This window comes from Gossypium arboreum, chromosome 12 (genome assembly GCF_025698485.1).
Source record: "Gossypium arboreum isolate Shixiya-1 chromosome 12, ASM2569848v2, whole genome shotgun sequence".
NCBI classification, from domain to species: domain Eukaryota; kingdom Viridiplantae; phylum Streptophyta; class Magnoliopsida; order Malvales; family Malvaceae; genus Gossypium; species Gossypium arboreum.
Window position 1 is genome coordinate 26,372,516 of NC_069081.1, and position 69,824 is coordinate 26,442,339.

Consider the following 69,824-nt stretch of genomic DNA (forward strand, 5'->3'; position numbering starts at 1 on the left):
ATTCCTAGTTACATGTCACTTGTATCCTAAACTAATCTTAAGGTTCAAATGGGATTCTTCAATACCACATTTCTGTAGAACTTGCTCATAACATCGATTTCAATGCTCATAGCACCAAATCACATATTCATGGAGAAATCGAAGCATAATTATTGATACAATTTAGGCAATATACACATGATACAACATCACATTAAATATGTATGTACTTATCACACATGCAATATTAAAGCATTTAAAGCATGGTATACATTGCATTATTTGCAAATGAACTTACCTTCGTACAAAATGATAGAAACGAGCCTAATCTTTGTAAACCTTGTTCTTCCCCCGACCAAGACCCGAATGTTTTTCTTGATCTATAATGCAATATTTAACTTTCTCAATACACATATTACTCGTAACGACTCATAGTATATACTTTAGTAAAATTACCTTTTTACCCCTAACTTTTCACTTATTTACATTTTAGTCCCTAGGCTCGTAAAATGAAATACATGTAATTTCTTGGTTATCCAAGCCTAGCCGATCCATACTTTACCTCATATCCCAATATTTTTCTTATTTCACATTTCTACTACTCATTTTTACACCTTTTACAAATAAGTCCTGTTTAGGTGTTTTTACTAAAAATCACTTAGCAAAAGATGTTTATCACACATCAAACATTCATATTCCTCCATTAAACATCGAAATACAACCATGTTACACATGGGTCAAATTTCATGCATGAACCGTAGCTCAAAATAATGGTAGGAATGGATAGATCATGCTTCAAGGACTTCAAAAATGCAAAGAACATAAAAAATGGGGCTAGGGAGCAGTTACAATCAAGCTTGAAAAGTTGAAAACCCTAGCTATGGAACCCTTGTAAAATTCAACTATGGCTTGAAGAAGATGGACAAGTTTTTCACTTTATTTTCCCTTTTTATTCTTTTATTTACCAAACGACAAAAATGCTCTTAAGGCCTTTCTTTCAAAATTTTCCTATTCATGCCCATTTTTGTCCAAATTTTAAAACTTGGTCTAATTGCTATTTAAGAACCTCTAATTAATAATCCACTGCAATTTCATGCTTAAAGCTTCTAGAACCCAAGTTTTGCTATTTAATCAATTTAGTCCTTAAAGTCAAATTGGACATCTTAGGCATAGAATTTATTCATGAAAATTTCACACAAGCATGCAACCATATCATGGACCATCAAATAATCATAAAGTAATCATTTCTATTTCATATTTTTGGTCTTGAAACCACTGTTTCGACTAGACCCTAATTCAGAATGTTACACGTGTAGCTATGTCATGACCATCAGCTTGTGTGAGCAGACCCGTTGATAGCTCAAGAGTGAGTATTATTGAGATATGATATTGAGATAGCTTCGACTATGTATTGGCACTTCAGTGCAAGATTTATTGAGATAGCTTTGGCCATATATATATATTGGCACTTAGGGTGCGAGATTCTCGAGTATCCTGTATTATTCCAAGTGGTTCAACGGGAATATCAAAGATATGTAATGGTGAGAATAGATACGTATCAATAAAGGTATGTATGAAAACTGTATATGCATTGAACATATGAAAGATTTGAGTTCATGGTTACATAGATGATTGAATACATATTAAAATTATGGTTAATTATTCTGTGGTATGTTATATGCATATTTTGAATGTTAATTAAATGGTAAGTTTTGCTTATTATTTTCATACGAGCTTACTAAGCTTTATAGCTTACATCTTTTTTTTCGTATTTTATAGTGAAATCAAAGCTAGCTCAGATTTGGGATTGTTAGAGACTTCATCACACTATCTTACTATCACTTTGGTACTTTTGAACTTAAGTATTTTTAGTATATGGCATGTATATGGATTTTGGGTCATTTTGGTATTTGTGTTGATAATGAATTTAGCTATTTGTATTGGCTTGTAAATGTTTAAAGTTTGATTTTGACTATAGTTATGAGAGTTGGCTTAATTTGGTTGGTTTGGTTGTGTACATATATATATGTGTGTGTATATGGCTTGTGTTGTGAGTTTATTGATGGATATATAATGCTTGTGGATCATAGTATTATGAGTAGTAAATGGTTGGGTTATGAATATTGTTATTCTAGTGAATATAGGCAAATAATGCATATTTGAGATTGGTTATTTTTTATGTTTTGTGAAAGTGAGTTTTGGTATGAAATTGAATGGCATATTATGTTGTTGTTGTGATATATATTGGTTAGCATTGAAATTGTATAATTCAAGCGTAGTTGAGAATAGATGAATACTATATATGTCATGTTTTAATGCCAAATGGATTGCTCAAGGTATCTGCAAAGTTGGGTAGCAAATTGGCTTGGTAAATAGCCTATTTTTGTCCACATGAGCTGAGACACGGGCATGTGTCTCAGCCGTGTGTGACACACGGTTATGTTACATAGCCATGTGTCCCCTGATGTTGAATTAGCATTTAAGACAGTATGCTCCACACGGTCTAGCACATGGGCGTATGACATGGCCGTGTGGTATAAGTCAGTATTCCCTACAGGTTTGGCACGGCATAGCACACGGCCTGGCACACGGGCATGTGTGTTGGCCATGTGACCCAAGTCAAAGAGTTACACAGGGTCGGACACAGGTTGGGACATGATAGTGTGATCCCATTTTAAATGTCCACAAGGCTTGTGACAGGGGTGTGTATTTGGCCGTGTGTCGGGGTACACGAGTGTGTGTCCCCTGTATTTTGTAAAATTTTTATAAGTGTTCCAAAATTATCATGAGTTATCGGTTTAGTCCCAAACCACTTCAAATACATGTTTAGGGCATCCTAGGCTCGTATTAGGGACAGTGTGATGATTTTGGATGATGTTTGAATGGAATTCAAAAATATATGTGAAATGTATGGTTACTTGTAAAAGAAGTTCGGTAATGCTCCGTAGCCCTATTCTGGCATTGAGTACAGGTGAGGGTTGTTACAATTTTAGTTGACTCTAAAAGTTCGAAAGATGGTGTTAGAATTATTTTAGCTTTGTTTTTGCTCAAAGATTGATACGAAAAGGTAGCGAAGCTTTTCTATCATATATTCTTGATACCGGAGATTCATAATCATGCTAGATCAGTTATCATTTGTTAGTGAGTTCGCTGATGTATTCCCTAAAGAGTTATAGGGTTTACCTCAGGATTGTGAAATTGAGTTTGAGATTGATTTGGTTCGTGGAACTGCACCGATATCAATATCACTGTACTGTATGGCACCAGCTGAACTAAAAGAATTGAAAGCATAATTGCAAGAGTTATTAGACCGAGGGTTTATTCGACTGTGTGTGTCTCCCTGGGGTGCACCTGTGTTGTTTGTGAAAAAGAAAGATGGCTCTTTGAGATTGTGTATAGATTACAAACAGTTGAACAAAGTCACGATAAAAAATAAGTATCCTTTGGCACGTATCGATGATTTGTTTGATCAATTGAAAGGTGCCACAGTGTTTTTGAAGATCGATCTCAGATCCGATTTTTATCAGTTGAAGGTTAAAGACTATGATGTGTCTAAGACTACTTTCAGAACTCGTTACGGTCATTGTGGGTTTCTAATAATGGCATTTAGGTTAATTAATGCCCCTGTTGCTTTTATGGATTTAACGAATCGATTTTTTCAACCTCATTTGGATAGATTTATTGTTGTGTTTACTGACGATATATTGATCTTTTCCAAGACAGAATCCGAGCATGCTTAACATCTAAGAATTGTATTACAGACTTTAAGAGAAAAATAATTGTATGCAAAATTTACCAAATGTGAATTCTAGCTTCATGAGGTTGGATTTTTGGGACATATAGTATCAGTTGATGGAATCCGAGTTGATCCAAGTAAAGTTTCTGTTGTGATGAATTGGAAAACTCCAAAGAATATTTCAGAAGTGCGAAGTTTTCTGGGTTTAGTATGTTACTATCAACATTTTATTAAAATCTTTTTGATTATTTCTTTGCCGATGACTAGATTGTTATAAAAAATGTTGAGTTTATTTGGTCCGATAAGTGCCATTAGAGTCTTGATCAGCTGAAGAACATGTTGACGGAAACCCCAGTGTTGACTCAACCTGTACCTAGAGTAGCGTATGTTGTTTAAGTGATGCTTCTCTCAACAGTTTGGGTTGTGTGTTGATGTAGACAAGAAAGGTAGTAGCCTATACTTCTTGACAATTAAAGATGCATGAAAATAATTATACTACTCATGATCTCGAGCTGGCCGTGATTGCATTCGCTTTGAAGATTTGGAGACATTATTTATACAGCAAGAAATGTCACGTGTTCACAGATCAAAAAAGTTTAAGGTATTTGATGACTCAAAAAGAATTGAATTTGAGACAGAGATGGTGGTTAAAGATATTGAAAGATTACGATCTGGTTATTGATTATCATCTGGGAAAAGCTAATGTAGTTGTGAATGCACTCAGTTGAAAGCCGTCATTGTTTGCACTTCGAGCGTTGAACACTCATTTAGTTTTGAATAAAGATGGTTCTATATTAGCAAAGTTGAGAAAGAAACCCCTGTTTCTTCAAAGAATTTGAGAATTGGAAGATGAAGATCCGAAGTTGGTGTTGAAACAATAGATCATTTAGAATAATTTGAGTTCAGAGTACAGTGTGGATGATAATGGTACATTGTGTTATGCGATGGAATTTGCATTCTGAGTAATTTTGATTTGAAAAGTGATACTCTTTCTGAAGCTCACTATAGTACATACTCTATTTATCTGGGTCACACGAAGATGTATTGTGACTTAAAATAGATGTACTGGTGATCGAGTATGAAACGATAAATTTTTGAATTTGTAGCTAAATGTTTGATTTGTCAACAGGTGAAAGAAGAACATCAAGTACCGTCGGGTTTACTACAACTTGTTATGATTACTGAATGGAAGTGGGAGCAAGTCATGATGGATTTCGTATCTGGTTTACCTATAACTCTGAGAAAAAGGATTCGATCTGGGCGATTGTTAACAGATTGACTAAATTGACACATTTTATTCTAGCCAAAATAGATTTCTCACTTGAGAGATTAGCAGAACTATATGTATCTGAGATTGCACGGAGTTTCGACATCTATTATTTTAGATCAAGATCCAAGATTTACATTGAGATTTTGGAGCAAATTTCACAAGGCTCTAATTACTGAGGTAAATTTCAGCACAGCATTTTATCCACAAACTGACAGGCAATCAGAATGAGTGATTCAGATTCTTGAAGATATGTTGAGATGGTGTATACTCAAATTTGAAGGTAACTGGGAAAAGTACTTAGCGTTAGCCGAATTTGTGTATAATAATAGTTATCAATCCAGCATAACAATGGCACCGTTTGAAGCTCTTTACGGGAGAAAATGTGAAACACCATTATATTTGTTTGAGCTGAGTGAAACCAAAATGGTAGGAGTTGATTTGATCCGAGAAACTGAAGAAAAAGTTTAGATTATTCAAGATAGTTGGAAAGTTGCATCTGATCATCAGAAATCATGTTCAGATTTGAAAAGAAAAGATATAGAATTTGTAGTTGGCAATCGAGTATTCCTAAAGGTTTCTCCGTGCAAGAAAGTGATGCATTTTGGTAGGAAGGGAAATTTGAGTCCGAGATATATAGGACCGTACGAGATTATTGAAAAAATTGGCTCTGTAGCTTTTAGATTAGATTTGCCTTCTGAACTCAAGAAAATCTATAATGTGTTTCATGTTTCAATGCTAATGCAGTACAGATCTGATCCTTCGCATGTGAGTCCACATAGTGAGATTGAGCTACAGTCAGACTTGACGTATTCAGAAGAACCAATAAGAATTTTAGCTCAAGAAGTCAAAGAACTGTGGAATAAATGAGTACTATTAGTAAAAGTCTTGTGGCATCGAAATGGTTCAGAAGAAGCTACCTAGGAAACCGAAGAATCAATGAGACTACAATATCCAAATCTATTTTCATGTAACAATTTCGAGGAGGAAATTTCCTAAGAGGGGAGAGTTATAACAACTATATTTTCAGTAGTGACGGAACAATGCTTTTGGGACCACAAATTTCTGTCGTATTGACTTGTAAATATTATTTTAAGAATATTTATAGAGTCATTATAGTCATATTAAAATTTGGTTTAGAAATATTAACGTTTAGATAATTAATTAAGAGAAAATGACCAAATTGAAAAAGGTGCAAAACTTAGTAATTAATGCATTTAGGTGATTAAATGGTTCATTATTATTTGAGGAATGACTTAAGAGATAATTAAGCCTTAATTTAAATAGTGGGGCAATTAATTAAAGGAAAATGATAAAATAAAAGGTTTAATGTCAATTTTGTAATTTATTTAAAATTAAAGAAACAAATTGAAACAAAAGCTTTATTTTTCTCATTTTTCTCTTCTTCCTGGCCGAACCTCACCATTGATGACCTGGGAAGCTTTGTTCATCTTTTTTCTTTGCATGGTAAGGAAATTGAATCGTTTTCTTGTAATTTTTATGTTTTTGAGATCATTGCAACTAGGTCCAACTAGCTCGTACCTTTGTTTTTTATTCTGTTAAAAATTTTGGAAGTTACTATTGTTGAATATTGAATTTTTTTGATGAATATTATGTATTTAGTGCTTTTATCATGTTATTTGATGAATTTGTAAAAGTGATTTTTACTAGATTTTGATTTTAGGATTAAATTGTGAAAATGTCAAAATATTAGGGTTGGATAGTGAATTTGATGTTTATTGCGGGCTGTTTGAGGGCCTAGTATATTTGGATAAAATATTGACTTGAGAAAAATTAGTTAATTTGATGAATTTAAGGTTAAAGGACTAAATTGTAAAAATGGTAAAAGTTTAGGGTAATTGTGTATTTTAGAAAAGTAAAAGGGTATTAATTTTAAAATAGTTTAGAAATGAAATATGTTCTAATAAATGAAGAATTTTAAATTTTAGATCAAAATCTCGTAGATACTCATGGAAAAAGAAAAATAGCAAAATAGTCCCTAAACTTCTGCAACAACTATAATTCAGTCCAGGTAAGTTCTTATGGTTAAAATTTAACATTTGTATAAATTGATGATTGATGTTATATATATGTTCTATTGTTGGAAATGAATTATTGTTGGAATTATATTATCGATCGATTTTAATACTAGGTTTGGATTGAATGCGAGATTTGAAGTACATTCGTGTTTGGTGTATGACGGGGGTTTGGAGTGGAGATGGTATTGGAGGGAGATATCAGCATATTACCCAAGTAAACCGAGGCTCAGCATTTGTTGTGAACTCTCACATTATACTTTCTATTTGGCGTGATTCGAGTGGATCAGCTCTTACGAGCTTCTGTTGGCGTGTTCGACAGGACCAGCTCTTATGAGCTTCTGTTGACAATATACTCTTACTCGTAAGTCATTCTTCAAATGGAAAATCTCGGTAAGGTAGTTTGTTTAATGAATTCGAAAGATATGTTGTTTATTTCATATTAATTTGAATATGGATGAATTATCGATTGAAGTTGTGAATGACAGGTTTCTTTTGAATGGTTATTATTGTTTGAATTATTATAATTTGTTTAGTAAGTTTTATCGTTTAATTCATTGAACTTACTAAGCTCGTTAGGCTTACTTGTGTTGTTTAATGTCATTGTAGATTTTTGGAAGGTTGGATGATTGGATCAGCGCTTAAGTCACATAATTCAGCTTATCTCAGTAGTTTTTGAAACTTTTAATTCGGATTATATGACATATATAGGCTTTTGAGCAGTACTGGTAAATGTTTGGCTTATGTAAATATTATGAATGATATTTTTTGCAATTAACCAACTTGCATATTGTAAAATAATGAGGTATAGTTGTTATGCTAGTATGTGTGGTATATACATATATTTGAATTGTTGTGATTGTGGTAACTTTGTTAGGTATATTGATTTGGTTTTGGTTGAATGAGTTGATGAAATGAATTAATGTTTAATTTGTTGTAAAATTGTATATACTTGTGCTACCAATGAGGGTACATTGGTTAGGAACTTATTAGGTTGGTTTTAATGTGTTTTTGGCTCGACTAATGCCACTTTGAGTTGGTATTTGGGTTGGTATTTGGGTTTCTTAGGGTCCAAGCAGCTTGAAATGGTAAACTTGTGTTTTAAGGTTCATTTTGGGGCCACACGGCCTAAGACACGAGTGTGTGTCTCAGTCATGTGTGACACACGGCCTTGTGTCCCCTATAGGTTCAAGGCTTACAAGTCAGGCGATTACACGAATTAGCACACGGCCTGACACACGGACGTGTGGTTGGCCATGTGACCCAAGTCAGTGAGTTACACGGGTATAGACACGGGCTGGGACACGGCCGTGTGTCCCTATTTAGAATGTCCACACGGCCATGTGTCTCAGTGGTGTGAGTCACACGGCTTGGTCACACTGCCATGTGGCCCCAGCAGTCCAAAATTTTCAACTTTTTCCTAAAATTGCCAAATGTTTTCGATTTAGTCCCGAACTATTTCTATAGTATTTTTAGGGTCTCGAAAGCTCTATTAAAGGACATTATGAATGTATTTGATTGTAATTAGACTATGTATGCATTGTATGGTAAATTATTTCGTTCGATCGGTAATGTTTCGTAACCCTGTTCCAGCAACAGATACGGGTTAGAGGTGTCACAATGTGAGTGGCACACCGCCACGTATTGGTGTGATTGGATGGATGGACTATTATAGTCCTATATGATTTGAATGGTTGGACAGAGATGATGTGTAGCGAATAGGGGTAGGATATGATTTATTATGCTATGATTCGATTTGGTATGATATGTTATGATACGATCTAGCATGATATGCTATGATATGATAAGTTCTTTTGAATTATTTGAAAGAAATATGTTATGTGATGTTCTGGTATATAAAAAAATATATATGTTCTTTTGAAATACGGTCCAAAACACACACCGGGCTTTAATCTCACATCTTTGTTTGTTAGTTTATGGTAATCCTCCAAATTAGGAGTGGATGGCAATTCTGGAGCTAGGGTTTCACGTGTTTATTTTATATATTGTGGACTCTTAATTTGTTTAATTTGGACATTTCAGACTTTTCCTTGGGTTTGTTTATTCTTTGAACATTTTATAGTTTGATTAGGTTGTTAGGATTGTTTTTAGTATTTATTATGCAATAGCTTTAATCTTTTAATGACTCTTAACTTATAATAACTAAAAAGGAATTTGTGGTTTTGTAAACTAAAAGTTTAAAGGTTTTTCGCTACAAACTTAACTAGGAGTTCCTCTAAAATGTTTTGGTACGCAAATGTTTTTAGCAAATTAGTTTTGATTTTAGAAACACAAATAAGCTAAGGTTTTTTAGATTCGTTATGTTTTCAAAAAGAGTACTTCGAGTGTATAAAGATTTGTCTCTCTTTCCTACAAGCGTTTTAACCTTCATAATCCGATCATAAATTTTAGGCCGGGTGTGGGGTGTTATATAATATATCTAAATATATGTTTTATGACATTCCAATATCTATGTGATAGAGGTTTACTTGGTTGGATTTGTAGGCTTCAGATTCAATTGACACGTGGAAGGAACTTGAAAATAGATTCTTGGCAAAAATTCTTTCCGCTAAGTAAAATGATGCAGCTAAGGTTAGACATCACCAACAGTTTAAACTGCTATTGCGCAAGTGTCCATACCATAAACTAGCTAAGTGGTTGCAAATGCAAATCTTCTACAACAGTTTGGATGGAAACTTGAGGTCCGAGTTAGATGGGGCATTCATCAACACTTTCATGTCAAAAACTTATGTAGAGGTTTGACATCTCATTGAGGACATGGCTATAAACTCGTACATGTGGCTAGCTGACAGGTTCATATACAATCTGATACCCCCGATAGTAAAAGTAGTTTATGAGGATGACAAATACCATTAGATCCTCGAAAAGTTGAACCGTCTAGAGATAGGTTCTGATCGACCACTAACCTTTACACCATTCTGCACAAATAGTCAAGGTGATAGTACACTTAGAGAAATTACCTTTAAAGCAAACCCATGGAAGTCAATTACTTGGGAAATAGGGGAGGAAACCCAAATTCCAATATTTATAATTTAGGTTGGAAGGGCCATTCAGACCTTAAATGGGTAGGTAACCAATGTTGTGGCAAACCCAATCAAAATCGACCAACTCCTCCATATTAACCTCTTCACATCTATAAATATTAGGAGTATGAGAGGCGATACACAAATAATGATCATGCCTCATGTGATCAGTGGATGGCCAAGATAGAAGGGAGATGTAGTCAATACGTAAAGAGGTACAACATGTGTAGACTCAATGCACTCAAACGAATATGCAGTTGGTTGATATCCAGCCCAACTTAGCCAAATGATGATCATGATGCAATGATATCCCAAGCAACACTGAGAACAATCCTATGAGGGATGGAAAGGAGCACGTGAAAGCCATTATGCTCCGCTCGGGTATGATTCTAGAAACCCGAGAGTTCTAGCTCCAAAGGAAGTGGATAAGGAGGAAACCGATGATCCTTTCAATGACTTCCCAGATGATAACGAGACTAGGAAGATAGAGGAGCAAGTGGCCAAACTTGAGCTAAAGCAAAGTTCCAATTTGATTTGTAACAGCATTCCATTCCCGTTGAAACTCAAGGATAAGAAGAAAAGGGATAATGCAAAATTTGTAAGTTTCTTAAACCTTTTTAGGTCTCTAAATATGAATTTACCCCTTATAGAGCTTATTGATAAAATTATTTAGTAATTCTTAAAGGAAATCAGGGCTAGGCATAGGAAACTTAAGAAAGTCAAATGGACTGATGTAAATGTCACATGTAGTGCAACAATAATTAAAAATATACTCCTTTAAGCTTAAAAATCCAAGGAGCTTCACAATTACTATAGAGAGGGGAGCTTGGGAAGGCCTTACCCAATTTAGGGGCCAATATCAATTAATGCTATTATTTATATATCAAAAATTAGGTTTAGGGGAGCTGAGAGGCACCTCCATCACACTGTAGCTGGCTAATAGGTCCTTGGTACACCCTAAAGGTGTATTAGAGGGCGTATTGGTCAAGGTTACGTAATTTATATTTCCTATTGACTTTGTAGTCCTTGATATTGAGGAAGATATAGAAATTTCCATTCTGTTGGGAAGATCGTTCTTAGCCACATCCAAGTCTACCATCGATGTGGATAAAAATGAATTAATTATGAAAATCAATAAAGAAGTGGAAGTGTTTAAGTGTGGTAATCCCTCAAAACATGAGGAACATGTTAGGTACTTAGTGGAAAATCGTCATGCTGTATTTTATCATGCCACTAATAGCATTGATCAAAGGTACTCTCAGCGTCTTCTGCATGCAAGGAAATGAATTTGTGATTGAGCAAAGGACAAGTGGAAAGACCCAGTTTGGAAGAGTGCAATTGGACAAATCAGGATGATTGTGCTCGAGATCGAAAGTCAATGGAGATGTTAAAAAGCTTATCGAATGTCTCTGGTAGTAAAACTTAAACCTTAACCATTGAACATTATAATTTGTATAATTTGTATAATTTTAATTCTTGAACCTCTGATTAATTTTTTAAAGAGTAGGATAGAATAAATTAGGATTTAACGTATGATGATTAGTTAGGCCACTTATAATTATGTGGGACCTTTAAAATTGAGATGATGATGTCATGACACCCCTAAAACATGATTTTTGCAAAAATAGAGCCGATGTCGTGACATTGACCCAATAATGTCGCAATATGGCAGCAGAATAAAACTTTTTTACTTTTAAGGATAATGTTGCAACATTTCACCTCATTGTCACAAAACTGGTATTCTAGGAAGAATGTCACGACATTGGAAATGAGTGTCGCAACATTGAGTCGAGTTCTGCAGCAAAATAATTGACCCGGTGATGCAACTCGATGCTTAAAACTAAAACCCATCGATTTTAAACTTAAAAACCAAATATAAATAATATTTAAACCCTATTAACCCCTAAAACACAATATTAGTTGACTAAACCTCATTCAAACTCTTTAGACCCTCTCCTTATTCAAACTCTCCTAAATTTTTTTCCACTTTTCTATTTGTTCTTTTATCTTCTTGTTATTCTGTAGGTCTTTAAAGGAATCTACTTACAATAAGGAGTTTTCTTCAATCTCAAGGGTGTTAACAACAAGGTTAAGGGTTCTAACTTCTCTTTGTTAAAAATATTTTTATGGGTCCTTGATAGATTTAGGGAAATAGTTGCTTGGTTGTGTTATTGATAGATTCTAGTTTTGCTTGAAAATTTTGTTAAACATTATAAATGGCCCCTAAGAAATTTAGAACCATCAAAACCCAAGAGCCAATGACGGACTTTGATAAGTCTTATTTTGAACATAAATATGTCAAAAAATATTTTTTTGGAATTACAATGTAAGACATTTATTCAGGACAAGGGTTTTGATCCATCGTTGACCTTGTTTAACAAATTGTGGAAATTGCTAAATTTGTAACAGCCCGTTTTTAGTCAGATCAAAGCAGTGGTTTCAGGACCAAAAATCTAAAGTCAAAATTATTATTATTTTATTATTTTAATGTTTACAGTATGATATTATGTTGGTGTGAAAATTTTGTTAAGAAATTTTATTGTTTAATTGGTTAATTTGAGAAAAAGGACTAAATCACGTAAAGCATAAAACTTGAGTTCTAATAGCTAATGATATGCAATAGCTATAGACCCTTAAAGTTAAGGTCCTTAATTGGTAATTAGACCATTTTAATTGTGAGTGAACAAAGATGGGCATGCATTATATGATTTTTAAGTTATATTAATAAGGTTAAAATAGTAAATTATGTATTATGTAGTAAAACAAAAGAAATAAAAACAATTTGATGCTATCATCTTCCTAAGACAGCCGAATATTGAAGAGAAAGAAAGCTATTTTTAGGTTTTCCATTTGGTCACTTTGGATGCTAGATTAAGGTATGGTTTTAGCTCGGTTTTTAATGATTTTTGCGTTTTTGAGATCGTTGTAGCTCAATCTAGTTAGCCCCTACCTTTAATTCTGAAACTGTTAAAGAATTTGAGAGTTTCCATAGTTGAATCCATGTGTTCTTTGGTGTTTGAAGATGAAATATGAATTTTTGATGATAGATTTTCATGTTTTGTAAAGTGATTTTTGATGAAAATGCATAATAGGGATTAAATTGTGAAATGTGCAAATTGTGTGGTCGAAATGTGAAATAAATGAAAGTTTTGGGCTACTAGGGGCCTATATATATATAATTCAGCCAAGCATGGGTTTTGTTAAATTGTGTGAATTTTGTGTATTTTTGAAATAAGGACTAAATTGTAAAAATGTGAAAATGTGAGGCAAAAGTGTAAAATGCCTTAAAGTATGTTTTGGACTAAATTGAATGAATAATTGATTAAATAAGTTAATTTTGATTACTTATAGATCAAGAAACAAGGAATTCAGACTTAGATCGGGGAAAAAGCAAAGTAATTGAATAGTCGGTCTGTTTCGTCATATCTGTACACGATGTATGTTCATATATTTGAACTTAAAGGTGTATCTATTTACTTGGTGGATGAAATTGAGATAGTATTTATTATAATAGAAAAATGTGGAGATATTAAATCTAATGCATTAAGCTATGGCAAATCAGGTAATAGGACCATAACCAGGTTATGGCATATGAATGTAAGACCATGGCAGGGCCTTAGCAATGAATGTGTAAGACCAGAGTTGGACTATGACATTGGAAAATTGAAGTATTGTATCGTAAGCATTTGTAAGCTCAAAGTGATTTGGCAAGAGAGTTGGTGATAAATAGATATGTATCAATACATGTATGTACTGAGAACTATACATGTAACGAGATAGAAGAAATTGAGGATTTATGAGTTACGATATGGTTAAACTTTATGTTAGCTCATTGATTGATGCTTTAAATGTTAATTATGTTATCCATTTTGTAATGTTAATAAATGTTGTGATTATTTCATATTTACACACGAACTTACTAAGCTTTATAGCTTACTTTGTTTAATTTTCGATGTTTATAGTTTTATGAAGCTAGCTCAGATCCGTGGATTGTCAAAGACTTCATTGCACTATCGGACATCTATTTTGGTACTTTTGAAGTGTGTATATATGGTATATGGCATGTATAGGCTTGTTTCATTTTGGTATGCTTGATGGATATGTATTTTTGGCCATTTGAATTGGCATAAGATAATGAACTTGATGATGTTTATATATGTGCAAATGGTTCTAATTTGAGTTTGGTAATTGACTTATAATGAATGATTGAAGCTAAATGAATAATGCATGTCTAGAATGGTTTAACTAAATGAAATTTATATGTGAATTATGTATAGTAAGGTAATTTGAATTGATAGGTATTTGAATAAGTAAATGGCATTGAATTGAGTATTGAATTGGTTGAAATGGATATTGTATGATTGTGTATTGGTTGATGAATTTTAACCGCATACTTAAGACTTAAATTGTTACCAATTGATCTTGTATAGGTATATGCAAAATGGGAGGTAAAATGGCTCAGTAAATGGCCTATTTTTGTCCACACGGGCAAATACACGGGCGTGTACTCAGTTGTAACATCCCAAAATAGGGCTTAGTTGGAATAGTGGTTTCAGGACCACAAATCCAACATCAAAAAATTTATTTTATGATTATTACAAGGCTTAGAATATGATAATATGCATGTGTTAAAGTTTCGTGAAGGAATTCTTTGAGTAAGTGCCCAATTGGAAAATTAGGGCTAAATTGAATAAATTGCAAAACTTGGATTCTAGAATAAATTTGCATGAAATTGCTTTAGATTATAAAATAGAAGGTCTTGGGGATCAATTTACCCAATTTTTAAGATTTTGGACAAAAATGGGCTTGCATGGATGAAATTTCAAAGAAAGGGCTTAAGGGCATTTTGGTCATTTGGCATATTAATGAAATAAAATGGGAAAAAGAAGGAAAAAATCAGCCATTCTTCTCCTTTTTCCAGCCAAAATTCCTAAGCCACCATAGCCAGGGTTTCCAAGATTTTCAAGCTCATTAGTAAGTGCTCCCAAGCCCCGTTTTTAATGTTCTTTATAATTTTTAGATCCCGGTAGCTTACTCTCTCCATTTCTACCCATATTTCATGCCAGGGTTCATGTTTAAAAATTTACCCATGCATGAGTTACTTGTATTTTGATGTTTTATGGAGGAATATGAAAGCTTGAGGTATGTTAAACATCTTTTCCTAGGTGACTTTCATGAAAAACCCTTAAAGGGACATTTTTGCAAAAGTTGTAAAATGTATGGTAGAAATGTGAAAATAATGGAAAATGTGAGCTACTGTAAGAGGGAAAAGTGTTCAGCTAGGCTTGGGTAAGGTAGAAATTGCATGTGTGTCATTATACGAGCCTAGGGACTAAATTGTAAAAATGTGAAAGGTTAGGGGCAAAACGGCCATTTTGACTGGGGGTGGAATTTAGACTTGAAATGTATAATGTGGAGTGTTAATGATTTAAAATTTGTTGTTATAGACCCTGAGGAACAAATTTTGGAGGTCGATCGAGGAAAAGAAAAGGTTTCGAAATAACCAAAACCCGTCACCAAAACGAATACCAGGTAAGTCCGGATAACTCAAAGTAAACTCATAATATGCACAATTACATGATTTATGAATGCATGATAATTGTATTTTTTAATGACATAAAAATACATGAAATGCATCTTTGATAATGACTTGTTGAAAAATGTCTCCGTTGAGGTTAAAAAAGGAAGTTCGATGGATAAACCATGATTTAAATGTGTAATGAGATCCTGTATGTGTTATAGTAAGGATTTAGCCCAGACAGGTAATCTGTTGATCTCAATTATGAAAAGGATCTAGCCCGAACAGGTGTGCCTTTGAATGGTTGAGCCTCCCAAAGAATATGTGTAAATTATGGATTTAGCCCGGACGGGTAATCCGATTAGGATCTGAATTTAGCCTAGGCTGGTAATTCAGATCCGAGCTCAATAAAGGTGTTTGTCGTTATAAGGGATTTAGCCTGGACTGGTAACATCACCTTTTGAGTTCATAAAATGGGGCATTTAGCCTGGACTTGTAATCCCGCCATAAGATGTGAGGTTCATGGTAGTGCATACCTGAAATAATCATAGTATGAATTAACGGTAAATAGATATTCCATCGAGATTTCCTAGATGCTCAATGAGATTATTGTGACATATATATACAAATGAGATGTTGAATGATGATCTCATCTACGATAACTTTGATAGTGCATTGTTATGTGACTATCTCATTGATTGAGTGTAAATGATAGGGAAGCCATCCTATGCTCATTGAATTTATTACCCAATTTGATTGCATGCTAATTACTTGGTAAGTTTACTTTCCGGCTATTTGAGCTTACTAAGCGTGAAAATGCTTACCCCTCTTTTTTCCCTGTCTCTCTCGGAGCTCGAGAACTTGTAAAGATTGGAAGATAGTTGGAAAGTCAGCACACTATCATCTAGCCCAGCTTTGGTATAAAGACATTTCTATTTTGTTCAATGGCATGTGTAGGCTTTTGAGTATTTTGTTATATGTGTCATTTGATTTGCCAAATGAAGGCATGTAAAGATGTATCTATCTTTTTCTTTAAGGCCATAGAGATTGGCTTGTTTTGAAGTAGGCTATGACCTACAAAATTTCCATGCAAGTTTGTAATCATGTGAGATGGTTGAATTCCAATTGGCAATGAGTCATAAGAACGAGCCAATCTTGAATGTATTAAAGTGGTATGACATCACATAAATAAAAGATGGGAAATAACCTAGCATGTATGAAACTAATGATATGAGGTTTCCATGCTATGAGTTTTTACAAATATAATTTATGAGAGCATAATTATGTTTTACTTTTTTTTTAATATTCATTAAGTATAAGTGTTAAAAGGGGGTGACCATAGGTTTGGAAAGTAGCCTAATAGGGTCTACACGATTGGGTACATAGGCGTGTGCCTAGGCCGTGTGTGACACACGAGCCACACCTGTGGGCGTGTGGCATAGTCGTGTGTCCCTCGCATCTAAAATGGTAAGTCTGTTAAACGAACATGGGCTAGACACACGGGCGTGTGTCTTGGTCGTGTGAATTTAACAGAATGCTCAAGTCTTGGACATGGGGTGATTGCACGGGTGTGTCCCAAGTCACACGAGCGTGTGACACTTCAAGTTAAAAGAAATTTTCCAAGGTGCCCAAAGTTATCAAACGTTCTCGGTTTTGTCCCGCACCGCCTCTAGGCATGTTTTAGGTCTAGAAAGCCTATTTAAGGGAAAGGATATACATAGTTGGGAAGTTTTAAATTAGAGTGCAACTTAGTGACTTGATTTAATATGTTTAAGAACGTGAAATCTCGATAACGCCTCGAGCCTTATCCCGGCGTATTTAGTGGTATCAAAGCTATGGTTTAGTCGGTTTTAGGACTACCGTAAAGAGTATTGAGGTTTGCAATACATGCCATTATTCAAATATTGATAGTCTGATGTCTCCTAACCATTTAAATTTTTTTTTAATATAGTAAATGTCTTCCAATCAAGCACAAGATGAGTCCGAGGGAGCCGAGAGCCATGCTCCAGCTTCTGTATAACGAGTTGTATCTAGTAGTAGTATAAGACTTATGTCTGAAGGCCGGGAAGTGGCCCGAGCTACCTTTTTGATAAGATGGATGAATGGTTTGGGGATTTCCTGAGGAATCGCCCCAACATACCAGGACCTCCCCTGCCCCCTAACCAACCTGATGAGGATGTGCCACGAGGTATGGCACCGGTAAGAATTGGTAAAGGCCCTGTTGATAAGCTTAGAAAATAAGGGGCTGAGGAATTCAGAGCTAAAGTTGATAATGATACTGAAAGAGCCGAGTTTTGGCTCGAGAACACTACATGGGTGTTAGACGATTTGTCTTGAACACCTGAGGAGTGTTTAAAGTGTGCCATGTCCCTCCTGAAAGATACTGCGTAACATTGGTGGATGACTGTATCCTCAATAGTGCCAAAGGAAAATATCACTTGGGATTTCTTCCAGTCAGAGTTTAGGAAGAAATACATTAGCCAACGGTTTCTAGACTTGAAGCGAAAGGAGTTCCTGGAACTCAAACAAGGGAACAATACTGTAGCGGAATACGAGAGAGAATTCGTAAGGCTAAGTCAATACGCAACTGAATGGGTCCAAAATGTGTCAGAAATGTGTAAGCGCTTCAGAAAGGTTTGAATGAGGAAATCAAGTTGTTGATCAGAATCCTTGAAATACGGGAGTTCGCAACATTGGCTAATTGGGCCAAGAAGGCCGAGGAGCTTAACAACGAAAGAAAGCAAGTAAAGAGAGAGGCCCGAGTCACGAGAAAGAGGTCCAGTGGTAAAACACTCTTGTTTCCCACAAAGAAATCAAGGAGCTAGCATGAACACTCTATTTCATCAGTAAGATATTCAGGTGGAGCGAGAGGCTCTAAACGACGAAGCCAAAAGTCTTCCTCCCTGATGGTAACTAGTGTGGGGAGTGTAGATGATCAAAAGCCAAAGTGTAAGAATTGCAACAAATTTCACTATGGAGAATGACGAGTGAAGAGCGATGCATGTTTCAGATGTGAATCTCTTGACTACTCTCTCAGGGACTACGCAGAGCGAGTCAAGAAAGAAGTGGAAGTAGCCCCAAAGTCGAGTACTTCCATTTCATGAGTTAGACCTCCGAGATATCCTGGAAGTGCCAGTGGCAGTCGAGTTTCGACTAAAGACACTACAAAACTAGAGGCTCTAGCCCCAGTAAGAACGTATGCGATACGCGTCCGAGAGGAAGCCTCTGCTCCTGATGTTATCACAGGTACTTTTTCTCTTTTTGATATATGTGTTATTGCCTTAATTGACCCGGGGTCGACGCATTCATACATTTGCATGAGCTTGGTATGTAGAATGAACATACTCATTGAGCCTACAAAATTTATTATTAAAGTTTCGAACCCATTACGCAGATCAGTCATGGTTGATAAAGTCTGTAAAAATTGTCCTTTGACGATTCAGGGTCATTGTTTTCCAGCTAATCTTATGTTATTACCATTTGATGAATTTGATGTAATACTTGGTATGGATTTGTTAGCCCTTCATAATGTAATTGTAAATTATGGTAGTAAGCATATTAAATTGAAATGCTTGGATGGTGAGATTCTACGGGTTGATTCAAGAGAGTTGAGTACGCCTCCGGTTGTGATCACGGCAATGGTTGCTCAGAGATATATGAGAAAAGGGTATGAAGCCTACCTTGCAATTGTATTGAACACTAAGGAAACAAAGTTGAAGATTGAGTCTGTGCCTACAGTATGTGAGTACCTAGATGTATTTCCAGAAGAATTGCCCGGATTACGTCCTAAAAGGGAAATAGAGTTTGGGATTGAGTTGGTGCCAGGGACAGCTCCTATTTCAATTGCTCTGTATAGGATGGCACCAACTGAACTGAGAGAGTTGAAAGCACAGTTGCAAGAGCTAACGGATAAAGGGTTTGCAAGATCGAGTTTTTCACCTTGGGGTGCTCCAATACTATTTGTTAAGAAGAAAGATGGTTCGATGAGCCTATGTATAGATTACCGGCAACTGAAGAAGGTAACTATCAAGAATAAGTATCCTTTACCAATGATCGATTATTCGATCAGTTGAAAGGAGCCACCGTGTTCTCTAAGATAGACTTGAGGCCTGGCTATTATCAGCTACGAGTTAAAGAATTAGATGTACCTAAGACAGCTTTCAGAACAAGGTACAGTCATTATGAATTTCTCGTCATGCCATTTTGGTTAATGAATGCACTGGTCGTATGCATGCACGACATCTTGATTTATTCCAAAGATGAGTCAGAAGATGCAAAGCACTTGAGAATTGTGTTGCAGACTTTGCGGGAAAAGCAGTTGTATGCTAAGTTCAGCAAGAGTGAGTTTTGGCTTCAGGAAGTTGAATTTTTGGGTCATATTGTTTCGGGTGAAGGCATCCGAGTCGATCCAAGTAAGATTTCTGCTATCGTAGAATGGAAACCACCTAAAAATGTAACTGAGGTTAGAAGCTTTTTGGGCTTAGCCGGTTACTATTGAAGATTTGTGAAAGGATTCTCCATGATAGCAACTCTGATGACAAGATTGTTACAGAAAAACGTTAAGTTTGAATGGACGGAAAGGTGTCAACAAAGTTTTGAAAAGTTAAAGACACTGTTAACTGAAGCTCCTATTTTAGTATTGCCTGAGTCGGGAAAAGAATTTGTAGTCTACAGTGATGCATCCTCAAATGGACTGGGTTGTGTACTTATGCAAGATGGCAAACTAATACGTATGCTTCACGATAGTTGAAGCCACATGAGAAGAACTATCTTACACATGACCTAGAACTTGCTGCCATTGTTTTTGCTTTGAAAATTTGGAGGCATTATTTATATGGTGAGACTTGCCGCATATTCACTGACCACAAGAGTTTGAAGTATTTGATGACTCAAAAAGAATTAAATTTGAGGCAGCGGAGGTGGCTAGAGTTAATCAAGGATTACGAACTGATTATTGACTATCACCCGAGAAAGGTGAATGTGGTCGCTGACGCGTTGAGCAGAAAATCCTTGTTTGCGTTAAGGGCCATGGATGCTTGTTTGGCATTGCTTGATGATGGTTCAGTCTTGGCTGAGCTAGAGGCTAGGCTGACATTTCTTCAGGAAATCTATGATGCTTAAACTAATGATGATGACTTGCAAGCTAAAAGAACTCAATGTGAGTCAGGTATTGAATCAGATTTTCAGATTGGTTCTGATGGATGTTTGATGTTTAGAGATAGGGTTTGTGTACCCAAAAACAATGAACTTATTTGGAAAATTTTGCAAGAAGCACATAACAGTCGTTTGTCAATTCACCCGGGAAGTACCAAGATGTTCAACGATTTGAAGAAAATGTACTGGTGGAATGGCATGAAAAGAGATATTTCTGAATTTGTGTCGAAATGCCTAGTATGTCAGCAAGTTAAAGCTAAACATCAAGTGCCTTCATGTTTGCTACAGCCTGTGATGGTCCCGAATGGAAGTGGGATAGAGTTACTACGGATTTCATGATAGGATTTGCCATTGACTCCGAAGAAGAAAGATGTCGTATGGGTCGTAGTAGATAAGTTGAGGAAGTCGACTCATTTTATTCTGGTGAGGACAGATAACTCCCTCGATAGATTGGCCGACTTGTACATTTCTGAGATAGTAAGATTGCATGGGGTACCACTGTCGATTATTTCCGACAGAGACCCAAGGTTCACTTCGAGATTTTGAAAGAAATTACAAAAAGCCTTGGGTACGAAGTTAAGCTTTAGTACAACTTTTCACCCTTAGCCAGATGGTCAGTCTGAGCGGATGATTCAGATTCTTGAGGATATGTTGCGATGTTGCATACTTGAATTTCAGGGTAGCTAGGAAAAATATTTGCCGCTAGTAGAATTCACCTACAATAACAGTTTTTAGACGAGTTTGAAGATGGCACCTTATGAGGCATTGTATGGCAGGAAGTGCCGAACTCCATTGTACTAGACAGAACTTAAGGAAAATTAGATTCAAGGAATTGATTTGATTAAAGAAACTGAAGAGAAAGTTAAAGAGATACGAGACTGTTTGAAAGCGGCATCGGATAGGCAAAAGTCATGTACTGATTTGAAAAGAAAGAAAATTGAGTTTCAAGTTGGATATAGAGTATTCTTGAAAGTGTTTCCATGGAAAAGGGTGTTGAGATTTGGCCGGAAATGCAAACTGAGTCCACGATTTATCGGACCATATGAGATCATTGAAAGAGTTGGACTGTTAGCCTATCGCTTGGCATTGCCACCTGAACTGGAAAAGATTCACGATGTGTTCCACGTATCTATGTTAAGGCAATATCGATCAAACCCCTCTCACGTGATTTCACCGACTAAGATTGAAATTCGACCGGACATGACCTATAGAAAAGAACCAGTTAAGATATTGGCTCGTGAGGTTAAACAACTGAGGAATAAAGATGTAGCCTTAGTAAAAGTTTTATGGCATCGACATGGTGTAGAAGAGGCTACATGGGAACTAGAAGAAACCATGAAAAGCCAATATCCGAATCTATTCACTGGTAAGAGTTTCGAGGACAAAAGTCCCTAGGGGGAGAAATGTAACATCCCAAAATAGGCCTTAGTCAGAATAGTGGTTTCGGGACCAAAAATCCGACATCAAAATATTTATTTTATGATTATTACGAGGCTTAAAATATGAGAATATGCATGTGTTAAAGTTTCATGAAGGAAGTCTTTGAGTAAATGCCCAATTGGAAAATTAGGGACTAAATTGAATAAATTGTAAAACTTGGATTCTAGAAGAAATTTGCATGAAATTGCTCTAGATTATAAAATAGAAGGTCTTGGGGAGCAATTTTCCAAATTTCTATGTTTTTGGACAAATATGAGCTTGCATAGATAAAATTTCAAAGAAAGGGCTTAAGGGCATTTTGGTCATTTGGCATATTAATGAAACAAAATGGGAAAAAGAAGAAAAAAATCAGCCATTCTTCTCCCTTGTCCAGTCAGAATTCCTAAGCGACCATAGCTAGGGTTTCCAAGCTTTTCAAGCTCATTAGTAAGTGCTCCCAAGCCCCGTTTTTAATGTTCTTTGTAATTTTGAGATCGCGGTAGCTTACTCTCTCCATTTCTACCCATATTTCATGCCAGGGTTCATGTTTAAAAATTTACCCGTGCATGAGTTACTTGTATTTTGATGTTTTATGGAGGAATATGAAAGTTTGAGGTATGTTAAACATCTTTTCCTAGGTGATTTTCATGAAAAACCCTTAAAGGGACCTTTTTACAAAAGTTGTAAAATATGTGGTAGAATGTGAAAATAATGGAAAATGTGAGCTACCATAAGAGGGCAAAGTGTTCACCTAGGCTTGGGTAAGGTAGAAATTGCATGTGTTTCATTATACGAGCCTAGGGACTAAATCGTAAAAATGAGAAAGGTTAGGGGCAAAACAGCCATTTGGACCAGGGGTGGAATTTAGACTTTAAATGTATAATTTGGAGTGTTAATGATTTAAAATTTTTTGTTATAAACCCCGAGGAACAAATTCTGGAGGTCGATCGAGGAAAACAAAAGATTTCGGAATAACCGAAACCCGTCACCAAACGAATGCCAGGTAAGTTCGGATAACTCAAAGTAAACTCATAATATGCACAATTACATGATTTATGAATGCATGATAATTTTATTAGTTAATGGCATAAAAATACATGAAATGCATCTTTGATAATGACTTGTTGAAAAATGTCTCGGTTGAGGTTAAAAAAGGAAACTCGATGGATAAACCATGATTTACATGTGTAATGAGATCCTGCATGTGTTGCAGTCAGGATTTAGCACGAACAGGTAATCCGTTGATCTCAATTATGTAAAGGATCTATCTCGGACGGGTGTTCCTTTGAATGGTTGAGCCTCCCGAAGAATATGTGTGCATTATGGATTAGCCCAGACGGGTAATCCGATTAGGATCTGAATTTAGCCTGGACTGGTAATTCAGATCCGAGCTCAATAAAGGTGTTTTTCATTATAAGGGATTTAGCCTGGGCTGGTAATCCCGACATCACCTTATGAGTTCATAAAATGGGGCATTTAGCCTGGACTAGTAATCCCGCCATAAGATGTGAGGTTCGCGGGAGTGCATATCTGAAACGATCATAGTACGAATTGAAAGTAAATGGATATTCCATCAAGATTTCTTAAAAACTCAATGTTATTATTGTGACATATATATATAAATGAGATGTTGAATGATGAGCTCATCTACGATAACTTTCATAGTGCATTGTTATGTGACTAACTCATTGATTGAGTGTAAATGATAGGGAAGCCATCCTATGCTCATTGAATTTGTTACCCAATTTGCTTGCATGCTAATTACTTGGTAAGTTTACTTTCTGGTTATTCGAGCTTACTAAGCATGAAAGTGCTTACCCCTCTCTTTTCACTGTCTCTCTCAGAGCTCGAGGACTCATAAAGATTAGAAGACGGTTGGAGAGTCAGCACACTATCATCTAGCCTAGCTTTAGTATAAAGACATTTCTATTTTGTTCAATGGCATGTATAGGGTTTTGAGTATTTTGTTATATGTGTCATTTGATTTGCCAAATGAAGGCATGTAAAGATGTATCTATCTTTTTGTTTATGGCCATAGAGATCGGCTTGTTTTGAAGTAGGCTATGACCTACAAAATTTCCATGCAAGTTTGTAATCAAGTGCGATGGTTGAATTCCAATTGGAAATGAGTCATAAGAATGAGCCAATCTTGAATGTATTAAAGTGGTATGACAACACATAAATACAAGATGGGAAATAACCTAGCATGTAAGAAACCAATGATATGAGGTTTCTATGCTATGAGTTTTTGCAAAGATAATTTATGATAGCATAATTATGTTTATTCATTAAGTATAAGTGTTAAAAGGGGGTGACCAACTATCCTAATAGGGTCTACACAGTTGGGTACACGAGCGTGTTCCTAGACCGTGTGGGACGCACGGGCCACACCCGTGGGCGTGTTGCATGGTCGTGTGTCCCCTGCATCTAAAATGGTAAGTCTATTAATGAACACGGACTAGACACACAGGCGTGTGTCTTGGTCTTGCAAATTTTACAAAATGCTCAAGTCTTAGACACGGGGTGATTGCACGGGCGTGTCCCAAGTCACACGGGCATGTGAGACTTCAAGTTAAAAGAAATTTTCCAAGGTGCCCAAAGTTTATCAAACGTTCTCAGTTTTGTCCCGCACCACCTCTAGGCATGTTTTAGGTCTCGAAGGCCTGTTTAAGGGAAAGCATATACATATTTGGAAAGTTTTAAATTAGAGCGCAACTTAGTGACTTGATTTAATATGGTTATGAACGCGAAATCTCGGTAACACCTCGAGCCCTATCCCAGCGTCGGATACGGTTGAGGGGTGTTACATCAGACGTGTGTGACACACGATTATGTTACATGGTCGTGTGTCCCCTAGTGTTGAAATTGAATAGAAGTCAGTATGCTCCACACTGTCTCACACACGGCCGTGTGACTGACCGTGTGGTCCAAGTCAGTGTACCCACTAATTTTCACACGGCCTGGCACACGGGTGTGTCCTCAGGCGTGTGATACAAGTCAGTATGTATGCCCTGTTTCAACACAGCTTCAGACACGGGTGTGTCTGGAGCCATGTGAGGCACACGACCTGTTCACATGGGCGTGTGACCCCTGTATGACTAAAATTTTTCTAAGTTTCCAAAAATTTCATATGCTATCGGTTTAGTCCCGAACCACTTCTAAAGCATGTTTAAGGCCTCGTAGGCCCTTATAAGGGACAATGTGATTGTGTTGAATTATTTGTGAGAATGAATGTTTTATCTTTGATAAATATATGTTATATGTTGTGAATTACTTGGTAATACATCGTAACCCTACTCCAGTGATGGATATGGGTTCGGGGTGTTACAAAATTATTACAATTGGCATAACTTTTGTTTGACCCCAAAATAACCAGCAGTAATTTTTGTAGTATAGGAGTTCTATGCTTCATTGAAGTACAGAGAAAACACGAGACTTAGGAGTGACGTACACCGTCAGGTAACTATTGGGGGTAAACAAGTAATCATCACACCCGAGGAAAATTGTGAATACTACAAAGCTCCATATCATGAAAATGATTTTTTGGATACTATTAATTTTAAATTTTATAGAAACATTTATATGGATGATATAGCAAATTACTTAACAGTGGGGAAGGGCGAATGGAAATGCCAACCAAATATAACTCCCCACTTTCATTTAATCAGGAAATTATGTTTCCAATGGACAAAATGTAACAACCCGAAAGTTAGTAGTTTCAGAATACCATTTCCATTTCAGAATACCATTTCCATAAACCATGTTTGTAAATATCAATATTTAATATTTACAGTGCTAGTATGGAAATATATTAAAATTTGGTCTAGTAATTTTTTTTAATTTATAGTTAATTAAGGAACAAGAGTAATGATCCTAAAGTTAGTGGTATTAAAAAATGTGATTTTGGGACCTCATTTTCGTAGACCAAAACCATAAATATTTCTATTAAATATTTATGGAGTTTATTTTAGAAGTGAATTGAATTTTGGATAGTTAATTTTATCAAATTAGTAATTAATTAAGGTACATGGACTAATTTGTAAAAGTGGTAAAAATTCAATTGCTTAAGAATCTTTAATTAGAACATGCACAAGGGACTTAAGAAGTAATTAAGCCACTCTTAAATTAGTAGTGGATGGTGGCTCATTGATTTATAAAGGAAATTATATAAATTCTAATTAATTAAATATGTTATAATGAAACAAATATATGTATATTATTTTGGGCATAGTGGAAAGAAAGAGAGTTAGTCTCTTTCCATCCTTGCATGTCGAAAATTTGAGAAGGAGATGAAAGAGGTTTGGCTATGGGGTTCTAAATTTTGAAGCATAAATTGGTTAATGCAATTTAGTCTTTTTCTTGTAATTTTTATAAATTGTGAAGTCAATTGATAGTTTTGTTCAATAGGGACTAATATGCATGACTTTTGAAATTGGTAGTAAAAATGAAAAATAGGAAGTCCTAAATGGACTATAGTGAAATCAGATTGAAAATTTTAGTAAATGTTGGTTAAATTTGTAAATTGTGTGTGAACTTGTTGGTATATTGATGATTTGGCATGTTTATGTTAATTCATAGCTAATTTCGACTCATATTTCCTCAAAAAGGAAAGGAAAGGACAGGGATGCTTACCTTGTGAGTATTAGGCCTAGCCCTATCACCCTTTGTGCCACCCCCATGAACCCTCCTACTACTGCCGCCATGATTACTTCTACCCTCAAGATGATTACTCTTAATCCTGACCATTTTAGGGGAAAATGAAGAAAAAAGAGAAGATTTAAAGAATTACCTGGAAAATGCAAAGAAGTAGTCAAGGGAAGAAAGGAAGCATGACTTAGATAATGAAATCCGAGAAGGCAAAGAGAGAAAACTCAAGGATTTAGAAGGGGTAGGTTGGAAAAATAATTTTAGATAAAAAGGTTTCCTTTTTATGCATCTTGATTTAATTAGCCAACATCCAAGGGAAGCTTGGGTTTAAATTCTAAAATAAACTATTCAAATCCTCAAATCTGCAGCTGACACCTGTTGGCTCTAGGGATGGATTCTATTAAACCACTCGATACCAGAAAAGGGGGAATATCATCTAGAGTTAAATGTCTACCAAGTACTGGCTCATTCGATTACTCGTTAATATAAAATTCATCAAGTACCATTGTGTTAAAGGACTCTGGTTCAAGTTGAAAGCGAAGGTTACACCAGGATAACAATGAAGTTATCTTTGTGTAACTACCCACCTAGTATGAAGTAAAAACAAACCCTCCATTCAAGCTGAATGGCTTCAAGGTAAATTTGTGAACAAGTGATTAGTGCTAAAGCATAAGAGAAAAATAGAAATGCTTATCTCTAAGTTATGAAGGGAGTTATCCAAGTATGGAATAATTATTCAGGGGTTCACTTATATATATGACCATAAGAAAAAATTTCAAGGATGAAATTTTCTTTATAGGTGGGGGAGTTGTCACACCTAGATTTCTTTGAGGTCCCAAATTTATAGGAATTTTTGGAGTTGATTAAATTAGATAGTGAGTTGGTGAACTATACTGGAAATTTTGGAAACTTTGTTGCTAATGGGCAATTAGTTGAGTTTCAAATCTTATTTGGCTAAGATAGAATCGACTGGTTCCAAAGTGGGAAAAACAATGATTGTTGATGGATGGCTAATTGAGATCTGACGGTCGTGTAAGAAGAGTTATATATTTAAGTGAGAAGATATGGTCCTGCAAAAGGAATTCAGTTCAGTTCTGTTTACAATTTTCTTCTCATCTGCATCATTTTCTTCGATTGCTCTGAAGAAAAGGAAGTTAAGGAGAATTCTGTATATAGCTATGATCGTGAGATTTAAAGTCTGAAAGTAGAGAATTTGAGAAATTGGTAAGCTTTCTTAACTTTCTATACCAGTGGATTAGAGAAAGAGTGAGAGTAATGATTCCTAATAAGTTTATGTATCATGGATTCTAGATTTTAAAGTTTGAATGCCTTCGACTTAACCGATATATGGTTGTCGTGCTTAGTTTCCAAGACTGACATTTGCAAAAGCATGCTGAAGTGGATGAAAAAGTTCATCTAAATTTTTGTACTCCCCTTTGGGTGTTGTTTGTTGTTGTGCTGCTGATAAGTTTTGATTTTAGTCTAAAATCAATGGCTGTATATGATTGCAATGATTAACCAAATTATACATGTATAAGGTTGTGGACATAAACGAATGATTGCTAGTATGCCTTCTGAATGTACATTGTGTTGGTGTATTGATGTGATAAAATGTGGTTACTCCTTAATGTGTTAGTAATTGGAATGTTATGCATGTTTATAATATGCGGAGTACGAAGAGAATTACCTTGACCGGGTAGTTGAGGATAGGAAAATTGGCATGATGGGGGGATAGGCGGATTGTTATGGGATTCAAGCGAGTCTAGCAGCATTGTGGAATGCTTGCCTAGTTGCTTGTTAGAGTGACACTGTGACGATAGTCTATCGACTCTATGAAACGACACCATGATGATGGTAATCGACTAGCCCTTTAGGCTGACACTATGTAAATGGTAAATAATTACTTTAGGACGACACCGTGTAAACAATATACAATTCCTTTAGGGTGACACCTCGAAAGGGGTTTATCAATTTTTCGTAATCAAAAGTCCATAGTTAAGACACGATGTGATCCAGTGACAAACATGTATAACACATGACAAGGATGGAGATCACCAGGTTGGCAAATAAGAAGCCTATTAGGGCATAAAAGGGAAATTTATTTATGACTCACATGCCGAGTAAGTTGACAAAATGATTAGGATATGTTGAAATTGTGGATAAGCGTGATAAACAGAAGAGTCCGCCAAAATGCAAAAGTAGAGAAATTAATAAGAACAACTTAGACATGGAATATGTGGAAGGAAGTGGTATATCCTTCGAAGATGCTTGTGAAAAAGCATCCACCAGAGTTGATGCAGAATCATCATACGCGGAGAGTACGTAATGGTTCATTGAATTTGAAAATTTTAGTAAAAAAAGTCGCTAGAAAAGTGGAAAGCCCATCAAGGACTGTCTCATATGGCAAGTCTGCCAAGGTCCGCCCTATGTGGAAAGTTTGCCAAAGGCTACCTAAATAATAGTAATGTCCGCAAGGACTATCATATAGATGGAAGTTCTGTTAAGGACTATCTTAAGTACAAAGTCATACAAAGATTATCTAATGAGAAGATGGTTTGTTGGGTTCTATCTATGGCTTGGAAGTCTATTAAGACTATCTAATTGACAAAATCATTTGTTCAAACAATTCTAAAGAAGGGAAGTTCCGTGGGATTTCTTACTAGAACAATTCCACAAGAAAAGAGTAGTTTTTACTTCTATTTGGCAAATTTTTCAACCAAAGGTCCCATAATGAGGTTATATATATATGTATCTATATTGGCATCATGTCTTGAAGCTGACTGAGAAATAGTCTACGTGAATAAGCTAGATCCCAGGGGAGGTAAGAACCTACATACAGAAACCTACAAGTGGCCATATGGGTTATTTATCTCGGGATAGGTATTTGCATAAGTGAAACTACAATGTAGCTATCTAGATAGTATGGTATGAAGGCATTAGGTTTGATGTGAAATGAAGGAAACCAGGTAAGAGTTCACCATATTAGTAAATCATCTGTAAGCACACCAAATCTAGTTGGAATCCTAAATACCAGTTTGCATGGCTATCTTTCTAATGAGTCAAGCCAACGAGGAAGAAAATTAGTTGGAGATGAAGCTTGATGAAGTCATATCCTGAAAAGTGGTTGTTAGAAAGTATACAATTGCATTCAAAATTTCCGCAGTTATCTGCCAAGGCGTTGGTTCAAAAAGAATGTGTAGGCGTCGCCTACGCCACCTTATTTGCGAAAATCTTCTAGTGAACTTAGGGAGTTTAACATATTATAAATTCTTTATATTTGAATTTTCAAGTGTTCTTTAGAAGTATTAATATATGGATTCTCACTAAGTTCATTTGAACTTATGAGCAGATTTTGCCTTGACTACAAGATTAGGCTGATATAGGAGTCTGTGGAAAAGGACCAAGCCAGACTACGCAGAACCCTAGTGGAAGTCAGCTTTGTTGTATCATGCCTATAAAGGAGAGCCCTTCGAGGCTTCACCTCAGGGTTAGAATATGTGTAGTTAGGTAGAATTCATGGTTGAAATTTATATGATTTATATATCTATTGATTCGAAATTATTGTAAGAACTTTGTTCTACTTATTAGGTTACCAGATTACTAAGAAGTCTTATTAATGTTCATTTATAGAATGTGCTTGGTTGCTAAATATTTGAAAATAAAGTTGTATAAGGACAAGATATAATAAATTGGGTAAGAATGAAGTTCAGATATATGATTATTTAATTCAGTTTATTCGTAACATTCTGAACCCGAACCTGTCGATTAGGTCAGGAAAAAGGGTGTTACAAATTAATAACAAAAATAATTTTTTTCTATGCCCCTATAGTTAAAGTACACATTGTCCCCAATGTGTTTCTCAATAAAATTAGGAGGCTTAAGGACTTCCCTAGTTATCATAAGTGTGTGTGAGGGCAAGTCAAAGTCATCTACCTCCTTATTGAAGCTCAAAAATGTTGTGCAATCTCTTAATGGGTGGCCTACATAGAAAAACAAAAATAGCAAACAAACACAATATAAAGATAATAATAAAATAAAAATTAAAAAAAAAACAAAATAAAATCCAATTTCAAACGTAGTTCAATATTTTTAAGTTATATTTCACAAAAATAAAATGCAAAGAAGTCTAACTTCAATTTTCATCGGAGTCAAAGTTGGACTCCAGCTCAAAGAACATCGTTCCCTCATCATTTCTTCTCGCAAATTTTTGTATACTCTATTGGTCGAATGACGATGTGACTAGTTTCATCTAGGTTACGAAAGACTACCCCCATGGTTGAAGGATGTTTGGGAACAAACGACTCTTTGAAGTCATCGAAATGGGGTATAGGGGTGTCATCGTGCATATGCTCTCCCACTTCATCATCATCTTCTTCTTCCTCTCCTTCTTCCTCTCCCCATGCTAAAATATGGCGTAAGGTTTCATTAGACATTGCAGGACATCCCACCTTTATTGCTCTGAAAAATTGTCAATGTAAAGCTACAATGTGGCAATACATTGGGTGAGAAACATCACCCTTAGGGTCTCACCATAGGCTCCACCTTTCGGGAGTTGCTTTCTTTTGGATTTCCTCTTTGGAAGGGAATGTGGTACTTCCATCTTCTGTGTAACACCCCTTATCCGTATTCAATGTCGGAATAGGATACGAGGCATTTTCGGACTCACATCACAAGTAAACATACAATTTGCATCCAAATTAAAACAACTTGTATTCAATCGTAAAGTCCGTAATACAAGCCTACGAGGCCCAAAACATGCCTTGGAAATGGTTTGGGACTAAACCGAGCACTTAGGAAAATTTTACACAACTGAGAAAATTTTTTTGCTAGAAGGAAGGGTCACTCACCCGTGTGGTTTTGGGACACGCCTGTGTCCCTATGAAACGACGGAAATATGCAACTATACGCAACCACAACAAGTAATAAAGTGACAAGTAAATATCGAGTTATCGTACCTACAAGTACTGTGAAAAGAATTATTTATGGATGCTATTTAAAACACTTTGGTGAAGAAAAATATTTTGTTTGAAGAGGGTGATTAAAAACTAAGATTTTAAACTAAGTAAACTAAATAAATAAATCTCAAATGCAGAATTTCAAAATACGATTTTTATCAAGGTGACATAATTGTGTTAGATTAATTACATTTCTTAACATAGAATTATTAAACTCATGTTTATGTTGTTACAAATAAATTCACAGCAACTCGGTAACTTGCTAACTTATGAACATAGTCACCTACCAAAATCCATTCATCTCTTGACTATATCACTATGTCAATTCAACCGATTAAACAAATCTTAATAGGAAAATATGTTATTGCACAGACATACTTATTAAATAGAAATAATCTCTTGTACATATCCCTATGTCAATTCAAACGATTAATTAAATCTAATAAGCACATAAAAGACTACGTGAGGTAACAAGGTGTCCCTACCTTGAAACAGTTTAATCATAGTAATCGTTAGATACCGTTGCTAATTTAACCCTTAGTTACCTTAGATGATTAAACATGCACTGATTAAGTACTGTGTCCATTAATTACAATTTCAATCCGTTTAAATAATTAATTCATTAGCTACCTCACAATTGTAATGCAAGAATAACTTAGTCATGATTTTACTTAATCAAGCATCTTACCGAGGCTTATAACAACATAAAAAAATTTTTAACAATTTTAGAAACGAAATGCAATCAACCTAACACAAATTAAATTCAAGCTAAATTGATTAAATTAACCATTCCAACAACATAAATATCCATAGATTTTTTCATCATAACAACAACAAAAATTAAAGGGATAGGGAGCAAGAATCAAATCCGGTGTTTTTCCGTGGATTGACTAGTTTGCTCTGTTCTTCTATGATAGCCCTATTTTAACCCTAGTCAAAAAGTGGTTTCAGGACCACAAAACCGAGTCACAAAAATAATTGAATGTTATATTCTATATTTATTATATGTGAAATTTCATGTGTGAAAATATCGTGTTTTGATTTCTGTCATTTGGATGTGGAATTAGTTAAAAAGGACTTGTTTGAGAAACTTTGAAAATGTGATAGGCAAATGTGCAGTGCCCAAATATTATATGGTTTAGTATTATGGGGGACTTGCATGTCAAATGGACCATTTTGAATGTAAATGACCGGTCAACACATGCATGCAATCATGTGTTTTCATATCTTTATTTTAGTTGGTGGAAATTATATGTTAAATAAAGAAATAAGCATTATATTATAATGGTTTTATATTGTGAAATAATTAATTTATAATAGAAAATGGTGATAAAAACAAAGTTCCAGCCATCCTTTCTTCCATTTTTGCCGAAACCATAAAGAAAAGAAAAGGAAATGAAGCTAAGGCATTCGGCTATGGTGAATGTATAGATTAAGGTATGATTTCATGTGATTCTTTTGGATTTTTGTGGAATTGAGTAGGTTTTGAAGCTCTTAGCATGACCCATGTGCTAATTTTTGAATTTGTGATACATGAAGCATTCGGTTATGTTTCCTATATGTTAAATTGTTGATGTTTTGAAGTTATGTGATTAGAAATGGTTATAGGTGAGTATGAACTAAGTAAAAATTTCTATGAATGGTTAATATGGACAAAAATCTCAATTGGCTATTATGGAGTAAGGTGAAATTATGCTTAATTTTGGAAATTAATAATTTAATTGTTAGTAAATGTTTTTTTATGGATGCCGAATGTGGACTTGAATTGGGAGGTTAATAATTTGTTGTTTATTGAGTTATATATATACATTCGGTCATGGAAGATTTGAGATGAATTTAATTATTGTTTTAGTTGAATAATAAGATAGACATGGACAAACTCAATTAGGTAAAATTTAAGCTCTTGGATTGAATTGAGAGGATTGAAATACTGTAGGGAGTATCCAATTAAGGTATGGGAGATAGAATGTTGAGGTAAGTTGGTTTGTGTCATTGTCGAATGCACTTGATATTAAGACATGGTTTAGTTAAATGCATTTGACATGAAAGGAATTGAGTTGCCGTGTATGTGATAGTGGGAAGAGAAATTGAATTTGCTTGACTATAATTAAATGAATGTCCAATTTAGGTTTGGTATGATGTTAATATGAAAATGTTATGACAAGCTGGTCAACTTTAAGAACTATGTGCAGTCAGTCATGTTATGTGTTTAATTCATCAATGATGAAAGTGCCGTATGATATATGTGTTTGAAATTAATAGAATTTGGGTTAGGATGAATTGATAAGATGATTGAATTAGTTTATTTGTTTAATTAAGCTCAAGATCAAAGAGAGCCAAGTTCGGATAAGGGGAAAGCGAAGGTTGTTGAGTAGTCGATCAAAGTTGTTTGTTCGAAAATAAGGTAAGTTCTAAGCAATTAAGACTTAGATTACTATGTATGCCTAGAGTACACATAGCTCATGAAATGTAAATTCTATATGTGGAGAAATGTCGAATAGATAATGTATTATTGAGCCGATGGCATTGAATTGATGTGCTTTTTCTTTGTTGTACTATGTGTACGTATATGCATGAATGAAAAGGGCACTATGTGTGCGAATGGGGCAGCACTATATGTGCGTATGGAAAAGCTAGCACTATGTGTGCGAAAGAATATATGCACTATGTGTGCAAATTTATTAACCAAGCACTATGTGTGAGAGATCGGTTGTGGGGCACTATGTGTGCGAAATGATTAAGGGAATATGATCGTGGTAGGGTGTGAAATAGAACACTGATTACTATCATAGGTAATTAATCTTTTACGAGAAAAAAGATAAAAAAATGAAATGTGTATGGAATTTATATGTATGTGTCTATTTCTAAAGGTTATTGTATAATGTCTTGGAAGAAGAAATAAGAGTATGTGGTTATACGGTATCATGGATGAATAAGGTAGACAAATTAGACTTAAATGGAGTTCTGTTGTGATTTATTTATTAAATTGCTTATGACTTACTGAGTATTATCTCATTGGAATTGTTTGTTCATCTTTATTTAGATTCTGGATCCGTTGTGAGCTCAGGACTATCACTGAAGCCATCACACTTATCGTCATCATTTTGGTATCTTTAAAGAAGCTTTAAGTTGAAAAATGTGGCATGTATAGGATAGACAAAGATGAGTTTTGTATTTTGAATGATGTAATTATCATTTTGATGAGCCATGCGAAAATGGCACATGATCTAGTTTTGTGATCTTATAATGTTAAAATCTTGTTAACTAGCATGCGTATTTATGATATGGATGATATGTTATATTTATATAAGCAAAGTACCTCTGTATGTTTAGTAAATCATATTAGAAATTGAAAGTGTTTCCTTAAGGTTAGTATAATGGTTTGAATGTTGGTTTTTAAGTTTAAATGTGAAATGGTTTTATACTTGGTAAGCTTGGTTAATTAAGTTCTATCATAATAAGACTTACAAATGTTTTATTAGTTGAAGTACTTATTGTGAATGGATGAATCTTATGCTCAGTTGGATTCAACTAAGGGTAAGGTTTATACCAAACGAATAGTAAAATTTATATTTGCATGATGCTATTCTATGAGATCTTGACTTTATATATTTATATATATGCGCATACTCTAATAAATTGCTTATTGGATTTTGGTTGTTAGATATGAATATTCGATTATATTAGGACTAAATTAATTAAATTTATAATTCCAATTCCTGATTTATATGTATGTGAAATGTTCTAAAGTTTAGTTGTTTTCGTAATGCCTCGTGACCCTACTCTGGCAACGGTTACGGGCGTAGGGGTGTTACATCTTCCTTCTTCGTTGTCCTCATCGACCAAGATTGGTATGAACACTTAATTGCTGCTCCAAATGGCTGATGAATGGCCCTTTTCCAAGAGGATAAATCGACAAGAGAGCAAGGGAATTTGGAATGGAAAATAAGAGAGAAAGTGGAGAGAAGAGAGAAAAGATGTGAATGCTTGAGATGTGTTTCAAATGACCAGCCTAAGAGGTTTTTTAGAAGAAGAGGGCTGCTAAACATGTGGCAAGGTTGATAGTTTCAACTTTGCTAATTTAGGCTTGGGGCAAATCTATAAAGCCAACAATTGTGGAGGGGTTTGTTTGCAGCTTGAACAAGTCTTCAAGGGCCTCTTTTCAAGCTAAATAATCAGGGGATAAGCTTATTTGGGTCAGCATATGGACGGTTTTGGGCTGTCCACTTCTTGGTCAGTTCGGTTCACTCGTTTCGGCTCAACTGGACCACTTTTTCATAATTAATTAATAATAATTTATTTAATCCAAATTAAATTTAATAAAAATTAAAATTAATTATATAATGAATTCATACGCATAATTGGACCGACTTAGGCTGAAAATTAATTCGCCTTGATACTTCATATTGCTTATCGATTTTGAACTTTTAGCAATGTTTACTGATTTTGCCATTTGTGTAAGCTTGTCGAAAAATTATCAAAATTAATCAAAATCAATTATAAAATTAATTAAAATTCAACATTTTCATAACTTAAGTGCAATTTTAATTATTTTATAAAAATTAATTATTTTACGATAAGAATTTTATCAAAACTACATGAATTTAAGTTAAAAAAGGCGTGAAAAGTGTGTATATATTTGTGTTTCCATACCCCCAAACTTAATTCATTGCTCGTCCCGAGTACTGCACAAATTTGAAAAGGATTTCTCAGAAACACCTTTGAACAACTCCTTTAGAATGACATTCTTCCCAGAATTATGAATTTAATATACTTATGCTAAAAAAAAAAGAAATTTGATAGTTATGCTACTTAAGTATACATGTCGTTCAAATTAATCTCAACAACTATTATGATAGCAAAATTAGACTAAATGCTTCCTTAATAAAGACATGTTAAGCCTTGCCAATTTGATTTTATTTCCTTATTCAAGATTAAGCTGCAATCATTAAGTCTAACTTATGCCTTCATATGTTGAACATAGCAATTTCTCTCCACTAATGTAGGTAGCATAAAAAACTTGAATCAATAGGTCTTTAAAAAGGTTGTAACATGGCTAGGCTAGGGATAGGTAAAAGATAGATAAATTTAGGCTTAAAACCTTAGACTCAGCATCAATCAGACCTTTGGAATAATTTCCCTCAATACACGAACATACTTTGCTTTCACATGCTCTTTTGTACATCTATTTTCTTTCAAGTACATGTGCTCTCTTTTTTTAAACATGAGCATTTTACTGTATGTACTACAATTTTTAGAGCATTTGATACTTTTTTCAACCTCCCCAAACTTATTTTCAAAGGATACTCTGAATAATACTGAGTCTAGTGTTCGAGACAATTTAAAGATAATTAAAAGAAAAATGATGGCTAAATATTGCAAAGGTTCAAATAAAATTAGGCCATATAGTCTCAAAGTTGGGTTTCAAGGGATAAAATTTCGTTATGGTTGGCTTGAAAGGCTCAAACGGTCCCAAAAAAAGTTGCCTAAATCATTTTCAACATTCCATGCTTCCTAGGATTTCGCCACAAGAAACTACTAAGTCAATTCTAAAGACTTAAACTTTCATGCACGTCTAACTTTCCTAAGGAACTAAAATTTTATGGTACGATTTGCATGCTTTATTAAAAATACATTTATATCATTATTAAGCTAACATAGCAATTTATTGAAATAATAGAACTTTATTTATACTGAAGTTTAGCACACTTAACAAAATTTCAATTTATTGAACAAAATATATGCTAATCATAATTAAAAGAACTATTTATTCTGAGTGAAAATAATTTAAATTTTTCGGTCCCCCTACTTAAAATGAACAATGTCTTCATTATTTAAAGTGAATAGGTACTCTACACAAGGTAGGATTCTAGAAAAGGGGAGGTGAGTAAATTTGACTGCTTAAGTACCAAGCTCTTTCTAAATCCAATACTATACATGTATATATCTATTGCCACACTTTATACTTCGCGACTTGTTCAATTTTATTAATGATTTCCATCTCTTGTTTTATCATGCGAGAATAAAAGTTCCTAATTAACTTAATCCTAAAATAACCTAAGAACATAAATAAAATAAAGTCGAGATCCACCCTTTATTTATTTGTAGATCCTTCTGAATTCGTCTTATCTTTTGCTCCACCATTATTTTCTTTGGATGAATCGCATTGCTCCTTCTTCGATAATGGGCTCCATGGTTCAAATATGTAATTTGGAAACTCAAGCATAAAAATAAATGGGTCATTGTAAGTTTTCGTAAAAGCACTTCTCATCGAGTCATCCCTTATTTTTGAGTATCTCTAGTATGCTTGTTGCTGCCACTGCATATGTTGCATTATGTCCATCAACTTTGACAGCTCATCTCGAAGATCTGGGTGAGGCGGTTGAGCTCTGAACATTGAAGTCTCAACATCAGTTTTAGTTTCTAGTTCTATTGGTTCCACCTTATCAAGGACTTCAGCTGATTGCACAGGCTCAATCTCAGTGAAATCTTCTTCTTCTTCGGGATCCTCACTTTCTTTGACTCGTTGCTATAGAACAAAGTCTCCAGCTATTTGATAGAGGTCCCAATCTATGACTGTGCCTTGGATATATCCTGTTTTCTTTATGTTTGCAAGAATTTTAGCTTTCAAGCACAGAATTGTTATTGTAAAAGGGAAGTAAGCTGGGCCAAAATCTCTAACGGCACAATTTCACATTTCTCTTAGGATGATTTTTCCCACATCAATGGTCTTTCTAGTTAAAATCGAGTATAATAAGACGACTTGCTCTAATAATATTGTAGTCCCATGTGAACTAGGCATAAGGCTGAAACCGATAAAATAAAACCATACTTTTGCGAGTGGTGTCAAATATTCTCTTCTACAAGTGTGGATTCCTTACTTTGACATAGTCCACATAGAACTTGGAACTGTAAGTGTAACAGCCCGATTTAGACCCTATTCAAAATGGTAGTTTTGGGACCACGAATCTAAGTTAGAAAATATTTAAAAATTATTTTTTGTGTTTATTATGTGTGAATTTATATGTGTGAAATTTTTGTGATTTAATTTTGTCATTTGAGTGCCGATTTAATAAAAAGGGTTTAATTGTGTAAAATGAAAATTTGATGGTTAATTTTAAAAGGGCCGAATTGATGATGTCTTTATTGCATGAGGTACTTATGTTGCAATTATGCCATTGATTATACGAATGGACAGTAATGGCATGCAATATATAGTTTTGTTATTAAATCATTAAGGTTAAAAATGTAAATTGATAAATAAGTTAATATATGTTATAATAAAACATAATTAAAAGCCATTTGTTCATATTTTATTTCTTATGACCGAATAACCAAAAAAAAAGAGAAAGAAAAGAAATAATGCTTAGGTATTCGGCCATTTTTGAGCTTGATTAAGGTATGTAACTAGCTCAGTTTTTGATAATTTTTACGTTTTTTAGATCGTTGCAGTGTAATGTACAAAGCCCATGCTTGAATTTCTGATTTTTATGAATATTTTGAGTTATGCCATTGATGAATAATTGAGCTTTGTGATGTTAGTTGATGAAATATGAAAGATATGCTTTAGATTAACATGTTTTGTATTGGAATTTTTGATGATTTTGAGTAATTAGGACTAAATTGCAAAATTAATAAATTGAGGGACTAAAATGTGAAATAAATGAAATGGACTTGTATGAATATAAGGAACATTCGGCCTAAGAATAGTGTGATCAAATTTTGCATGTTTTGTGTAACACCCCAAACCCAGCCTAAAAGTTTGGCTCGAATCTGGCATGTCACATTGAAGTGTTTTTCGAAAACCATGTTTCCATTAAAAACCCTTCTTAATAATTAAAAACTTATACCCTTTTAAACCTTGTTAGAAACCTCAATTTGAATAACATTCTTAACAACTTTGTGAAAATCTTGGCGATTATGGAAGCTTAATTTAAAAACAATTGCGGATACGTGATGTTTTGAACAACGATGAGTTGCTTTGGAAAACCGTGTTCTAATACTAGCAATTATAAGAACAATAAATAAAATTCCAAATTTGAAATCCAGAAAATTACAACGGCTTTACTACAACCCACATAAAAACATTTAAAAGTAATAATCAAAACTGTAACATAAACAGTGTGTGTGGCTTCCTTCGAGCCCCTCGCAGCTCCAATCCGTCTAAGGCTGGAAATTACCGAAGGTTAATAAACGGGTGAGTTTATAAAAACTCGATGTGAAATCCCTACTATATAAAAGGAACAATCGGTCATATAAAAGAATTAAAAGTCGCCTGACCTTACTTACAGTTCAAAGATCAATTAGGCCTTAGCCTATTATAACAGACAAGTACAGATGGGCCTTAGCCCATTACGTAGAAAGAAACATTATCAAAACTAGAATCAAAATAAGAATCGAATCGAATCGAATCGAATCGAATCGGTGTGTAATCAAAATCAAAATTAGAATCATAATTAGGTAATGTAATCGTAATCGATGTCGCAATGTAATTAGAATCGTAATCGAATTAGGCAATGAATTAGAATCGAGATCCGTAATGAATCGAATCGAATGTGAATGCAATCCCAACCCAATCCAGCCGTATACACCCCCGTACCAACCTTACACCATGTGAGGAGACTACTCGACCCACCCAACCGCTACACACCATAGAAATTGCAGCGAGGCTGCCAGATATTGTGACGAAGTCGACAGATACAGATATTGTGGCTAGGCCACTAGAACAGATATATATATGTGGCGAAGCCACCAGATTGCAGCGAGGCTGCCAGATATTGTGATGGAGTCACCAGAACAGATATATGTGGTGAGGCTGCCAGAACGCTTCCTCCATCAATATAAACCCGTGTCCCATGCAACAGATATACATGTCATGGCATACAACATACAGAATCAGAATATCATACCCATACTTGAATCAAATAGTCACAGTCAAGTCATTCATATCACCAACATATATTCACAATCAAATCCGTCAACCACACAGTCCAAATCAGTCACTTGCCCACAAGGGAAAAATAGTCATTTAACACCCTAGGGGTAAAATGGTAATTTTACCCCACAAGGGTATCTCGGTAAATCTACCCCTGTACAAGGGTATTTCAATAATTTTGTAAATCGAGGGTAAAATGGTAATTCTATAAATCAGGGGTACTTTGGTAATTTTACAAGTCAAGGGTATTTCAATAATTTGGTAAACTAAAGTATTCTAAACAAGGATAACAATACGAATGGGCCTAAAGCCCTTTCTCGGCCCAAATGGGCCCACACGCTCGTGTGGCCCTTTTAGCCCAAATCTAGCCACAGATATGAGATTCACCTAGCCTAGTCCAATATTTACTACACAATCAAACAACTTATCCAATTGGGCTCGTAGGCCCATTGGGCCCACATGGCCTCTTTCGGCCCATCGCGGCCCGAAGTAGCCATCCTACAGCTAGAGTAGTGAGAAATACACACCTGATTGGAGACTGGAGTTAATCCATGCTCCGAGCACTCTTAGCCGGCGCCCAACCCAACTGAGCACGCCACAAAGCGAAAGGGATCAGCCAAGAAAGGTACCTTTACTCTCCTCATGGTTCTCTCTATTTAAGGCCAGCTTCGCATCCACTCTTATGTTAGCTTCCCGATGTGGGATCCCTCCATCATCAGAGTTTAAATTCAACACCAACTCTTGCCGCCCCCTGTTAGCAAAATAAATGCTCTTTGATTACCATGAGTTTCGAACCTTGGACCTCCTTGCCAACTCTATGATGCCACCTTCCTGCCTCTTATGTGGCACTACTTTGCTACTAGACCACAAGGCTTTTTGTGGCACAATTTCTCCAACAATATTCTTAAGGCCTACCTACTACACTCAGGGTTTGATTCACCTTAAACCAAAATTTTTGCTAGAGTCCAGGTTTCAACCCAAGACTTCTACGACACTTCTCAGCACACTTATCCACTAAAACAAGCCTTCATTAATGAAATTTACATGCATAACGAAATATTATAAGCTGCCTTCAACCGCTCTCATGCTCAAGGTCCAAAACTTCTAGGCCCAAATTCAGGGTGTTACATTTTGTGTTTTGTGCAATTTGGACTAAATTGTAAAAAGTGTGAAATGTCAGGGATAAAATGGTAATTTTCCCATTTATGTGTATTTGGACTAAATTAAGTGAAATTATGTTTGAATGAGTTTACTTTGAATACATTTAGATCAAGAACCAAAGAAATCATATTTGGATCAGGGGAAAACCAAAGTTATCGATTAGTCGTCTCGTTCCGACTACCGTTGTCCGGGGTAAGCTTATATGCAAATAGATGTTATTTATTTGATTAAATACAAACTATATATGCTGAAATGTATAATGTGATAGTATATATGTGAAAGTCAAATATGTATAAGCTTGGAAACTATTTGTAGGAGTTCGATTCGATCGTTACGACATCAGAAAGCCCATACGAACCTTAGGAATAGCTAAGATACATATGTCATGACATAGGATTTTCAATATGTGTTCTCGTGTAAGACCATGTCAGGGACGTTGGTATCGATATGTGATTATGTGTAAGACCATGTCTGGGACATCGGCATTGTATTTGATTCGTGTAAGACCCTGTCTGGGACAATCGCATCGATATATGATAGCATGTAAGACCACGTTTGGGACGTTGGCATTGTATGATATATGTGATTATTCTAGTATCCTATTCAATTCTGAATGGTTCAACGAGCAATGATAAGTTGTGATTGAATGTATAAACGAGCTAAAGTGATCAGGTATGTCATAGTTTATTACCTATTTTAAATAAGGTAAGTAGGTTACTTGATATGTGTTGCAAATCATATATGATGTAAATAAAAAATATATGTGTGCATATGGAAAGTACATTTGGCCAATGGTTATGTATAGTCATATCATATTTGTAATCTATGTGCAAACATTTATAAATGTTTATATTCGACCTTATGGATATAAAATGTGAATATTTATAAGATGATTCATGAATATATGTATATGAGTTTACGTATATTCGGTTTAATAATGATATTATGGCTTTGAGATTAAATGATATTTTGATATTGGATATATGTAAATTCGGCTAAATGAAAGTACATGTTGTATATGAAATTGTGAGCTTGAAAATAAATATGACCATTGTAGCATAATTTAGTTTGGTTAAGTTGAGTTAATATTAACATTGAGTTATTTATTTGCTTATAACTTACTAAGCTATGATAGCTTACTGTGTATGTTTATATTTGCCTCTGTTTTATAGATTTTGGTGATTATTTACGAGCTCGGGGATTGTTAGAAAAGTTTATCACACTATCGACTGTTTTTGGTATTTTATAAGTATGACCTCGAACCTATGGCATGTATAGGCTAGATTATATTTGGTTAAGTTTGAAGTTATGTATATCTTAAGCCATGCAAAAATGGCTAATATGTTATGTGAGTATATGAACTTTAGTCAAGTTTATATGTGTTATATACATTGAAAATGGTTGGTGATTTTGAATATGTGTTTGGTTGATTCGGCTATGGTTCATGCATAGATAAAAATATATGTGAACTTGGTTGATATGTTTTGTTAAGGTATTATTATGTGATTTGGTATTTAAGAATATTCAGTTGTATCCAAACATGGTTGGAGTTTATTTTGATGTGCATATTATATGCAATGTTTTGTCCTTATGAATGGTTTATTGATTTGGTTTAGTAATGGAGTAAAATGATAAAGATTTATATATTCGAATATTATATGTATGGTTTGAATGGTTGGTTAATTAAGTACAATTGATGAAAACAAATAATGAGTATGTTTTATAACTATTTTTGTTAATATGTTTTGTTTGAGGTACGGTAATAGAAGACCAAAATGTTAGGTTTTGTATTGAGTTGAAAATGTGCCATATTTGTGGTTCGGCAAATGTGTTTAAATTAGGTCATTATGTGTTTACTTATATGTTAATGTTATAATTGTGGTATTGAATATTTGTGGACTAAGTTAGGCTATGAAATTTTGATTAATGAATGTGGTTTTTGTGTCGGTTTCAAATGGCATATTACTTGAATGTTTTGGTCAGTTTATTTGAGTAGTTTAATTGGTTAAGTTGATGATATATTCGGCATATGCTAAGTAGAATATTATATATATGCATCAATGTTATGTAATTGTTGTAGTTAGGTAAACAAATGTTATAAAGGTACAGTAATATTTGATAGATGAAATTGACATAATGGTACATGTTATTTATATGAAATGAAATGATGTATGTTTATATGTTTTAAAGTATGCGCATATAATTTGTAAGTTGATAAGTTCTTTTATATTTAAATCATTCGAATGCCATAAATGTTAAGTATGCATATATGATTGGTACATGAAACGTAATATACTTGGTTATGAGCTAAGCAATCGATTTCCATGATTCCTTGGTTGTTTTGATTGAATATAAATTTGTAAATTGTATGAATTATAGAATAGAAGCATGTTAGATTGGTTTAAAATTTTACTAGATGATTAACATTGAAATGATAGTCTGTTCTAAGTTGTATTATGATCGATAATGCCTCATAACCCCATTCCGGTGACGGATACGGGTGAGGGGTGTTACAATAAGTTCCTCTAGTATTTCTTGCAAATTTTCAGGCTCGATATTGCTCATTAAGGAAGAATATTCATCATTTTCGAAATAAGGTAATTCAAAGAACTCATTAATAGAATTTGAAGTTATTGGTACCTTGATTCTGCGAATTGGAACTTCCTTCAACTGACTTGAGGTTAAATTCGCATAGAATTCACGCACTAATTCTTCATTCACACTAGGTCTCTTCTCACAAAACAACTCTCAATTGAGAGTTTCAGCAACCTGAAAAATACGCGCCATAAAATCAATACAGTTGCTTTCTTTCAATGTGAAGCCTTTCTCTGGATGCATCTATTGATTCTTGAAGATACTTTTGTATCTCGCTTTGGCTTCTTCACAGTGGAACTTGTTTTGTGATTCGTCAATTTAGGCGGAGAAGCGAGTTCTCTTGCGAGGCATGATTAACCTGAACATAAGATGGGAAAAATTATTTTCTCAAAAATTTAATTAATAAAAATTATTAATAATTCAATAAATTGAAAAATTAAATAATTGAATAAAATTAAAATTTAGGAGAAAACTTGGTCTTACCACTTTTTTTGTAAAAATTAGGAACTCCTAAGAAGACAATTATAAATCAAAAGATGGCAAATTAAAAAAAGTTGGAGGGTTTTCGGCTAAAGGGCTTGGTTTGGTCAAGGTCAATGTGCCGTCCGGGTGCACGAGGCAGCAGCGCGCAGTAGGGGTTGGAAGCAAGCAACAACACGCGCAGGCTAGGCTGGATGTGCGAGTTGCATGCGGATCCTCGTCGAGCAAGCTTAGCGTAAGGGCGCGCGGAGGCTGGGTGCAGGTGCGGGATGAAGGCCTGGGTAGCTGGAGCTGGAGCAGCACAAGGCACGCAATGCAGCGTGCGATGGGGCAAGTGTGCGCGTGGTGGGTGTGCGTCGTGCAATGGAGCTGGGCTGCTGGCCGAATGGCTGCTAGGTAGCTAGGCAGAGTTGGCTAGGAGGCTGTGGCACTTAGGGATTTTGGTGTTTGGAAGGAATGATGTTTGAATGAAAAAGAAATAAGCATAGATGGGTTGATTTTATAGTGAGAGGAGTAGGAATTAGAGTAGAATTCTTAGAACAATTTAATAATTAAAAAATTCTATTTCTAATTCTACTCAAAGTTAACAACAATTAATAAATAATTAAAATACATATTAAATTATTAATTGCTATTAATTTATTAAAATAAAAGCTTATTAAATAAAATATAATACTAATCCTAATTTTATGCAAAGTTGATAATAATTAATATATATTATAATAGATATAATTATATATTAAAGATCATCATATATATATTTTCTTTTTTTATAAAATTAAAAACATTTATTCTAGATGCCTTTTGAAAATATTTACAAAAGAGCAACAAAATTTTAAAAATAGTTCAATTAAGTCCCTAGGCTTAATGAAAATTTGAAATTGAGTTGCAATTTTAAAACTTGGATCAAACTTGACCCTTTTATTTGAAAATCTGAAAATTTAATTTTCCATTTAGTGAATAATTTATCAGAAAATTATGTCAAAATCAATTCCCAAGAAAGATTAGAGGGGTCATAAGCGGTCCCACTTAAGTTCTAATCTCCTAGGCAGAATTTATTCAAACATACTAATCCCAAAAATACATCCTAAATCATTTATTTAAAAAGAAAACAAGAAAATTTAATCATTTGATAAAATGAACGAGATTTGATCCCGTCCAATTTTATCTCTCCAGTAATGTTTCAAGCGTTGAGTATTAACTCAAAAATACCTCCCTTACCTTAAAGTTCAACCGCTCCATATGGATAGACTCGATGAATTATAAATCGACCAGACCAACGTGATTTTAACTTACCTGGAGAAAACCTTAATCTGGAATTGAATAGCAAGACTTGCTGACCTGCTCAAATTCTCGAATTCGATTGTGCTTGTCATGCCATTTCTTGAGTCTCTCCTTAAGTAATTTGGTATTCTCGTATTAAGACTGTAACACCTTGAATTTGGGCCTAGAAGTTTTGGGCCTTGAGCATGGAAGCGGCTGAAGGTAGCTTATAATATTTTGTTGTGCACGTAAATTTCATTAATGAAGACTTGTTTTAGTGGTTAAGTGTGCTGAGAAGTGTTGGAGAAGTCTTGGGTTCAAACCTAGACTCTAGGAAAAATTTTGGTTTAAGGTGAATCAAACCCTGGGTGTAGTAGGTACGCCTTAAGAATATTGTTGGAGAAATTGTACCACAAAAAGCCTTGTGGTCTAGTGGCAAAGTAGCGCCACATAAGAGGCATTCATAGAGTTGGCAAGGAGGTCCAGGGTTCGAAACTCATGGCAATCAAAGAGCATTTATTTTGCTAACAGAGGGCGGCAAGAGTTGGTGTTGAATTTAAACTCTGATGATGGAGGGATCCCACATCGGGAAGCTAACATAAGAGTGGATGCGCAGCTGGCTTTAAATAGAGAGAACCATGAGGAGAGTCAGGGTACCTTTCTTAGCTGATCCCTTTCGCTTTATGGCGTGCTCGTTTGGGTTGGGCGTTGGCTAAGAGTGCTCAGAGCGGAGATTAACTCCAGTCTCCTATCAGGTGTGTATTTCTCACTACTCTAGCAGTAGGATGGCTACTTGAGACATGATGGTAGAAAAGGGCCCATGTAGGCCCAATGGGCCCTGAGCCCAATTGGATAAGTTGTTTGATTGTGTAGTAAATATTGGACTAGGCTAGGTGAATCTCATATCTGTGGTTAGATTTGGGCTAAAAGGGCAACACGAGCATGTGGGCCCATTTGGGTCGAGAAGGGCTTTAGGCGCATTCATATTGTTATCCCTGTTTAGAATACTCTAGTTTACCAAATTACTGAAATACCCCCAGTTGTAAAATTACCAAAGTACCCCCCGTTTATAAAATTACCGAAATATCATCGATTGTAAAATTACTAAAATACCCTCGATTTGTAAAATTACCGAAATACGCTCAGTTTGCAAAATTACTGAAATACCCTCAATTTGTAAAATTACTAAAATACCCTCGACTTGTAAAATTACCAAAGTACCCCCAGTTTATAAAGTTACCCAAATATCCTCGGTTTGTAAAATTACCGAAATATCGTTGATTGTAAAATTACTAAAATACCCTCGATTTATAAAATTACCGAAATACCCTTGTAGGGTAGAATTACTAAAATACCATTGTAGGGTAGAATTACCGAAATACCCCTATAGGGTAGAATTACCGAAATACCCCTGTAATGTAGAATTACTGAAATACCCCTGTAAGGTAAAATTACTGAAATACCCCTGTAGGGTAGAATTACTGAAATACCCTTGTAGGATAGAATTACCGAAATCCCTTATAGGGTAGAATTATCGAAATACCCTTGTATAGTAGAATTATTGAAATACCATGTAGGGTAGAATTACCGAAATACCCTTGTAGGGTAGAATTACTGAAATACCTCTATAGGATAGAATTATCGAAATACCCTTGTAGCGTAGAAATACCGAAATACCCTTGTAAGGTAGAAATACCGAAATACCCCTGTGGGGTAGAATTATTGAAATGCCCTTGTAGAATAGAAATACCAAAATACCTTTGTAGGGTAGAAATATCGAAATACCCTTGTAGGGTAGAATTATTGAAATACCCCTGTAGGATAGAATTACCGAAATACCCCTGTAGGGTAGAAATACCGAAATACCCCTATGGGGTAGAATTACTGAGATACCCTTGTGGGGTAAAATTACCGTTTTGCCCCAACGGTGTTAAATGACTGTTTTGCCCTTGTGGGCAAGTGACTGACTTGGATTGTGTGGTTGACGGATTTGATTGTGAATATATGTTGGTAATATGAATGACTTGATTGTAATTGTTTGATTCACATATGGGCATGACATTCATGTTACCGAGGATTTCGTACGGAGGAAGATTTGATCTGTTAATGTCGCACGGGTCGCCCGAGATGACTGTGGACCGATCGACGGCTGAGTGCCAATCATGTTACCGAAGGCTGTGTGCATTTATTGTGGACTTCGTATCGATATTGTGGGCTTCGTGCCAATTATAGACCCTTTATCGATGGCTTTGTGCCAACCTAAATATGGCTTTGTGCCATCTTGTCTATGGCTTCGTGCCAAACGTATTTACCTGAGGCTATATGCCTAACATATTTGTTGATGACTCTGTGTCAATCATATTTACCGAAGGCTGTGTGCCAATTATATTACCATCACTGATGGCTATGTGCTGAAGTTATTACAGTTATCAATGGCTTTGTGCCACGTATTCTGTTAAGTGGCTTTGCCACATTATCTAATTCTGGTGGCTATGCGACAAATATCTGTTCTGGTGGCTCTGCCACAATATCTGTATCTGGTGACTCTGTCACAATATCTGTTCTGGCAGCCATGCTACAAATTCTGTGGTGTGTAGTGGATGGGTGGGTCGAGTTGTCTCTCCACATGGTGTAAGGTTGGTACAGGGGTGTATATGGCTGGATTGGGTTGGGATTGCATTCACATTCTAATTTTCATTACATTACGATATTGATTACGATTCGATTTTGATTACGGTTACATTACGATTACGATTTCGATTACGTCATCGATTACGATTCTAATTCTCATTTTGATTCTAGTTCTGATAATGTTTCTTATTCTATAATGGGCTAAAGCCCATCTGGTACTGTCTGTTATAATGGGCTAAGGCCCAATTAATACTGAAACTGTAAATATAGCTGGGGCCAGACTTTTAATTCTTTTATATGACTAACTGTTCCTTTTATATAGTAGGGGATTTCACACTGAGTTTTTGTAAACTCACCCCGTTTATTAACCTTGCAGGTAATTTCCAACCTTAGAAAGATCGGAGCTGCGAGGGGCTCGGAGGAAGCCACACACACTGTCTATGTTACAGTTTTGATTATTACTTTTAAATGTTTTTATGTGGGTTGTAGTAAAGCCGTTGTAATTTTCTAGATTTCAAATTTAGAATTTTATTTATTTTTCTTATAATTGCTAATATTAGAACACAGTTTTCCAAAGCAACTACTATTGTTCAAAACATCACGTATCCGCAATTGTTTTTAAATTAAGCTTCCGCAACTACCAAGGTTTTTACGAAGTTATTAAGAATGTTATTCAGCTGAGGTTTTCTAACAAGGTTTAAAAAGGGTATAAGTTTTTAATTATTACGAAGGGTTTTTAATGGAAACATGGGTTTCAAAAAACACTTCAATGTGACATGCTAGATTCGAGCCAAACTTCCAGGCCGGGTTTGGGGTGTTACATTTAGTGGTATCAGAGCCTAGTTACAACAACTAGGTTGTGGATTCGGTTTTGAAAGGTTGAATTTCAGAAAATTATTTTCAACCACGTGGTCTGTTTGAAGTATTTCTCCTAAAAAGTGTGGCACACTGAGCTTCGGCGCCGAATCCGTATGTCTTCTGAATACTTTTGTCTGTTTAGAAATTGAAATATTGCAGATTCCTTAGATATTGGTCTGAATTTAAATTTGGTATTTATTTTATGTGGATGTGATGTTTGGATATAGAAATTGTATATATGTGTGATAAATATGTGTATGCTTCAGTGAATAAATGTTTTATGTATGAGATGTTTCAAGTTCTAATTGAAGTGTGATAGTGATAGTAGGATCGAGTGCTAGCAACGGTAGCGTAGTGGGGTAGATGTTACACGACTACCCTGTTAGATAGAAATTTCGGGGACGAAATTTCTTTAAAGGAGGTAGAGTTGTAACACCCTGAATTTGGGCCTAGAACTTTTGGGCCTTGAGCGTGGAAGCGGTTGAAGGCAGCTTATAATATTTTGTTGTGCATGTAAATTTCGTTAATGAAGGCTTGTTTTAGTGGTTAAGTGTGCTGAGAAGTGTTGGAGAAGTCCTGGGTTCAAACCTGAACTCTAGTAAAAATTTTGGTTTAAGGTGAATCAAACTCTGGGTGTAGTAGGTAGGCCTTAAGAATATTGTTGGAGAAATTGTGCCACAAAAAGCCTTGTGGTCTAGTGGCAAAGTAGCGCCACATAAAGGCAGGAAGGTGGCGTCATAGAGTTGGCAAGGAGGTCCAGGGTTTGAAACTCATGGCAATCAAAGAGCATTTATTTTGCTAACAGGGGGCGGCAAGAGTCGGTGTTGAATTTAAACTCTGATGATGGAGGGATCCCACATCGGGAAGCTAACATAAGAGTGGATGCGAACCTGGCTTTAAATAGAGAGAACCATGAGGAGAGTCAATGTACCTTTCTTGGCTAATCCCTTTCGCTTTATGGCGTGCTCGTTTGGGTTGGGCGTCGGCTAAGAGTGCTCGGAGCGCGGATTAACTCCAGTCTCCTATCAGGTGTGTATTTCTCACTACTCTAGCTGTAGGATGGCTACTTCGGGCCACGATGGGCCGAAAAGGCCCATGTAGGCCCAATGGGCCTATAGGCCGAATTGGATAAGTTGTTTGATTGTGTAGTAAATATTGGACTAGGCTAGGTGAATCTCATATTTGTGGCTAGATTTGGGCTAAAAGGGCCACACGAGCGTGTAACATCCTGATTTTCGGATTTATTCGCGGTTTTCAATATTTTGTAAAGATTTTAAAATTTTGTATTTGGATGTGAAATTAATATTTTGAGTAGGTAAACGGGCTTATAGAAGGCCCATGTGTTGGCCAAAACCCGGTTGAATTTTTGAATTTTTGGACTTAGGAGTTAGGGGTTCTGGCTAGATGGCCCTTGTATAGAGATATGGGCAAATTGCATCACAAAAAGAGCCTTAGTAAAGTGGCAAGGGTGACGCCACTAGGCTCCTAAAAAGATGGCATGTGGAGCATTGGGGAAAGCATGGGATCGATTCCCTGTGTTGACAAATAGATGCATTTATTTTTAAGTGCTGGAGGGGTAAGTGTTGGAGTCTAGGTGGATTCTGCTAGAGGAGAGTTTGAATCAGTCTAAACGCTTGGATTAAGGAGTGATAAGGGGAGAGATTTAAGGGATTGGGAGAGAGGCTAGGAGTTGGCCGAATTTTGGGAATTGAAGAGGGAAAAATGGGCAGAAGGTTATGAGGTTAGTATTTCGGCACCTAGGGTATTGAGTGGTGCCGTTCTTTTCTGCTCAGACATCACAAGGTTTTTCTTTTCTCTCTTCTTCCTCTCTAGCCGAAACTACCACTTCCCCTATTCTTCTTTTTCTATTTTTCTTCTTCAAAACCATTCATCAATTCTACTGTTCATCGATACTTTTGCCGAATCCATAAAAGCCAAAATCTTGAACACATATTACTGGTACCGATTTCTTCAAAGCCAAACCCTTTAACATTGTGTTTCCATTAATCAACGTTTATTCTTTCTTAACTCTAGAGACCTGTCGGCAATTCTACATCCAGGTTATAGTTTCATATTGTCATCTCCTTCTGCACCAAAAGCCGAAATACCATAGCTTTAGGGGCTATAGCCGAAATTTCTTCAACTCTTGGATTCAGGTTTTACCGTTGTTTTAGGGATAAATCTGCACTGGATTGAGTGGAAATCGAGAAAGAACAAGGGGTAAGTGCTTATTACCTCAGATCTGGTCCTATTTTTGCAAGTTAGGAAAAGCCAAAGTCCCTAAACTATAGGGAGGCTGTTGATTTGGGCCTTTGGCTCTCTAAGGTCTTTAACCAATGTTTTCTGTCAATGATTAGTGTTTACTTAAGCGTTGGAGAAGGCGTGGTTCCTTGGGGCAATCAGATTCGGAGCTAGCTATCGGTTTTTGCAGAAAGGTAAGGTTTTAAAGGTTTTTAGGGACATGGCTCGGTCTTGGATGAGTAAGTTTGGGGGTTTAGTAATTATGGTTTGTTAATAAGAACTATGCTAATCAATTGTAGGACATCGGAAGAGATCTCGATAGCGCCGTCATGAATCGGTGTGTCTAGAACACCCTTTCTTAGTTCAATTCGGCAAAAGCGAAATGCCAAAATCGGCATTTCATGGGCTTGTGAGTATGCGAATGCTCTCAAGACATAGAGTAATTGTTAGATCTAGCACCGTAAGGTGGTAAGTAAGTTTCCGTGACGTCTTAACATACTTCGGAAAAAGAGGGCCTCGATGGGCCAAAACTGGGCCCAATGGGCTTACGGACCAATATGGGTAAGAGATGGGCAAATTAGCACATTAGTTAGATGGTGGAACCAATGCATAAAGCTGTTGAAAATTCTGAAGTAGCTTGTGTAGTTGCTAAGTTACGAAAATTACCCTAAAGAGCAAAATTACCGATATACCCCTAGGGTTTAAATTGGCTAAACTGTATGATTGATTAATACTGTATTTTACATGATATGCTTTTATTAATATCTATTGCATGGGATTGGGGTATTGATGGAGGAAGTATTGAAAGTGGTTCATCCACGTCTTGGAGGCTTTGCCTCAACTTATCGATATTTGAGCGGCGTTCTTTAAGCTGTGGAGTGTGAAATTTGGGTGGGTTGAGATATTCCCCACATGGAGTGTAGGGGTGGTACGGGCAAAGTGTAGCGGTTGGTGGGTTGAGTAGTCTCCTAGATGGGTTTGCATGCATTACTACTATTGTTACCTATGTTCTTGAAGCGGGCCTATGGCCCACATCGTTATGTAAAAAGGGCTAAGGCCTTGCTATCAGATTACGAAAAGGGCTTGGTCCTTGTGTACTATTATCTAAATAGGGCTTAGGCCCAATGGGCTCGATCTGATTTGGGCTTTGGATGGGTTTTGTATGCACTGAGTTTCCCAAACTTACCCCTTCCTCTTCCATCCTTGCAGGTGAGCCCTAGTTGGTGGACTTAGAGCTGGGCGGGATTCAGAGTGGCCATGAAGATTGATTGTCGGATTTAATAAGTTTAGCATTTAATTTGGATTATTTTTATTATGCTTAAAGTTGTAATAAGGCCGCTCTTTTTAATTAATTTTATTTTGGGGATTATTAAACTGGTTAGCACTAGGGTTCGTTTATAAAAACTACTTGTTTTAAAAGATCACGATGACGCATAAAGTTTCGCAAAGTAAATGTTTTTCCAAGAAAATAAATATTTTAAAGAGACTTAAACTTGTTTTAATGTTAGTGACACGTAACTCGCTTAAAGTGTGGCAATGGATGTGTGCATGTCTAGGATTGGATCCGGAAGAGCTTGGTACTTAAGCGGTCCTATAAGACTCACCTCCTCTTTTACGGCTTCCTACGGTGCCTGACTTCCATTCACTTTAACTTAAAACAAGAACTGATTTTTGCTAAACCCTAAACAAAGAATTTAGATAAACACATGTTTTTTGAAACATCTCCATGTGACATACTAAATTCTACCGTAACGTCTGGCCGAGTTTGGGGTGTTACATTTAGTGGTATCAGAGCAAAGTTGCAACAACTCGGTTGTGGATCGGGTCCGAAAATCTTTTAAAAAAAAAAAGGTTTTTACTATAAGTTTTCAAAGATGTTCAAAGTTTTATATTGTTAAGCGGGGTTAAATCAATAGTTTTAAAATAAAAGTGTTTTCAAATCAAATCTTTTATTTTCGATGGCGAAAACATGGGTATTTTAAAAAATTTTAAATGGATGATAAGGAAGTAGCACCTTGAATCCCAGACACCAAGTCTGTAAGTGTTCTTTTACGCTTTAAATATTTATATGAAATGGATGGAAATAATCGTAGATAGTCTTGAGCCTTAGAGATAGTGCTATTGATAATGTAGTATTAAGGCTACAAAGCTGGGACCGTAGCTAAATTGTGATTGCTTGAAAATAACTCGAAACTCTATCATTCATAAGATATTCTGTAATAAACAGTGAAACCAGTAAACTAATGTCATAAAATTCGTAAATAGATAAATCGTTATGAGTACAATGGTTACTCGGGGAAGAGGCCGTGGTCGATACCGAGGTAGCACCCAAGCTGGATCTGCGTCATCTAAACACATACCAGCTGGCGAGGCACGTCCACCATCGGTTAATGAAAATAGGCCGTATGACCGGGCCGCAGGGGATGACGCTTTGTCTCAGGCCATGTTGAGGGTTTTGGAAAGGGTGGCCGGAGCTAACATCGGGCCCATGAATAGGGGGTCCATTTCTGAACGGCTTCGAGCCAACGGAGCTGAGATTTTAGGGGCATATCTGGAGTGGCCCCAAATGTGGCTGAGTACTGGTTGGAAGCCACAACACTGATCATGGATGACCTCGACTGCTCAGTAGAACAGAAGTTGAAAGGGGCAGTGTCGTTGCTGCGGAATGAAGCGTATCAGTGGTGGATTACTGTGAGACTGGGTACCCCAGCTGAGAAGGTAACATGGGAGCTATTCAAACAGACCTTTAAGGCAAAATATGTTGGAGCTAGCTATGTGGATGCACGCAGAAAGGAGTTCTTGAATCTGACTCAGGGAAATAAGACCATTGCTGAATATGAGGCAGAGTTTCTACGATTGAGTCGGTATGCTAATGGCATCGTTTCCACCAAATACGAGCGCAGCGTTCGTTTTGAGGATGGCCTCAGAGATGAGTTAAGGGTGCTCATAGCTCTGCAGAGAGAGCGAGATTTCGCTGCACTGGTAGAGAAGGCTAAGATAGCCGAGGAGGTGAAGCAAACCGAATGGAAGAATTGTGATAGGGATCGGAATCGGTTCGGGAGGGATCTTTGGACGGTGGTCTTTGCAAATTGAAATGTTAAGAGAGCTAGGATGGAGGAACGGTTCGGCGATTCCGGTGAAACAGTGTAGACCGGAAGCTTGTGCGGATTGCGGCAGAATGCATCAAGGAGAGTGCTGGAAGCGTTTTGGGGCTTGTCTTCGTTGTGGGTTTAAGGAGCATAGGATTAAGGATTGTCTTAGGAGGGCCACTCGTGCTCGGGGGCGAACAAGGGGTCTGGCGACCGGCTCAACTTTGTGAGGATGGACCGCCGCGCCAAGAGGTCGTGGACAAGGTCGCGGTGGTAATGGCCGTGGGCGTGGGGCACCGGCAGGGTATTGGTAATGCGGATGCTCGTCGGCCGACTTTGGTGTATCTTTTCGTCATCATGAGGAGGATGGCCTTTTGATGTCATAAGCTGTACGTTTTTTTATATATAGTGTACCTTATCTTGCTCGATTGATGTGGGATCAACCCATTCATATGTGGCATATAACATTTACGGGGCCTTTGGGTGTGCACTTCGAGGAGACCGTGTGTGGGGTGTGCGTGATAAGTCCTTTAGGTCATTCGATTAAGGTAGAGAAACTCTTCAAGGAGGTGCCTCGGAGATTCAAGGCGGGGTTTTACGTGGGGATTTGATGGAGTTACCGCTTGAAGAATTCGATTTGATACTAGGGACGGATTGGTTGACCAAGCATAAGGCAACTTTGGATTGTGTAGCTAAGAGGATGGTGTTAGAAGCGTCAATGATGAAGAGGTAATGATTATTGGAGAACGGAGGATTACTTATCCAATGTAGTATCGGCTGAGGCCGAGAAAGCGATGCGCAAGGGGTGCGAGGCATATCTGGCTTTGGTAAGCCAAGTTGAAACTGAGGATCTGACTTTGGAGACCATCAGAACTGTTAGGGAATTCCAGGATGTTTTTCAGGAAGAGCTTCCTAGATTACCTCCGAATCGGGAAGTTGAGTTTGGAATCAATTTGTTGCCTGGAACAGCTCCGGTATCTATTGCACCATATAGGATGGCACCAAGGAGTTAGTGGGCGAAGGCTCAAATTCAAAAGTTGTTAGATAGAGGCTTCATTAGGCCTAGTGTGTCTCCTTGGGGAGCACCGGTCTGTTTGTGAAGAAAAGGACGAAACGATGCGCATGTGCATCGATTATCGCCGATTGAACAAAGCGGCGATTAAGAATAAGTATCCACTACCAAGAATTGACGATCTGTTTGATCGCTTAGGGAGCTTCGGTATTCTCCAAAATCGATCTTCGATTCGGATACCATCGGCTAAGGGTAAAAGAAGGGATATTCATAAGACAAACATTCGAACTTGATATGGACATTATGAGTTTGTGGTCATCTTTGTTTGGGGTTTAACGCACTGCGGCTTTTATGGATCGATGAATCGAGTATTCCAACCTTACTTGGATCAGTTCATAGTCGTCTTTATCGATGATATCCTGGTATACTCTGAAACGGAGGCGAAGCATGATTTGCATCTCCGTATTGTGCTGCAAGTGTTAAGGGAAAAGGAGCTCTATGCGAAATTCAGCAAGTGTGAATTCTGGTTGAGGGAGGTAACCTTCCTAGGGCATGTGGTCTCTGCCGAGGGGATTAAGGTGGATCCTCATAAAATTGAAGCAATTCTGGAATGGAAGCCACCAAGGTCAGTATCGAAAATTCAGAGTTTTCTAGGGTTAGCAGGTTATTACAGAAGGTTTGTGGAGGGTTTCTCGGTGATGGCGGCACCCTTGACAAAACTCATAAGGAAAGGAGTACCATTTGTTTGGACCGAGAAACAGCAAAAAGCTTTTGATCAGTTGAAAAAGGTATTGGTGAAGCACCGGTGTTGATTCAACCGGTGTCAGGAAGGACTTTATTGTATCTGACGATCGTCGCATGTGGGGTTAGGTTGCGTCTTGATGCAAGAGGGCAAGGTGGTCGCTATGCATCGCTACTGACTTAAGGCTCTGAGGTGAATTACCCTACGCATGATTTGGAGCTAGCGGTGATTTTTGCGTTAAAATTTGGAGACACTACTTATATGGGGAAAAGTGCATCATATACACATATCATAAGAGTCTAAAGTATCTATTGACTCGAAGGAGTTGAACCTTAGGCACAGCGAAGATGGGTGGAGTTGCTTAAAGACTACGATCGCTCGATAGAGTACCACCCAGAAAGGCTAATGTGGTGGCGGATGCGTTGAGTCGAAGGGTTATTCTTGATTTGAGAGCCTTGTTCGCACGATTAAGTCTGCACGATGATGGAAGCTTGTTGGCATAGCTGCAGTAAGGCCTACTTGGGTGGCAGATTAAGGAAAAACAGTTGAAGGGCGATTCATTAGCTCTTGGTTCCAACAAGTTAAGAGTGGTGAGAATGAGGATTTTGGGTTGAACATGAAGGAGTTACGTGCTTTTGTAGAAGGGTTTGTATTCCAAAGGACCACGAATTGAGGCGATTAATTCTAAAAGAGGCTCATGGTGGACTCGTGCCATGCATCTGGGGAATAAGTTATATCGAGGCTTGCGAGAGGTGTACTCATGGCGGATTAAAGCGAGAGGTGACTGAATTTGTTGGGAAATGTCGGCGTGCAAGCGAGTTAAGGCCGAGCACCAATTGCCTTCGGGATTTCGCAACCTATGAAAATTCCGCTATGGAAGTGGGAAAGAGTAACAATGGACTTTGTGAGTGGGTTATCGTTGACACCCACCAAGAAAGATTCGGTGTGGGTGGTTGTGGATAGGTTAACAAAATCGCTCATTTCATACCTATTAAATCTCGACTACTCTTTGCAAAAGTTGGCCAAGTTATATGTGGCGAAGGTAGTGCATTGCATGGGGTGCCGGTGTCGATAATTTTGATCGAGACCCTAGGTTTACATCTCGATTTTGGCGAAGTTGCGAGAAGCGTTGGGTACACGATTGGATTTTAGCAGCTTTTCACCCACGCATGATGGACAATCGAGAAAGGGTTATTCGTGTTCGGAAGATATGTTGAGAGGTTGTATCATTGATTTTCGTGGAAGTTGGGAGGACTACTTACCATTGGCGGAGTTTGCTTACAATAATGACTATCAAGCAAGTATTCAGATGGCACTATATGAAGCACTCTATGGGCGAAGATGTAAATGACGCACGACGTGTTGGACGAGTTGGGTGAACGACGAGTGCTTGGACCGGAATTGGTGGCGGAAATCGAAAGCAAGGTTAGGCGATAAGGGATCGGTTAAAGGAGGCATCGATAGAGCGAAGTCGTATGTGGATCTGAAGTGCAAAGAGATTGAGTTATTTGTTGGGGATATGGTTTTCTTGAAGGTTTCCCTTGGAAGAAAATTTTGAGATTTGGTAAGAAGGGTAAGTTGAGCCCACGGTTTATTGGGCCTTACCGAATTGTTAAGCGGGTTGGACCGGTGGCTTATCACTAGAGTTACCACTAGAAGCGCATCGTATCCACGATGTTTTTCATGTATCCATCTTTGGCGGTATCGATCGACCCAACTCATATCATACCGATTCGTAAATCGAGGTATAGTCAGATTTAACTTTCGAATAGGAACCTGTGCAAATACTTGATCGTGACGTCAAGGTGTTGAGAAGGAAATCAGTTCCACTAGTGAAAGTACTTTGGAGGAACCATGGCAAAGAAGAAGCTACTTGGGAGACTGAGGAGGCTATGCGTCAACAGTTCCCTCAACTGTTCTAATAAGGTAAAATTTCGAGGTCGAAATTTCTTTAAAGAGGGTAGAGTTGTAACATCCTGATTTTCGGATTTATTCGCGGTTGTCAATATTTTGTAAAGATTTTAAAATTTTGTATTTGGATGTGAAATTAATATTTTGAGTAGGTAATGGGCTTATAGAAGGCCCATGTGTTGGCCAAAACCCGGTTGAATTTTTGAATTTTTGGACTTAGGAGTTAGGGGTTCTGGCTAGATGGCCCTTGTATAGAGATATAGGCAAATTACATCACAAAAAGAGCCTTAGTAAAGTGGCAAGGGTGATGCCACTAGGCTCCTAAAAAGGTGGCGTGTGGAGCATTGGGGACAGCATGGGATCGATTCCCTGTGTTGACAAATAGATGCATTTATTTTTAAGTCTTTGGAGGGTAAGTGTTGGAGTCGGTGGATTACGCTAGAGGAGAGTTTGAATCAGTCTAAACGCTTGGATTAAGGAGTGATAAGGGGAGAGATTTAAGGGATTGGGAGAGAGGCTAGGAGTTGGCCGAATTTTGGGAATTGAAGAGGGAAAAATGGGCAGAAGGTTATGAGGTTAGTATTTCGGCACCTAGGGTATTGAGTGGTGTCGTTCTTTTCTGCTCAGACATCACAAGGTTTTTCTTTTCTCTCTTCTTCCTCTCTAGCCGAAACTACCACTTCCCCTATTCTTCTTTTTCTATTTTTCTTCTTCAAAACCATTCATCAATTCTGCTGTTCATCGATACTTTTACCGAATCCATAAAAGCCGAAACCTTGAACACACATTACTGGTACCAATTTCTTCAAAGCCAAACCCATTAACATTGTGTTTCCATTAATCAACGTTTATTCTTTCTAAACTCTAGAGACCTGTCGGCAATTCTACATCCAGGTTATAGTTTCATATTGTCATCTCCTTCTGCACCGAAAGCCGAAATACCATGGCTTTAGGGGCTATAGCCGAAATTTCTTCAACTCCTAGATTCGGGTTTTACCGTTGTTTTCGGGATAAATCTGCACTAGATTGAGTGGAAATCGAGAAAAAACAAGGGGTAAGTGCTTATTATCTCGGATCTGGTCCTATTTTTACAAGTTAGAAAGTCAAGTCCCTAAACTATAGGGAGGTGTCGATTTGCGCCTTTGTCTCTAAGGTCTTTAACCAATGTTTTCATCAATGATTAGTGTTTACTTAAGCGTTGGAGAAGGCGTGGTTCCTTGGGGCAATCGATTCGAGCTAGCTATCGGTTTTGCGTAAAGGTAAGGTTTTAAAGGTTTTAGGGACATGGCTCGGTCTTGGATGAGTAAGTTTTGGGGTTTAGTGATTATGGTTTGTAAATAAGAACTATGTTAATCAATTGTAGGACATCGGAAGAGATCTCATTAGCGATCGTCATGAATCGGTGTGTACCGAACACCCTTTCTTAGTTCAATTCGGCAAAAAAGTGAAATTTGAAATTAGGCATTTCATGGGCTTGTGAGTATGCGAATGCTCTCAAGACGTAGAGTAATAGTTAGATCTAGCACCGCAAGGTGGTAAGTAAGTTTGTGTGACGTCTTAACGTACTACGGAAAAAGAGGGCCCGATGGGCCAAAACTGGGCCCAATGGGCTTACGGACCAATATGGGTAAGAGATGGGCAAATTAGCCTGTTAGTTAGATGGTGGAACCAAACTGCATAAAACTGTTGAAAATTACTAAAGTAGCTTGTGTAGTTGCTAAGTTACGAAAATTACCCCTAAAGAGCAAAATTACCGATATACCCCTAGGGTTTAAATTGGCTAAACTGTATGATTGATTAATCTGTATTTTACATGATATGCTTTTATTAATATCATTGCATGGGATTGGGGTATTGATTGAGGAAGTATTGAAAGTGGTTCATCCACGTCTCGGAGGCTTTGCCTCAACTTATCGATATTTGAGTGCGTTCTTTAGCTGTGGAGTGTAGAAATTTGGGTGGGTTGAGATATTCCCCACATGGAGTGTAGGTGCTGCGGGTGCGGTGTAGCGGTTGGTGGGTTGAGTAGTCTCCCAGATGGGTTTGCATGCATTACTACTATTGTTACCTATGTTCTCGAACTGGGCCTATGGGCCACTTTGTTATGTAAAAAGGGCTAAGGCCTTGCTATCGTGATACGAAAAGGGCTTGGTCCATGTGTACTATTATCTGAATAGGGCTTAGGCCCAATGGGCTCGAGTGATTTGGGCTTTGGATGGGTTTCTGATGCATCGAGTTTCCCAAACTCACCCTTCCTCTTCCATCCTTGTAGGTGAGCCCTAGTTGGTGGACTTGGGAGTCGGGATTCAGAGTGGCCATGAAGATTGATTGCTTGGATTTAATAAGTTTAGCATTTAATTTGGATTATTTTATTATGCTTAAAGTTGTAATAAGGCCGCTCTTTTTAATTAATTTTATTTTGGGGATTATTAAACTGGTTAGCACTAGGGTTCGTTTCATAAAACTACTTGTTTTAAAAGATCACTATGACGCCGCAAAGTTTCCGTAAAGTAAATGTTTTTCCAAGAAAATAAATATTTTAAGCGGACTTAAACTTGTTTTAATGTTCAGATGAACACGTAACACGCTTAAAGTGTGGCAATGGATGTGTGCATGTCTAGGATTGGATCCGGGAAGAGCTTGGTACTTAAGTGGTCCTATAAGACTCACCTCCTCTTTTCTGGCTTCCTACCTGATGCATAGCTTCCATTCACTTTAACTTAAAACAAGAACTGATTTTTGCTAAACTCTAAACAAAGAATTTAGATAAACACATGTTTTTTTGAAACATCTCCATGTGACATACTAAATTCGACCGTAACGTCTGGGCCGGGTTTGGGGTGTTACAGAGCGTGTGGGCCCATTTGGGCCGAGAAGGGCTTTAGGCTTATTCGTATTGTTATCCCTGTTTAGAATACTTTAGTTTACCCAATTACTGAAATACCCCCACTTGTAAAATTACCAAAGTACCCCCGATTTATAAAATTATCGAAATACCGTCGATTGTAAAAGTACTAAAATACCCTCAATTTGTAAAATTACCGAAATACCCTCAGTTTGCAAAATTACTGAAATACCCTTGATTTGTAAAATTACTAGAATACACTCTATTTGTATAATTACAAAAGTACCCCCGGTTTATAAAATTACCCAAATATCCTCGATTTGTAAAATTATCGAAATACCGTTGATTGTAAAATTACTGAAATACCCTCGATTTATAAAGTTACCAAAATACCCTTGTAGGGTAGAATTACTGAAATACCATTGTAGGGTAGAATTATCGAAATACCCCTGTAGGGTAGAATTACCGAAATACCCCTGTAATGTAGAATTACTGAAATACCCTTGTAAGGTAGAATTACCGAAATACCCCTTTAGGGTAGAATTACTGCACCCCTATAGGGTAGAATTACTGAAATACCCTTGTAGGGTAGAATTATTGAAATACCCTTGTATGGTAGAATTATCGAAATACCCTTGTATGGTAGAATTATTGAAATACCCCTGTAGGGTAGAATTATCGAAATACCCTTGTGGGGTAGAATTACTGAAATACCCCTATAGGGTAGAATTATCGAAATACCCTTGTAGGGTAGTAATACTGAAATACCCTTGTAGGGTAGAAATACCGAAATACCCCTGTAGGGTAGAATTATTGAAATACTCCTCTAGGATAGAAATACCGAAATACCCTTGTAGGGTAGAAATATCGAAATACCCCTATAGGGTAGAATTTCTGAAATACCCTTGCAGGATAGAATTACTGAAATACCCTTGTAGGGTAGAAATACCGAAATACCCCTATAGGGTAGAATTGTTGAGATACCCTTGTGGGGTAAAATTACCATTTTCCCCCTAGGGTGTTAAATGACTGTTTTTCCCTTGTGGGCAAGTGACTAACTTGGATTGTGTGGTTGACGGATTTGATTGTGAATATATGTTGGTGATATGAATGACTTGACTGTAATTGTTTGATTCAAATATGGGCATGACATTCTGCGTTCATGACATGTTGCATGGGTTGGGATTTCGTACGGAGGAAGATTTGATCTGTTAAGGTCGCAGGGGTCACCCGAGATGACTGTGGACCAATCGACGGCTGAGTGCCGATCATGTTACCGAAGGCTGTCTGCCGTTATTGTGGGCTTCGTATCGATATTGTGGGCTTCGTTCTGATTATAGACCCGTTATAGATGGCTCTGTGCCAACCTAAATATGGCTTTGTGCCATCTTGATTATGGCTTCGTGCCAAACGTATTTACCTGAGGCTATGTGCCTAACATATTTGTTGACGACACTGTGTCGATCATATTTACCAAAGGCTGCGTGCCAATTATATTACCGTCACTGATGGCTATGTGCCGAAGTTATTACAGTTATTGATGGCTTTCTGCCACGTATTCTGTTAAGTGGCTTTGCCACATTATCTAATTCTGGTGGCTATGCCACAAATATCTGATACGGTGGCTCGCCACAATATTCATATCTGGTGACTCTGTCACAATATCATTCAGCGACCATCTTTGTAAATTCTATGGTGTGTAGCGGATGGGTGGGTCGAGTTGTCTCCCACATGGTGTAAGGTTGGTGCAGGGGTGTATACTTTGGATTGGGTTGGGATTGCATTCACATTATGATTTTGATTACATTACACGATCGATTACGATTCGTCACCTAATTTTCATTTCGATTTTGATTACGGTTACATTACGATTACGATTCTAATTACATCACCTAGTTCGATTTCGATTCTAATTGTGACTCTGATTCTAATTCTCATTTTGATTCTAGTTCTGATAAGTTTCTTATTCTGTAATAGGCTAAAGCCCATCTGGTACTGTCTATTATAATAGGCTAAGGCCCAATTGATACTGAAACTGTAAGTAGGGTTGGGGCCAGACTTTTAATTCTTTTATATGACCGACTGTTCCTTTTATATAATAGGGGATTTTACACTGAGTTTTCGTAAACTCACTCCGTTTATTAACCTTTTAGGTAATTTCCAGCCTTAGACGGATCGGAGCTGCGAGGGGCTAGAAGGAAGCCAAACACACTGTTTATGTTACTGTTTTGATTATTACTTTTAAATGTTTTTATATGGGTTGTAGTAAAGCCGTTGAAATTTTTTGGATTTCAAATTTGGAATTTTATTTATTGTTCTTATAATTGCTAGTATTAGAACACGGTTTTCCAAAGCAACTACTATTGTTCAAAACATCACGTATCCGTAATTGTTTTTAAATTAAGCTTCCGCAACTGCCAAGGTTTTTACAAAGTTGTTAAGAATGTTGTTCAGCTGAGGTTTTCTAACAAGGTTTAAAAAGGGTATAAGTTTTTAATTATTAAGAAGGGTTTTTAATGGAAAAATGGTTTCCGAAAAACACTTCAATGTGACACGCTAGATTTGAGCTAAACTTCCAAGCCGGGTTTGGGGTGTTACATTTAGTGGTATCAGAGCCTAGTTGCAACAACTAGGCTGTGGATTCGGTTTTCAAAGGTTGAATTTCAGAAAATTATTTTCAACCACATGGTCTGTTTGAAGTATTTCTCCTAAAAAGTATGGCACACCGAGCTTCAGCGCCGAATCCGTAAGTCTTCTGAATACTTTTGTCTGTTTAGAAATTGAAATACTTCAGATTCCTTAGATATTGGTCTGAATTTAAATTTGGTATTTATTTTATGCGGATGTGATGTTTGGATATAGAAATTGTATATATGTGTGATAAATATGTGTCTGCTTCAGTGAATAAGTGTTTACGTATGAGATGTTTCGAGTTCTAATTGAAGTGTGATAGTGATAGTAGGATCAGAGTGCGTAACGGTAGCGTAGTGGGGTAGATGTTACACGACTACGCTGTTAGATGGAAATTTCGGGGACGAAATTTCTTTAAGGGAGGTAGAGTTGTAACACCCTGAATTTGGGCCTAGAACTTTTGGGCCTTGAGTGTGGAAGCAGTTGAAGGCAGCTTATAATATTTTGTTGTGCATGTAAATTTCATTAATGAAGGCTTCTTTTCATGGTTATGTGTGCTGAGAAGTGTTGGAGAAGTCCTGAGTTCAAACCTGGACTCTAGCAAAAATTTTGGTTTAAGGTGAATCAAACTCTGGGTGTAGTAGGTAGGCCTTAAGAATATTGTTGGAGAAATTGTGCCACAAAAAGCCTTGTGGTCTAGTGGCAAAGTAGCGCCACATAAGAGGCAGAAAGGTGGCGTCATAGAGTTGGCAAGGAAGTCCAGGGTTCGAAACTCATGGCAATCAAAGAGCATTTATTTTGCTAACAGGGGGCAGCAAGAGTTGGTGTTGAATTTAAACTCTAATGATGGAGGGATCCCACATCGGGAAGTTAACATAAGAGTGGATGCGAAGCTGGATTTAAATAGAGAGAACCATGAGGAGAGTCAAGGTACCCTTCGTGCCTGATCCCTTTCGCTTTATGGCGTGCTCGTTTGGGTTGGGCGTCTGCTAAGAGTGCTCTGTGACAACCCAAAATAGACCCTAGCCGGAATGTGGTTTCGGGACCACTAAACCGAGTCATAAAAATAATTAATTGTTATATTCTATGCTTACTATGTGTGTGCATGCATATGTGGAAATTTCATTCTCTAATTTTACCCATTTGTATGAGAAAGTATGAAATAGGGATCAAAGTGAAACATGGTGAAATATGATAGGCTAATTTTAAATGGCTTGTTAGTACATGTTAACAAAAGGTGGAGTTGCATGTCAAATAATCCCTTCCTAAGGAGGAGTGGCCGGCCATGACAAGGTTATGGGCAAGGGAACATGTTTCCAACATGTTTTGCTAGTGGTGTATGTAGGAAGTCATAAAATAAAGACTAGCATTAAAAAAAAATTGTTCATCCATTCTAAACACTTTGGCGAATGTCCTAAAGAAAGAAAAGAAAAATTTGTTCATCCTTTCTCATCTTCTTGGCGAAAATACTAAGGGAAAAGGGGAGGATTTTTGCTTCATGCTTGGGTTGGAAGAGACCTAGAAGGAGATTTGGCTAAGTTTGCATCAAGATTAAGGTATGTATGAGGTTGTGTTGGGAGTTTCATGCATGGTTTGGTTGCTAAATTGATGTGCATGTTAGCCATGGCTCAAATCCTTGTTATGCCATGGAAATGGTATTTGGCCAAAGTTGTTATGGTGATAAAGCCATTGCATGCTAAGTGTGAAGCTTGATGATGATGCATGCAATGATGGATTATCTACTCTTGAGTAAGATTTTGAGTTTTCTTTTGTGTTTAACCATGATTGAAGTTGAATGGAGCATGATTGTCATATTCGCCATGATGCATTCATGAGCATGGTTCATGCTTCTTGCATGTTAGTTAAAATTTGTATTTTGGATGGCTATGGACACCTTGAAATTCGCCATGCTCATATTGTATATATATGTTTGCACATGATGTTTTGGCTATGAAGTAAGTGATGAATATATTGGTTTAAAGAAGAAGATGTGGAAGAATGCTTGTGAAATTGCAAGCACAATTGCCTAGCACACATATAAGTGCTTGATGCTATATTATAAGTTTTGGGCCACAATGTGCAAAGCATTAACTAGTAAAATGCATGCTGTTTTTGTGAGGTATTAAGTGCAAAATTGGCCTCAACATGTACATGAATATTAGACCTTGGGTAGCCTATTGAAGGCCTTAGCTTTTCCTTGATGCTCAAATAAATTGTATTGAATTGCTTGATGTAGTATAAAATGTGCATGACCATTGTGTATTCAAGCTAAAGAGTGGCCATATGACCATTTAAACTCCTTGTCATATTCGCCATAAGCAAGCACAATGAGGTTTTAATAAATTGAATTTGTTTGAATTAGCTCAAGAGCTAAGAGGGCCACAATTGGACAAGGGAAGGAAAAGGTGATCGAATAGCCGAAAAAGCCGTTCGACAACATCCGAGGTAAGTCCTCAAGAAGTGACCTTACTTGAATTATGTGAGATGAAGTATGGATGTGTATGATTATTGATTTATGTGTATGAGAAATTGAATGATACGGGCTAAGTCCCAAGGCGAATATGCTTGTGAATATATGTGCGTTTGAGCCTTAGTAACGAAAATGAAATATGTATGTCCAATGATTATTGATGTATGTGCACATGAGAAATTGAATGATATCCGGGCTAAGCCTCAAGACAATTATGCTGGAAATTATATCCGGGTTAAGACCAAGGCAATTGTGCTAGTGGCTATATCAGGGCTAAGACCGAAGGCATTCGTATGAAGTTATTCTATCCGGGCTAAGACCAAGGCATTTGTGCACGTGATTATATCCGGTTATATTCGAAGAATCTTGGGCTGGAGGTGAGTGTTGGTTGCTGTAATGAATTCAATTAGTACACTCGAAAAGCCCAAAGGATAAGGTACGTTATATGTGCATTGGAAAGTCGACATGTTTGAGCAACATTCGCTCAATCGACTAATGAATTTCAGTTATTGAATTGATTGATACTTTGTGAAAGTATATAATGATGAAGTGTGAAGTAAGAATGTGTATTAATGAAATGATGCATTTGGCTATGTGAATGTATTGCTGTAATTAGAGTTGATTATATTCCTTGAGACTTACTAAGCATAAAAAATGCTTACCCGTTACTTTGGCTCTCTGTTTTATAGATTTCGCCGATAGCAATCGGATTCAGGATCAATAAAGTCGAAGTCATCCACACTATCCACGCATCTATTTTGGTATAAATTTTGGTTGAACTTTGAAATGGCATGTATAGGACTACCCCTTGTTGGTTGAATATGTTGTGATGTATATATGTACGGCCATGCGAAAATGGCTCGTAAAAGTGAAGTATCGACTTAGTCTAATTGTGGGTTGTATGTATATATTTGGTGTCATGATGTGGCTATGGCTTGGAAATGGGAATGTTGGTCATATTATCAGCCATTGGCATGGTTAAAATGATCATATATGAACCTATGTATGGCAAGACTAGTTGGTTCATGGAGACTACCAAATAGGTAAGACCTACCTTAAAAACAGATGCTGCCAGCTGCAGTGACGTGAATGTGAAAAATCACCAAAATTCGTAGGAATGGAATTAAATAGTGAATAAGCTATTTAAATGAACCTTGATGAGTCTATTTTCATATGGAAGAAACTAAATGGTCATAGGAGTTACATGTTAAGAGATATTAAAGCTATTGTGAGACAGGGCCAGAACGGTTTCTGGGTTCCCTGTCGCAAATTTAAAAATTTACTATAAATTATCCAAAAAGAATTAGGAGACATACCTTATATTCACAGATTTAATTTTGAGTCTAGTTTCATTAGAAACAAACGGCACCAGCATTAAATCCCTGTACAGAGAGATATTCAAGTTATACCGCGCAAAGGTCAGAGCAGTCGATCCCTGTAACATGGGTGAATTTAACTAATAAACTGTACCAATTGGCCTGACCAAAAATTCTAGAAATAAATCCATGGATGGATATATGAGTCTAAATTCAGGGAAAAGTTACGAAACCAGTTTCCGAGTTTTGAAACTCGAGATATGATTTTTAAGGCGACAGTGACGCAGTTTTCCAGCCTGACTGGAAATGTCAAATGGATGGGCAAAACAAGTGAACTTGGCTTGTTAACCCCTCGTGTCCGACACCGGCGATGGTCTCGGGTTCGGGGTGTTACAATTTTATTGGTATCAGAGCCACGGTTTAGTCGATTCTAGGACTATCGTGATGTGTTTGGGGTCTAGCTATACATGCCATTAAATGATGAATCGATAGTGTGGTGATTTCGACAATTTGACTTTGTGTTTGTTTATAGAAATGGATCCCGATCCCAACCGAGCAATAGCTGATGATGTGGAGAGTGTGGCGCTGCTCAGCGCAAGGGACAGCGGGCGGACTCTCAACCTATGGCCAGCAATCCTAATGACGAGGCTAGGCAAGCCTTTTATAGTGTGATGAACGAATGGTTTAATCAATACATTCGAACCAACACTACTGTTCCACAACCTCCATTCCCGACAAATGCAACCCCAAGACCTACAATACCTCCGGTGATGACCAAATAAGGTTAAGTAAGCCCCAATCGATAGGATTCAAAACATGGGGCCACTGAATTTAAGGCTACGGATGATGATGATGCCGAAGCGAGCTGAATTTTGGTTAGATAACACTATCCGGTGCTTGATGAGCTATCCTGTACACCCGATGAGTGCTTAAAGTGTACCATCTCCTTGCTACTCGAGTCCGCCTACTATTGGTGGAGTACTCGACTTGTGGTGCCTAGAGAGCAAGTGACTTGGGAATTCTTTCAAACCGAGTTCAAAAAGTATATCATCGAGATTCATCGACCAAAAGCGGAGGGAATTCCTTGATCTTAAGCAAGGTTCGATGTCGCCATCGACTACGAACGAAAATTTGTGAGGCTTAGCCAGCGCGAGAATGCATTTCGTTCAAGCTATTATGTAAACGCCGAGGATGGGCTGAATGATGATATAAGGATGTTTGTTGGCATCCTCGAGATACGAGAGTTCGTAGTACTTGTTGAGCGAGCTTGTAAAGCCGAAGAGCTTAGAAAGGAGAAACACAAAGCGATGTGGGAACCGGAGAATTCGAAGAGGTCCTCGGAAAGTCTCTTCAACAAGCATCGAAGAGATTTCGAGATGATGTGAGCGGTCTAGAGCGTTTCGGGCTTTTCTAGACGAGGACGCGATCGACCCCTATGACCACACGAGTCACCTCGATCACGGTGGTGGAAATGATCGCCGAGAGAGGGCGGAGTGTCCACATTGTGGCAAATGGCATTCGGGAGCTGTTGGTTTCGTGATCGCTCCTCGCTATAAGTGTGGATCGGCCGACCACTTTATGAAGGATTGCCCGAGGATGCATGAGCAGAATGTAAGTCGAGTGCAAACCCGGTGCTACCATCGCCGAGGTAGGCCACCTAGAAATATGGGCAATGTCATTGGCGGTCGAGAGGATCTAGAGATGCTACCATCGATTTGAGGCTCGTGCTCTGCTAGGACTTATGCCATACGCCGCACGCCGAGGATGCCGCCTCTCCGGATGTTATTACCGGTACTTTCACTCTTTTCAATAGAAATGTGATTGCTTTGATTGACCCTGGTTCTACTCATTCATATATGTGAAACCTTAGCATCCAAGAAGACTTTGCC

At 36.8% G+C, this 69,824-nt stretch overlaps 1 long non-coding RNA gene across 1 annotated transcript; it reads left to right on the forward strand.

The window, feature by feature from the left end:
• Positions 1-46,840: 46,840 nt before the first annotated feature.
• On the forward strand, positions 46,841-49,395 carry LOC128285543 (uncharacterized). Its single transcript, XR_008275970.1, has 2 exons — positions 46,841-46,944; positions 49,197-49,395. It is a non-coding gene; the product is annotated as an uncharacterized LOC128285543 (long non-coding RNA).
• The last annotated feature ends 20,429 nt before the right edge of the window (positions 49,396-69,824 follow it).